Source organism: Andrographis paniculata, unplaced genomic scaffold, assembly GCF_009805555.1.
Source record: "Andrographis paniculata isolate CXL003 unplaced genomic scaffold, ASM980555v1 Contig58END, whole genome shotgun sequence".
NCBI classification, from domain to species: domain Eukaryota; kingdom Viridiplantae; phylum Streptophyta; class Magnoliopsida; order Lamiales; family Acanthaceae; genus Andrographis; species Andrographis paniculata.
The window spans coordinates 2233285-2305373 of record NW_026137593.1 but is presented as its reverse complement, the minus strand read 5'-3'; the positions used below and the strand labels follow the sequence as shown (position 1 = coordinate 2305373).

Here is a 72089-nt window from a genome sequence, read left to right as displayed (position 1 = left end):
GGAGAAAGATTTATCTAAAAAAAAGAGGTTGGAAGGTCAGATACTTGTGGAGAAGATTCAAAAAGAACAAGAATCTATCCAAAAATAAGCCTGGAAGGTGAGCTTTTTATGAGGATAATCTAAAAGAGAAGGTCTTATCTAGATGGTGGGTCCACATCCAAAGGATTTAGATTCAATAAAAATGACCTTTTAATTATTTGAAAAAGATCCATTCACCTTACACACGTATTTCCTTTCCAAGATAATTTTCTTTCAAATTTTCTTTGCATTTTCATATTGACTTACAACTTTATTTTTATCTTTTCTGCAATTTTAATAGAGATTCTAGTCTTTTTTCTTCAATTTTCAACATTTATTTTACCTTCTTAATTTGATTTTTTGTCTTCTCGTTGCGTTACTCACATGATCGACACGGGAAAGCCTGGATCCTTTCTTAAGGAGGCCGGGAAACCTTTCGAACAAATCAATTTTGACAAGCTTTTTCTTATTTGGCCGTCGGAGGTGGTTTTTTACGAAAACGGAATTGGCACGCCTAGTGGGACTCCAATGTCTTAGGATCTTACATGCAACTGCAAAAAAGAAAACTGACGCGACTGACAACTGTAGAGATGTCCAAAAATAAAGACACAATCGGCGATTTGTCATCTCGCCCAACGTCCAAAATTGTTTCGCATTATGAGGCACCGGCAGCTACTAGAAGGCCGGATCAGATTGTAGGTCTTATTACCAGCGTACTTAAGTAGCAAATTCATTGGGAAATTCAGTTGTCCCTTCAAGGATCCACCCTGGAACTATCTCAGTATATTACTGACATTCTGAAATCAATAATTTGGAACAAATTTGTGCTACTTCGGTATAAGGAAACCCGAAAAGGAAAGGCCCTGATGGCCAGTGCCAGCTAGCTAAAGATTTGGCCTACCGAGGGCCTCACAACCAGTTCTACAGTAGATCCAACCTCCCAGAAACTCAAATACAGTCATATCACCCTCTTGGGTAACAGTACTGGGTTTGGAGGACCTTCCGTCAACATCCCAAAAGCAGAGAGAGTCCAAAAATTCATTAGGGCAGGCCTCCTTCGGGTAGCCTTCATCCGATGGGTTCGGAATGGCTTTTAGGTCTGTCCCCTCAGCCTCACAATGGAAAACAAATCCTCTTTTTGTTGGAACAACATTCACCACTCCCGTCCCAGTTTGAACATTCAGAGAAATCCTACGGCCAGATGAGGGACCTCCAGTGCCTGGGGGCATGGACGTCGGCAACTCCAATACCTTGCTTTGTCCTAACACCTCTCGGAACGAAATGGGAACCAGGGGGACCAGTCCCAACACCATTCCAATACACTGGGGGCAGGGAGCTGCCAAAAATGGCCAACTTTGTGCTGCTTTCGGTACAGCAAGGCTATGAATCTCCTACTGAAATAGTCATGCCGAACCCTGGGAACGTACCACCACAATAGGCACCGGTCTTCAGAGAAGCTACCGAAGGTGTCCGAGCTCATCTCCCGCATCAGGAGCCTACTCATCAGGCTTTCCCATAGCCGGTGTCACGCAATCCGCCATCCATTCAGGCAACTCCCGAACAGCCTAGGGAGCAGGAAAAGATGGCGCCCCTGCCACATCCATCATAAATCCACAACTAATCAAAGATGCAATTCGTAGAATGTATGGTGATCCCGTCCATCATCGGCAAGGCCTCACTATCAAAAGTTTTTCCTGGATTACATTGCATTGAATCATCCGTTTCCCTGCAATGATCGGATTCTAGATTTTCACTATTTTCAAAGGAAGACTCTCGATCCACGATCGAATATTTTAGCCATACAGCCTAGTGGGGAAGAGAGTTTGGAAATAACTACTGGTATAAGTTCCAGTTATTCTCTTTGTCTTTGATTGGCCGAGCCTTCACATGGTACACCTTGTTGCCCCCCTAATTCCTTACATATGTGAGCAGACATGGAAAGGGCCTTCCACGAATGTTTGTACAGCCCATTCTCAGAGGTGATTGTATCAGGCCTAACGAATTTACGTCATCATAATAAGGAGACGGTAGAGTAGTTCCTAGAACACTTTAAAAGGTCAGAAAGTGGGTGCCAAGTTCGTATATTTGAGAACCAAGTAGTGGATGCGGTGATAGACAACATGATGCATCAATTTTGTGAGAAGTTGGCTCTCCAGGACTACCACGACTTCTGGAAGTTGACATCTAAGACTCTGAAGGCCGAACAGCTCCTGAAAGACACTCAAGAAGCCAGGAACCAAAATTTTTAGAACAGAGACCACTCTGATTATGCCTATGGAGAAACTGCCAGAGCCGAGGATGAACCGAATGAGACCTTCTTGGCTGAGATCTCCATGGGAAAGGCCATTAAAGAAGGCTGGCCAAAAATCCTGACATAAAGGTTTATATGAAGCTATTCCCCACACCTATAAATGTCATTGAAGTACATCCAACAAATTCTAAAAGGCCGACATCAAGTTCTGGAACAGACGAAAAAAAAAATAGGCCATAAAAAATCAGTGTTCGAAAGACTCAAAAGGTCGATTAAACCCCTGAAAAGATCAGTGTGGGATAGACTTTCCCCCACTAACATAGTTGTTGAAGTGAGCTTCTAGAAGGGCCGAGAGGTCAGGTGAGTGACCTCGGTAGATCAGGTGGTAATTACACCATATCAAATGTGCCTTTTTTAGAAGGTTTCAAATGATGGATGTTTGGCCTTGAATCAGAAAGTACAGAGGTCATGACCTCCTACCAGAACTAAAAAAAGAAGAATTTAGCGACAATGTCTGGCTGCCTCTCTTTTCCAGAAAGGTCAGACAGAGGGGCAACATGAAGGCGATTGCAAGGCAGTGGCAATTGGAAGGCCAAAATTACATCGGGAAGCTCAAACAAGGAAGCAATAACCAGATGATCAGAATGCAGTGGTCACTGGAAGGCCAAAATTTGATTCGAAAGATCTGTGCCATTAACTTCAAGCCCGAAAGGAATGGAGGCCAAAGCATGTACTACCGAAGGGTGAATGTCTTACCAACCAGCAGCCTCCTGGAGTGTCCGAAACAGCCCAAGTTCGGGAGGATCAGCCGATGATAAGAGCACTTGATTTCAATGAAGTATCAGAAGTAAGTTTGAACATAGTAGTGACTGATTGGGACCTTGAACGAGCCCTACATTACAAGGGCGACTTCAAAGTCAATATGATCGAATTTTTTCTTTGAGAGTTTGAGGCCGATATTACGGCCCAACAACCAGTCAATTCAAATGACGACATGATCCTCCAGGATCTGAAAGCAAGAGCAGACAGGTCTGGGTACCCATACACATAAGCCGGAGCTCATATCACTCGTCTTCCCGATGGGCACGCAAGGGCACCTCCCAAGCTGCCTTTTTTAGAGCAAGATTTGCTCCTTGATTGTACGAGCTACCCCACTGTTTAAAGTACAAGACTTGCTGGACGAGGTCAATTTGGGGATGAAGCTACCCCTCGGATGACACAGATCAACACCTTGCTGAGTGCGGAAACGAGGGAGAAATAGTCACCTAGATTCGGGAGCTCAAAATTTTTTTTGCATGGGACCACCATGAGATGTCGAGGATTCAAGTAACCTAGTGGATCATCGCTTGTCTATGAAGGCGTCATATCAGCTCTATAAACAACCCGCAAGGTGTTGTAATCAAGAATTATAGTTAACAAGAATGCCGAACCAGCCTTCCAAAAACATGTACGGCCCCAGACATTCTAGAAAGACAATATGGTTTGGAAGGTCACCCTCTCGAAAAGGCCCAAAGACGCAAGGCTAAGTAAGTGGATACCAATGGGGGAAGGACCGATCAAGGTAAGGCGGATGATCGAAACAACAAGTATTTAAAAAAATTATTAGGACAACAAAGTTATTTTTGTCCAAATAATTTTGTGGGGAGGATTTGTAATCCATCCAAAAGAAAAGACCTAGATCACCAGCTGACCTAACGAAAATATTGCAATCAAAGGCCCAAAATAAGCAAATCTTTTCACCTTTTCGGGCCAACCCAACCTTACAATAGCCCATAAGAGTAGGTCCAAGTATGGACTCGATCAGAAAGGTGGCGTGGGGAGCTTTTTTGTAGGAGGAAGTTGAGATTTTTGGTGGAGAAGAGTTAGCAAGGTGGAAAATCCATCCAAATGAGGGTGGAATGTGAGATTTTTATGGAGAGAAATGAAGAAAGAAAAAGATTTATCTTAAAAAAGAGGTTAGAAGGTCAGATAGTTGTGAAAAAGGTTCAAGAGAAGAAGAATCTATCCAAAAATAAGGCTGGAATGTGAGCTTTTTGTGGGGATAATCCAAAAGAGAAGGCCTTATCCAGATGGTGGATCCATATCCAAAGGATTAAAATTCAATGAAAACGACCTTCTAATTACTTGAACGAGATCGATTCACCTTACATACGCATTTCCTTTCCAAAATAATTTTTATTTCAATTTTTCATAGCATTTTTGTATTGATTTTACCGCTTTATTTTATCTTTTCTGCAATTTTAATAGTGATTCCAATCTTCTTTCTTCAATTTTTAGCCGTTTTTTAGCTTCTCAATTTTATTTTTATCTTCTTGTGGCATTACTCACAAGATCATCGCGAGATAACCGAGATCCTTTCTTAAAGAGGTCGGAGAACCCTTCGATCAAATCAATTCCGACGAGCTTTTTCTTATTAGGCTTTTGGAGGCGATTTTTGACAAAAATAATTAGAAAAGTAGTATTAAAATAATTTTAAATTTATTTTTACCATGTATAATATGAGTGTTGTGCTAGTATAGATATATATAATCAATCTAGCATTTAAAATTATTTATTTGAAAAAATTTATTAAATTAATATTATCCAATAATTTATAAATTATATTTTGGTTTGAGGTATATTATGTAAGACATACGAAATTGTGTTAATAATATTAAAATAAAATTTTATATTAAATGTAGATTTTTTTTTTAAATAATAAACTATATACTTCCTCTGTCTCATTGAAAAGTTGTCATTTTTTATTTTCGTCCGTCCCAAAACAAGGTTACCATTTCCTAATTTAGTAATTGTACTACCTACCTAACATAATAAATACCCTTTCAATTTACACTATATTACATAAATGTCATTACTTTTATATTACACAATACTAATAGGGGCATTTTCATCTTTTTCACTACAATTCATTATAATACTAATATTTAAAAATCTACATGCAAAAAGTAAACGGCAACCTTGTACCGGGACGGAGGGAGTATTGAGGATCGTGTCAAAAAAAAAGTTTGTTAGAACAAAAAACTCTGGGGTTGTGTTCTTTTGTGAGTTTTATCACATGTTTTTACTATTCAAATTCTTTTTTCTTTTAAAAAATATCACATCAAATAATTATTTTTATTTTTTATATTATACTATAATTTTCTTTTGCATTCAAAACACCATATCAACCTCTGTTTATATCACATCAAACAACTATCCAAATTCAACTTTTTACTATTCAAAAATCCTAACTAAAAAACTAAAATTCACAAACAAACACACCCTAGGATTTTGACACTTGAAATGACTATTTTATCCTTGTTAAATTTTGATATTTCCTCTTACACCGACCCATTATCTCCCATTTCTATCTTCAATCGACGGATTCTGGTTTGCTTCTTCCTCCTCCTCTCGCTGGACTGGTCTGCTTCTTCATTTTTACCAAACGAATCAAAATTGGGATGGGGGATTGTCGCTGCTCCTCTTGCCCAACTATAATTTAAACTTTGTCAATTGAATGCATTAAGGTATTCGTTTACCCAGCTCTCAAATTGGGGTGATATACATTTCGAGTGTTTCACAAAAATTTATTGAATGTTTTAGATAAGTTAGGGGTCGTGGTTCAATGTACTCGTTCGCTTAATGTTTCTGTTTACTTGATCTACAGTAGATGAGGGAAATATTCTTGCTTTCTTGATTTGTAACTTCATGTTGTTTCGAAGGCTCATTTCTATACTTGTTCTTTTTCCCTCTTGGCTTTTCCTGGCTAGAGAGATTGTTCAGTAGGTTTCTACGCTTTACTCCCTATTTTGTGTACAGAATCATATTGAATATTTTTTAACTGCGGAACACAAATGAGACGGCTCACAATGCTTACCACTGCCGCATAATGCTAGACCGCCTTACATAACACCATAATCAACGGATATCGCACTCTGCCCGTTTTGGACTATCAATGGGCCCGGCCGAAAACAAAACAAAAGTTTCTAGATATATACGTTGTAATAATTTATTATCATCATTATTTATTTTTATTTTTTTTGCAGAATACATATAAATAATTATATAGAAAATAATTTTTTCGAGCATTTTATATTCAAATTTATCAGTACCCATTTTTGTTATCATTTATTTTAAATTTTCAATACACAATGTAGGAGAAATATTTAAATATTTTAAAACAAATAGTTAAAAAATAATTTTCAATAACTTTGATTTTTTGAGCGTAGCTATTATTTCATAATTTTACTATAATTATAAAATATATTATTTATTTTCACAGGAATACATTTAATTTACTATTTAAATTAAAGTTTAAATTAGATCAAAAAATATCTTTTAATTTTGAAAATTTTCAACAGCCGAAAAAATTTTAATTAAAAAAAATGAAAATTATAACAATAATAAAATAATAAAAGTACATCATAAAATTTCTTAAAAAATCTAACTATCAATGGTAAAGGTAAGATATAAAAAATAATTAGAATGAGAATTCAAAAACAGACCAATGTTGAACACGTCATACCTACATATCATATATGTATACAAATATATTATGGATGCATTTATGTAGGCAAATTGTCATAGCTACGTGTACAAGTTTTGAAGAATCCTATGCCTATAAATACTACTGAAAGAATAATTAACAGACACACCAATTTCTCTTCAAATCTCCCTTCATTTATTACTCTTTTCACTTTACATCACGTCATACATTAATATATATTTAAGTACTAACTCACTACACAAAATACTTATATATATATATATATATTCGTACTAAACATATATACATATGTAATCATTAACACAGACACATTATACATAAATACTTATATATATATATTCTCACTAAACATATATACATATGTAATCATTAACACACACAGACACATTATACATATATATACACACTTACATATATACAGAATATATATAATATATTATACATAAAATATAAAATAGTGGTTAGCGGTAGAAGTAATTAATATTTCTATTGGCTAATCGTATACTAATATTACAACACGTTATCAGCACGATTGTGTATTTTAATTTCAGCAAGGTAATATTTCATATTTTATCTGTTTATTATGACTAACCTTGCCAAACAGGAATTTTCTCCCTCTCCTCGTTTCTGGCCAAAATTATATGGCATGGGCTCGCGATGTTAAAATGCATAGGGCATCAATGGGCTTGGAAAATACCATTGCCCGGGATAAAAACTCCCCGAGCCAAGATCGTGCAAAGGCCATGATCTTTTTGTGTCATCACATCGATGAGGCACTGAAAATGCAATATATCACGCTGAAATCCCCGCTTGAATTTTGGGAGAGATTAAAAGAAAGATACGATCATTTGAGGCTGACATTGTTGCCAAGGGCACGAAGCGAATGGCAAAGCCTACGGCTTCAGGACTTTAAAACAGCCCAAGAATATAATTATGCCATGTTTAAAATAACATCACAGCTGCGCCACTGTGGCGAAAATGTATCTGAATCTAATATGATGGAGAAAACTTTCTCCACTTTTCATGCCTCTAACATGGTTTTGCAGCAGCAGTATCGCGAAAGAGGCTTCCAGAAATATTCTGAGCTGATCACCTGTCTTTTGCTGGCCGAACAAAATAATGAATTGCTGTTGAAAAATCACGAATCTCGGCCAACAGGTGCAAATCCATTTCCAGATGCAAATGCGATACAGCCGGAAAATCCGGTGCGTGGCCGTGGGCAGGTAAGAAATCAAAGAATTGATCGCGATCGAAATCAGAATCGCGGACGGGGCCGGGCAAACGCATACAATCACAATAATTATCAAAACAGGCCCCGATATGTGCCAAATCAGCGTTATAATGACAGAAGGCCGTACAGACCTCAACAAAGGTTCAACACCGGGAGAAACAGAAACAATGACGAGGAATGCACCCATGTGTGGAATCAAAGGCCATTGAGCCCATGTTTGTCGCACAGCCAATCACTTGGCTGAACTGTATCGGGCCTCAAAGGAAAGACTGGGAAGAATTGCCCCCAAAATAAATCACGCTGCCCACGATGACACATTTGACGATGTGATGAATGAAAATATCACGCACCTGGATGCCGATGATCTGCTTGATATAGTTGATGATGTTAAATGATAAAATGATGTTGTATCTCTTTTGTTATTTTGATGTTTTTTGCCCCCCTTTTTGTATTACCCTCTATAATATAATTCTATTTTGATTATGTTACTAATACATGTCTTTTTTATTATTTTTACCTTCTTGCAAAGATATGGATGCAAAATATTTTGGAGCCGATGACAACATCTGCCTTATCGACAATGCTACGACTCACAGCATTCTGAAAAATAAAAGTTATTTCTCTCATCTTAATATGGGAAAGACCACAATTGTTACTATCAGTGGTGCATCGAAAATGATTGAAGGCTCAGGAAAAGCTATTGCATATCTCCCGAAAGGGACAAAAATGGCAATTGAAAATACCTTGTTCTCGAGCAAAGCTCGAAGGAATTTACTGAGCTTCAGTGATATTCGGAAAAATGGGTATCACATTGAAACATTGAATGAGGCAGAAAATGAATATCTTTTGATAACTCAGGTTGTGAATGGCAAAAGAATTGTGAAAAAAAAATTGTCATCATTTTCTTCCGGCTTATATTACTCAAAAATCAGTGCCATTGAAACATATCACCTAGTAGACCAAATGGCTACTAGCGTATTTAAAACTTGGCACGATCGACTTGGGCATCCTGGCAATGTAATGCTGAAGCGAATTGTTGAAAATTCAAATGGCCACTCATTGAAAAAAAAATATATTTTGAGTCTGAATGAATTTGCTTGTGCTGCCTGTTCCCAAGGAAAGTTAATAATCAGGCCATCTCCAACAAATGTTGGATTTGAATCCCCAGCTTTTCTGGAAAGAATTCAGGGTGATATTTGTGGACCAATAGATCCACTATGTGGACCCTTCAAGTACTTTATGGTACTAATTGACGCGTCAACGCGATGGTCACACGTATGTCTGTTATCTACTCGCAATCTAGCTTTTGCTAGACTACTTGCACAAATAATTAAATTGCGAGCACAATTTCCAGATCACCCGATAAAGAAAATACGTCCATATAATGCTGGAGAGTATTCATCACATACATTTGATGATTACTGCATGTCAATTGGAATTACTGTGGAACATCTTGTTCCCCATGTATATACGCAAAATGGCCTGGCTGAATCTCTTATCAAAATATTGCAATTAATTGCCAGATCATTATTGATGAGCTATAAACTTCCTGTATCATGTTGGGGACATGCTATATTGCATGCAACAGCCCTCGTGAAAATAAGGCCGACCAATTATCACTGTTATTCCCCCACTCAATTGGTTTCTGGAAAAATACCAAATAAATCTCACATGCGAATATTTGGGTGCGTTGTTTATGTTCCAATTGTGCCACCTCAACGCACGAAAATGGGATCTCAAAGAAGGTTGGGTATATATGTCGGGTATGAATCACCCTCGATCGCAAAATATCTTGAACCAACAACGGGTGATTTATTTACTACAAGGTTTGCAGACTGTCATTTTGATGAATCTCATTTCCCAACATTAGGGGTAGACAGTAATCAACTAAAAAAATAAATTTCGTGGAAAACACCACTTGAATTTGATCCTCGTACGAAACATAGTGAACTTGAAGTTCAAAGAATTGTGCATTTGCAGAAAATTGCAAATCAATTGCCTGATGCTTTTCATAATGTTACCAGAGTTACGAAATCATATATTGCAGCAGCAAATGCACCGGCTAAAATAAATATCCCAGAAGGGAAAGTGCCGAGTGCTAATGAGCATATTGCCCGCGTAAAACGTGGTAGACCGTTGGGTTCCAAGGACAAGAATCCACGAAAGAAGAAAATTGTAAATACTAGTGAAGAGATCAACAATGATCAGATACCTAAAAAGGTCAGTACAACCCCTGAAGAGGTTGATACTAAAAATTCTGATGAAAGTGATGATGAAGTTATTGAAACTTCTATTAACTATACCACGAGTGGAAAATATTGGAACATAAAGAAAACAAATATTGATAATGCATTTGCATATTCTGTAGCACTTGATATAATGAAAGATGACGAGGATTATGAACCAAAATCAGTTGATGAATGTCGGCAAAGAGATGATTGGGCAAAATGGAAAGATGCAATTAAGTCTGAATTGGACTCATTGAAAAAATGGCAAGTATTCGGCCCTATAGTCCAAACACCTGAAAATGTGAAAGATGTTGGCTACAGATGGGTGTTTGTGAGAAAAAGAAATGAAAATAATGATATCATAAGATATAAAGCAAGGCTTGTAGCCCAGGGTTTTTCCCAGAAACTGGGCATTGATTTGAAGAAACATATTCGCCGGTCATAGATGGAATAACATTCAGGTATCTGGTGAGTCTGGCAGTACACAATAATCTTGATATGCGATTAATGGATGTGGTTACTGCCTATCTTTATGGCTCCTTAGACAATGATGTCTACATGAAAATCCCATAAGGGATTAACATACCTGAATCATTCTAATCAAAGCCAAAGGAATCATATTCCATCAAATTGCAAAAGTCTTTGTATGGGCTCAAGCAATCGGGTCGAATGTGGTACAATCGCCTCAGCGAAAGCTTAACAAAAGAAGGTTATATAAATGACCCTATCTGTCCATATGTTTTCATAAAGAAAAATGGGTCAGGGTTCATAATCATCGCTGTATATGTCGATGATCTCAATTTAATTGGAACTCCTGATGAAATCCAAAAAGCTGTTGAATATCTGAAAAAGAAGTTTGAGATAAAAGATTTTGGAAAGACTAAACTTTGCCTTGGTCTGCAAATTGAGCACTTGGAAAGTGGAATCTTCATCCACCAATCAAATTATACCAAAAGGGTACTGAAACAATTTCTGATGGATAAGTCACATCCGCTAAGTACCCCAATGATCGTCAGAGCACTCGATCCAATAAAGGATCCATTTAGACCAAAAGAGGAAAATGAAGAAACACTTGGCCCAGAAGTGCCATATATGAGTGCTACAGGGGCATTGATGTATCTTGCTAACAACACCCGACCTGATATATCATTTGCTGTAAACTTATTGGCAAGATTCAGCTCATCGCCTACTCGATGACATTGGAATGGGATTAAGCACATTTTTTGCTATCTCCAAGGAACAATTGATTTAGGGTTATTTTACTCGAAATATTGTCGACATGAATTGATTGGATTTTCCGATGCAGGATATTTATCGGATCCTCATAAAGCCAAGTCGCAAACCGGCTATATATTTATTTGTGGCGAAACTGTGATCTCTTGGAGATCGATGAAACAAACATTAACTGCCACTTCTTCAAATCTTGCTGAAATATTGGCAATACATGAAGCTGGTCGAGAATGTGTTTGGTTGAGGTCAATGACTCAACATATTCTGAAAAATTGCGGGTTAATACCTGATGATAAAATTCCTCCAACTATATTGTATGAAGATAATACAGCTTGTATAGCCCAATTAAAAGGGGCAACATTAAAGGAGATAGAACGAAACATATTTCACCAAACTTCTTTTTCACTCATGATCTACAACAAATGGTGAAATCAATGTGCAACAAATTCGATCAGACAATAATTTGGCAGATATATTAACCAAGGCGTTACCGACGGCAACATTTGAAAAACTGGTGAAGAAAATTGGGATGCGTCGGTTAAAGGATTTCAAATAATGCTTAGATCAGGGGGAGCGAATCGATACAAGAATGTTTTACTCTTTTCCCTTCACTATGATTTTTTGTCCCAAAGAGTTTTTTCCTAATAAGGTTTTAATGAGGCACATTCTTTGTATAAAAGCATCCAATGGGGAGTGTTGAACACGTCATACCTACATATCATATATGTATACAAATATATTATGGATGCATTTATGTAGGCAAATCGTCGTAGCTACGTGTACAAGTTTTGGAGAATCCTATGCCTATAAATACTAGTGAAAGAATGAATGAACAGACACACCAATTTCTCTCCAAATCTCCCTTCATTTACTACTCTCTTCACTTTACATCATGTCATACATATAATATATATTTAAGTACTAACCCACTACACAAAATACTTATATATATATATATTTGTACTAAACATATATACATATGTAATCATTAACACACACAGACACATTATACATATATATACACACTTACATATATACCGTATATATATAATATATTATATACAAAATATAAAATAGTGGTTAGCGGTAAAAGTAATTAATATTTCTATTGGCTAATCCTATACTAATATTACAACATCCAAAAAGAAAATTAAGGAGAAAAAAAAAAAGAAAAGAAAAAATTACAAAAGAAAAAAGTGATACTATTGCATAATAACTTTCTTTTCCCCCCTTGGCTTTTCCTAGCCAGGGAGATTGTTCAGGAGGTTTTGGGTTTTACCTCTTATTTCTTAAAAAACGAATGGTGTGTTTGTTTGGGGGACTGGATTTTAAATACACTATTTATTTCATTTTTTCTCTTCAAAAATATCATATCAAATACCTATTTTTTATTTTTTATATTATACTAAATATCAATTTTATATTCAAAATATCACATCAACACCTATTTATATCACATTATATAACTATTCAAATTCAAAATTTTTACTATTCAAATCCCAACTCAAAATTCAAACCCTCAAACAAACACACCCGAAGTTAATTGTTACAATATATATAATATATCGAAAATATTGGACCTTTTTTTCATTTTGGGTCTCTTATAAAATAAGTCTACTTATTAAACACATAATATATACAATATTTCAAAATAGGTCCTTTCTATTTTTAGGCTCCAAGAGAAGGCCCCTTTCACCTTGACCCCAGATCAGGCCTAAATATAAAAAGTAATAAATATGATACTCTCTCTTAATCGAATAATTAGACGCTTACCCTCTTATTTCTTGAAAAATGAAATAAATTATTACAATACATATAATTGTTGTCGCTAAAATTTCTTGTTGATGGCCCAAAAAATCTAGGTCAGTCAAAATAAATAATCATCGAGTTCTTCGGCCTGGCCAAGAAAGTTTCCAGGCTAGTGTCGCAATAAAATAAATCAATCAAAAATATGTTTAAAATAAATTGATGAACGAAAGAAGAAACGCAAGTAAATGCAATTAATTGAAAAGAAACTGAAATAAATTAAATAAGTACGAATCCAACTAGGAAAGTAGGACAGAGTAAAAGGAAGGACAATAATTAGTTATGTTAAGAGAAAAATAAATGAATTGGCTGTTGTGTTGGATCAGACGTTGTGTCTCGCTCCTCAATTTACTCCTTTTTAATAACTTCTTAATTGCTCTCCAAGTTTCTCCCACATTTTTTGGAACAACCTAACCCATTTCTTCTATAACTCCTCATCCGGACGTGCATGGCTGACTGATTCTTGCTAAAATTATTGGGCCTATTCTTGGGCTTCTGGCTGAACTGGGTGGCTCCTCCCTTGGGCCATTCTACTTGGGCTGCTGGTTGAGCTCTTATGGGCCGGCCCAATCTCAGACGGTTAGATTTTTTGGTGGGCCTCCGTGCTGAGATAAAAAAATTTTGTGTCGGATATCAAATGTCCCCCACAAAAATATTTTGGAAAAAAATATCTTTTGCAATCCAAAATATATTTTGTTGATGTGTGGATGTTTTCTAAGCAAACACACCTACGCGCGCCCCGGTGCACTTCAAAAGGAATTCTTTAATATTTCTCATATCCTTTCACCCCGGTAGTGAGAGAAACCATTCCTCCTTCAATTGTTCCTCTAAACCATCGAACCCTAAATCGATCGTCTCCAATGAATTTTGTCCCAATTGATTACCTTCTACCGAAATCGGCACCGTCGTTTCTCCTTTGTGTGATGCCTGGTTCCACCCTTCAAAGTTACGCACCGCTGGAAGTTTCTCTAAAGTTCCACCTAGTTTGTCAGTGGTTGGTTCGACGAGAAGGGGATCGCCGTCTGTGGTTCGGCCCGAACGTCCGTCGGCTATATATGATCCTTAGAGCACAATCGAAATAGAAGAAGGAAGTATCAAATCGCCTCAACACAATGCCTCACAAAAGCAAGCGGCATCCTAGCACCCGTCATAACACAGTGCCAGTGCCCTCCTATTTTTTGCTTACCTTGAATTTCAAGCTGCTTAGATCAAATGTTGCGCTCATAATCACTTTCTGCTGGGTTGCGTTCTTTAAAGGAATTGCTTCCACCCACTTTGTGAAGTAATCTGTTGCCATCTTCTTCGTCGGGGCTTTTGAAAGTTGGCGACCACTGGATCCTTCGCTCTTGCTCATAATATGATGATCCTACTTCCGCCATTCCGACCGAAATTTCCAATCGAGGTAACTTGTGTCTTTCCCACCCTTGGTTGAAGTTTTCGCTTTTTCCTTCTCGTTTAGCGCGTTTATTGAATTTGTATGATATGATATCTTGGGCGTCTTGCGTAGATAGGCTCGACACCCTTTTTGGTGATATGTGGGAGCTGTGGGGGATTAGAAATATGCTATTGTTAAGTAAGAGTATTCTTTCTCACAGTCGTGACTTGGTGAAAGCCATTCTTGGCTTCTGGAGCTCGCACATAAATTTCTTTGTTTTTCCGTTTGGTATCGTCACCCCCCACCATCTTAGATGTCGCGGTTATCCTAGGTTTGCCTGTAGATGGGATCGAGCCCCCTTTTTTGACATTTTATATTGTGGATCCATTACTCATGCCTTCGGTGCACGATAGAAACACTAAGATAGTTGATTTTCTACAATCTACTCATCGCTCCGGCACCCCCGACCAGGAGAAAAACATTGCCCTTCTGTTTTTTTTATTCAATAGGTTCTTCGCCTGTTTCACTTCGAAATGCTTCCTTGAGGAGGCTGAGCCTACCATTAACGCCATTGCTTCCGGCACTCTACTTGATCTTGCTTCGTATTTCTTGAGCTTTCTATATTGTGGCATTAATAATCTTCTTACCAAGTTGGCCACCTCGGATGCCCGCAATGTCTAGGGTATTGATCCTATGTGGTTCTTGGAATTTTGGGTTCGTCTTTATTTTCCCCGCCTTGTAAGCGTTGTCTCCGACTTTTCCTGTATCCCGCAAAGACCCTATCTCAGGTTTGCATTATCCGATCTTTGCCTCCCTAAAGGGAATTTACCAGGCCTTGTTTCCGCACTCTTACACGAGACTTCTTGCGCCTCGGCTAACTTATGCCCCTTGTTGCCATGTGTGTGCGGACCGTCTTGGTTTACAGTTAAGAAATCCTCTGCCAATGCCATTAATTCTTTAGGATGTTGGGGGAAATGTGTGTCGGCTAGGGCAATTTTTAGTGGCTTGAGTTTGGGGTCTCGATTCAACTCGTTGGTTGGAGAGGTCTATCAGCCTCAGTTTTGTGCTCGTTAGCTGGAATTGGTTCAGGACGTTCCCCATGGTTGGTTACTTGCTCCCTCTACCCTACGATCTGTTGGAGGGCATAGGGAAGACTGAAGTTGCAGCCTAGCATTCGTATGCGTATAAGTCTAGTCGGCCTATCTTTTCAGCTTATTCTTTTGACCTTCGGACGATGGCGGCCTATGAGGAGTGCTGACATACAATGCAACAAGTGATCGACTTCGATACCACACGAGGTTTTATCGCCGATCTGGTTGGAGATAGCTCTGAGATCTGGGCCATCTTTGATTCGGAACCTGCACAGCCGGAATTGACTTTCGAGCCAAATATTCCGGATAGGCTTTCCAACTCTCGTTAGGATATTCCTTTGTGCGTTACGGCTAACATGTTTCCTTTGTGTTTTAGTAGCTCTTGCCTTGAAGCCAAAGAAAGTGCGGAAGTCTACTACCACTGCCACTACATTTGTTATGCAAAATTCTGCTCGACTCTCCATTCCCTTTGCCATCTCGAAGTCACAATTTGAGAAGTTGGGCAAGAAACACCTGGCTTCTCCGACGGTATCAAGTCAGGTAATCTAAATTTCATTATCTAGTGTTTATTTCTCATCATGTCCTAACACCGCACGTGATGATAGGTTCCTTCGAAGAAAATCACGCCAACTTCGCTTCGTGAGGTTATTGTTCCCTCAGCCATTCCTCAAGCCATTACTCCAGTATCCGCCATATCTCCAACTCCCGCAGTGAGCTGCACTCCTTCCGACATTGGCGTGGACCAAGCTCCCTATGCGAAGTCGTCGCCATCATCCTGTCCCTGTAGCTATTCCTTTGGAGGTAGAAGAGTATTTTTCCCGGGGCTCGCCTACCCTTTCGCCTCGATCTCTGCCGTGGAAGTCATCTGTGGCGTTAGGTAAAACATTAATTAATAGGTGCTTGTCCTCTCCACCCAATAGTCCGAGGGCTTTTGAATCTATACAGCTAACGATACTGGATGTGGCGGCAGATGAAGGTTCAGGCTCGACTGAGTGGCGTTAGTTAGAGGCCTTGGCGGACCAACTAGGAGAGGTTGTTGACCATCTTCAATCCAGAAAAGCCCTCCATAAAGTTACTGGTGAGCAATTAGAGGAGATGGATTTGTTGGAGAAGCGACGGAAAACTTGCACCGAATCTTATGAGGAAGAGAAGCGCAAGACGGGGGAGGAGAAGACCTATATCGATGGTCTCCAGGGGAGCATGTTGCATTGGAGGCTGAATTAGAACAATTTGAGCACGGCTAGAGAAGATCCTTGAGAGATTGCAAGGATGTCCGAGAACCTAATTGCTCGAGCCGTTAGCCATCTCGAGTTGTATAATCAAACACGGTCCATTGACGGTCCCTTGCTCGGGTTGTTTGGCTGTCGAGCAATGTTGCAACAGAATTTTAGCCGGGCAGAATGGAGCATGGCTAACCTCCGGCAATTCTGGACTGATATCATGACGGATTGGATGGTTCTTTGCCTTGTAGTTCTAGAGCCTACTCATGATTGGGATCCTTCGGCGGATTTGTCTTTCAGATTGGTTGTTTCATTCTCTAGCGGTTCTCCAATAACCACGGCTGTTGGGGCATCCTCAGCCGGTGATAGCTCTTTGCTTGATGTCCCTGTGGCTTAAGATGACGAGTAGCTCTGACAGACAGCTCTTTGTTTTGTATTTGATATGTTGCTGCTTGTATGTTAAGGGCGTGCATGTCTGTTTTTGGAACTTGTCTTTTGTTTCATATGGGTGGCTACTCTATACAGATTCCACACTTTCTCTTTTGCGCCTATGAATGCATTAGTATCCGTGACATCCATTCAATGCATCTCATCCATATTCCATAGCTTGTTGATGCCCAGTGAATATTTTGATGAGCTGATTGATTTGGTTTATGATAGATTTGACGGTGCTCCCAAATCCAACAGCAAAGGTAGAAAGGTTTCAAGTTCTTTCCATTGATTGAAACCCATGACTCATCGCCGTCAGGTTCCATTAGCTTATATGCTCCGTTCAAAAATTTCGCCGGGAGTATATAAGGCCCTTCCCAATTGGGTGACCATTTCCCGAGTTGTGGATCTTTGGGTCCTTTTGGAGTATAACCGTCCAAACCAAATCTCTTTCCTGGAAAGATCGTGGTCGAACCCGTCTTTGGAATGTCCGTTCGGTTTTCTCTATTTGAAGCCAGAGGTATTCAAACGCCTGAAGGTGTTCCTCCGTCAGAATGTCCAACTTGTGTAACATTGTCCGGTGCTGCTCTTCCATTGGTATTTATTTTTGTTTCAAGATTGTAAAAGAAGGGTTGTGATTTTAAGGGGTAGGACCGTGTCTTGTCCGTAGGTTAGTCTATAGGGTGTACTTCTGGTTGTGGTGGACTTTGCATTCTGATAAGCCCACAAGGCTTCCTTCAAAGTATCATTTCATACCTTCAGATTATCCTCCAGTGCCATGATGGTGATTAGCGTCTTATCAGTGGCCTCGGATTGCCCGTTGGCTTGCAGATAATACAGAGAAGAGTGTACCAATCGGATGTCGTATTGCACCACAAAGGCCTTAAGCTTCGCGCTAGTGAACACCGTCCCTTGGTCGGTCGTGATGGATCTCGGTATGCTAGACCGGTGAATAATATTATTCTTAATAAAATGAATAACATAATTCAGCCGTACCTAGACCAACGGGACAGCTTCTACCCATTTTGTCAAGCAATCGGTTGCCACGAGAATTAATGTGAATCCTTTTGATGATGGCGGGTGAATTTTACTAATGACGTCCATCGTCTATCCTCTAAAGGGCCACGGTTCAAGAATCGAATAAAGCTCATGTGAAACCCAGGGCCAGAAATATCCATATCGTAGGATAGTCCACCTCATGATCGGGCCAACCCTGTGTGCACCTCTAATTCCTTCGTGCACTTCTGCCATTACTTTCATAGCTCCGTCTCGTCCCAAACATTGTGCTAAGGTCCCATCAGCTCGTCGGTCATAGAGTTCACCGTCGATGCACGCATATTTCAAGAGTTGTTCCCGTATGTGCCTCGAACCGGCTTTCCCAAGGTCCTCCAATGCCTCAAGGAGTTTTGTGCACCAGTCTGCTACTCTGTTGCTAGTTAGGCATTCGAATTTAGTATTTGGTTCCTTCGTTCGATACCTAGATGCCCATTGGGCGAGGTCATTTGCCTCCGAATTATCCTATCAGGGAATGTTGTCCAGTGTCACCTCTGTAAGCCGCTAGAGCAGATTGTGCACTTTCTGAAGAAGTTCCTGGAGTCGTGGGTCTTCGCATTTAAATTCCTTTAGTGCTTTCCGGATGACCAGTTGGGAGTCGCCTCGGATCAAAATGTTTCTATCCTGTCTTGCAGCAAGAAAATGCAACTCTAGCAAGAGAGCTTCATACTCAGCTTGGTTGTTGGTTATTCCATGCAAGAGCTGATGTGCGAAACACCACACTTCTCCTTGGGGACTAGTTATTAAAACTCCAGCCCCTGCTACTCCTCCGGTGCTCGAACCATTGAATGTAACTTTCCATGGTTCCAATCCGATGTATACCGTGGGGGTGGCCTCAATCATTCCGGGGTGTTCGGCCAAAAAATCGGCAACGGCCTGCTCTTTCACTGCTTTTACGGGCTAATATCTTAATGCGAACGACACTCATTTCATAGCCCACTTGACTAGGTGGCCTTGGAGGACCGGCCTGCTCAATAAACATCTCAACAAGTCGACTTTGCATAATACGATAGTTTTGACAAGCATCAAATAATACTCCAACTTCATGCATGCATAATATAAAGATCAACATAGTTTCTCGATACATGCATAATGAATTTTAGTATTATTCAAAGTCTTACTGAGATAATAAATTGTTCATTCTTGTCCCGACTCATCATCTTGTGCAAAGAGGCAGCCGATAGTATCCTCCGTCGCCGAAACGTAAAGTTTCAGCTCCTTCCCCCGGATTGGCGGCATCAGCACCGGTGGTGATGTAAGGGCCTGCTTGACCTGTTCCAAAGTGGCCTGTTATGATGTTTCCCATTCAAAAACCTCCCGACTTCGCCCATAGCAACACAGAGAACGCCTTCATCTTTCCGGCGGCGTTGGCAATGAATCGCCGTAAGTAATTGATCTTTCCCATCAAGCTCTATGATTCCTTGAGGTTGTGTGTGGGGGCCCCAATTCTTGGACTGCCTTTGTCTTATTTTAATTGATTTTGATCCCCTCTGATGGACGAAAAACCCTAGAAAATTTTCCGTTTGAATGCCAAATGCACACTTTACCGGGTTCATTTTAAGGTTGTACCGCCTCATCTTGGCGAAGGCCCTCCGGAGGTCAATGAGATGGTGGTTGAATGCTCTGGATTTGACAACATCGTCGATGTAAACTTCTATACATTCGCTGATTAGATCATGGAACATCACGTTCAAGGCCCTTTGATAAGTTGCTCCGATGTTCTTCAATCCGCAGGGCATTACGATCCACTCGAATATGTCGATTGCCCCTGGACATCGAAATGTTGTCTTGTAAGCATCCTCATCGGCTAAGTACATATGATTGTATCCTGAGTACCCGTCCATAAAATACAAGATGTCATATCCATCTTTGGACTCGACAAGCATATCCGTGATCGGCATGACGTATTCATCTTTGGGCGTCACCAAGTTAAGGTTGCGAAAGTCGATACACACTCGGATCTTCCTATTTTTCTTCATGATGGGTACGATGTTGGATATCCACTCTAGGTATCGGAAAGTACGAATAAAATTAGCCTTAAGAAACTTTTCCACTAACACTCCGGCGGCCAAATGTGCGCTCCCTACAAAATTTTTGGTCCCCATGGTAGTGGCGATCATATCCCCCCAATTTTTTTGATTTTGCATAGTGTAGACAAAGTCATCGCGTTGACGGACGCTCCGCCGTTGACCAAAACTTTGCTGATCGTGCAACCATCGAGATAGATAGTTAGGAACAACGGTTTAAGGTTCCGTGTTTGTTCTTCGGCTAACTTCCGAAATATGGTTAGCTCTGATTCCATCTTTGGCACCTCCTATTCCAGATCGGCCCATGACAAAAGGCCAGTTTCCTCAACTAAGAAATCCCCTTGGAAATAAGAAGGTTGGACCTCTGAATTTATGCTACGGCCGAAAAATCGTAACAAAAAGCCTTCTTTTCGTGCAATATGCATATTTTCTATGCCTTACTAACGACTTTTATCCATAATGTATACTCGCGTAACGAATATTTTTTGCCACACAATGTTTCGTAACTATTATTGTCGGTCAATGCTCCCTATGGCAGAGTTTTTGTTAGGACGTTTGTTACAAATTTTCCCTCGTAATAAAAAGTCGAGCTTTCCGTGCGCGTGACAGGGTTTTTCGTCACGATATTTTTTACGAAAGTTTCTTGCGTTACAAAAAACTTAGATGACCGCTGGTCAGAGTACAGTTTTTGTTACGATTTGTTGTTATGCCATTGAACCCGTAATAAAAATATTTTTCTTATTGTCACGAAACTGGCCGTAACAACAAACATTTATAAACCACTTTTGTTACATCATTTTATCCTTTTGTTACGTCATTGTACTGTAATAAAAGTATCATTTCTTATGGTCATGCAACCGGTCGTAACAACAAGCATCCAAAACCAAATTTTGTTACGTCATTTCATCCTTTCGTTACAGAAAAATAACGTCACTTAAAAAAAATTTTGTGATGCTATGGATGTTATGCGTAAAAAGTTGACCTGCTGTGATCTCCCTTATACCGAAAGAATTTTTATATACAATCATACTATAAATATCACAATCAGCTATAATTGCAAACAATAGACAATGTAAAATTTGAATCCCAACATAGAATAGTAATATAATGGTATTTATGAATTGATGTCCATCACCTAATAAAAAATAAAGTAACCCATCAAACAAGAGCAACATCTCTGCTACGACATTATGTTCCGCAAAATGCAAGCATTTCAAACATTCAACCTAGTAATAAGCAAATAGGGATATCCATCAATCCATAAACACAATTTTCACCACACAAAAGATAACTTCAAATGTCTATGAATCTAATCCATAGCTAGTTCACATAGCAATTACAACCTACTATCCAAACACACCTACGGCATGCAATCCATACGGCAAGCGGGGTAAAACATTAAGGAATCGTTTGATATGCTTCAGGGGTGGCGCATGAGCTGCAATTGCAACCAAAAAGAGGTTTAGTATAAGTCATATTTCCTTTAAGTTTTGGAAGTCAATACATGATAGGTTTGAAAGTAGATCCATACATCCTTGTAGTTCCACTCAATAGGATCTTCACCGACAACATTGTGAATGGTAGTCGCTCCAATAATGGTCAAAAAAATAAGGAGTGTGTCCGGAACTGAGGCGGATGTAACAAAGACCTTGATAAGGGAAAGTGTGTCACCTACAATAATCACAAGTGCAATTTTTTAGTATGTAATTCACCGTATATATCAACATATGTTCAAACTATATGTATAATATGCCATCACACATTTTTAGTGTAAACTTCTCACCTCATACAACATGGGTATGTACATTCAGCCATGTACTAAAATAATGTTATTCGACCCATGAATTAGGCACCAGAGCACACTACATCCTAATTTCCTATGTGATTGCAACTCGAACTATAAACCAGCCATATACTAATAAAACCAAAGTGAAGGAGCAGATCATGTACAACATTAAAATAATAATTTCAATAAGTAATAAATCCATATGGTTACCCCCAATGTGCACCTAAATAGTATAATAGCAGCATAGCCCTAAACAATGTCATGTGAACGATAAAAAATAAGATCAGCACAAAATCGGCATAGTACCAACATAGCCATGTGCCCCTATATTAACAGCCTACACATACATAATATTCTAACTGTCAAATATGTCAAACTAAAATCTGACCAGACTCAATAAAACCATGATCATATGCACTATGAGACTTGAACGGTCACAACATCGACGATGCGGTATGAACATCATATTAAAGGATTTAAAAGAAAAACGTTAAGGCACAATGCCACTAAGGATCCAAATACCGAGTTGAGATATGGTTTGCATTGTCTATCCAACTCCTATCCATCTAACAAGATAATATACATGTGATTTCATCAGCATAACATGCAACAAAGGACCTAATGTTTAAGTCTTGACACGGGCGTTCACCCCAAATTTAAAAGAATAAAGTTATAGTATCGATTTGAAAAAACAGCAATTATGCCTCTGCAAGTCCATGCTGTGTAATATTAAGTAGAACATAACCTTCATCACAACATTAAGGTACATGGTTCAAAATCAGCAACCTTCTCCACTTCAAAACCTTTTATCGATGCAATTTAACTAGCATTGTATGATTACTACTCTCCACTAGAATTTATTATCTGTCATCTCTAGGCACTAGAGCAACAATAATTATCCTTACCCTAGTTGTGTCAAGGCAAAGTTCTAACTATTCTAAATTTATGCTTACTCTTTTATACGAAAATGAAAAAATCCTCAAGTTTGATGTCGGAAAAATATATCAGATTTTTGGGAATGCACTCAACACTTTACTGCACCATCCACCCGATAAACATAGACCACATAAAAGTTTTTGAACAGTGAAAATGCATTAAAAAGAAATCAGACCTTCCGTTAAACTCAAATTTGGTTATCCTAAATTCACACAGCACGCCTTCGTCTCAACACTTTACTTCCAATCAAAAAACATAAGAATAAGTAAGTAAGAACCTTTCCATTAACATCATTAAATTCCACTAAGTCTGGCCACTTCAATGACTCGGACTCAAAAAATGGGAAACCATGGTTTACCACGACGTATGTATCTAAAAATTACTCAACAAATTCAATGAGTATTAGAAAACGCATGACTACAAATGAAACCATGATGAAATAGCATATAGAATTCCATACTCAATTCTTGTGGTTCTACATTTTAGGGAGCTGAAATTGTCAAAAGCATAAATAAAAATAGTGATGAGTGACTCATTATTTTTGTTGTAAAACAAGCTCCTTATGACCTTATCTAGACAAACATTCAGAAAACAAATCCTTTCGTTGGTCTCTGCAAAAGAAGACACAAAATGCAAGTCATCATCCAACATCCTAAAATTGAAATGATAAGTTTCAGCATTATTACAGCACCTCTACTAAATGCTGCAGACACCCGATTGTGCAAGAGTAGAAACAATATCATGGGCAGCAACTATCTCTATAACTTTTGCCCTTTTCTTCAAAAATGGCAATGACAATGGACCATATCTTTTGGGATCATAACTATCATATTCCTCCTAGATCAAACATGTAAAAAACACAAATGAATTAGAGTATACATATGAAGAGAAAATATACTGATGAGAAGAATTAAAAATAAACAAGTTCTAATCGACAACATTGGAAAAACTTAGTATAGTTAAAAAATAATAATAATAATAATAATAATAATTGAATCAACAGAGATAATAACATGAGCACACAACCTCCATGAAAGTATAATCAAATGAAGGATTATGACACATCAAATTAAATTTGTAGTGACCTGGATAAAGTTGCTAGACCATTTTTGTACTTTACTGTAATTATTGCATGATAACAAAATGAGTGAAAGTCTTATAAGGGTACACCAAAATAAATAAATAAATAAATAAAATTCACAAAATCATCATATGATATGGTGTATTTGTTAATTTTGATTGTGTGTGTTTTATTTTTTTAAAATCTTATTGCAGCATGCAATCTATACTAAAATAATTCTCTTCTCTTTTTAAGCATCACATCCAACACCTATATTCCATTCAAAACATAATATCTAAAAACCTATTTTCCTATTCAAAAAACTTCAAATCCAAAACATCAACAACACAAGCACACACCCTATCCCAAGTATTCAAAAAAAAAGCCTCATAGATGACTGAAATGCAATACAATTATACAGACAGAAAGGCCGTTATATCTTCATGAATATTAAAACAGAACCATGCACCTGTGTGATTTCGCATATATTTATCTTAGTGTAGGACGCCCAAATTCCTTAAAGCAAACAACACAAAACATCACACTAAACTTAATCAATAAATTCACTTGGTACAATTGTATACATTACAATTAACAGTGTAGAAAGTTAAAAAATGCTTCACTTTGCTAGTTAGATGCACATTCAGTACCTGTGTTTTTCTAACCAAGCATCAAACTTCCAAACATCTGACTCAATGTGTAAAAATATACAAAAGTAGAATTTAAATCTTACAAAAGGAACTTCACAATCAAACCTAGAGGACATTCTATAATGTGAAACACTACAAATCTTTCACACTTATCACCCACTGGTTAACAGCTTCTCATACATCAGATCATGTTCTTTGCTTATCGTCCCTATCCGTGTGGCTGAATCCCCCAACAACCAATGAACAAATACAATGAAAACACAAAAAAAAAAAAAAATGTATCACTGGCGAGGGCATGGCAAGGAAGAAGAGCAGGACGAGAAGAAATAAGGGAAGGGAGAAGCTAGAGAAGCCACCTACCTGATGGGTCGACGCCGGAGAGGTGTTCCTGTGATCGCACCTAAAGCCCTCACTTCAACGGGACGTTGGGGCGGGGATAAAGCGAGCAACGACGATCAGCAGAGGAAGCTGCAAACAAAATAAAAATAAATGAAAAAACAAAGATGAGAAAAATATTATCACATACTCCATTTTCAACCTACAGTAGCGACGACGGCCGGGAAAATTAGAAGAAGAGAAGAAGAAGAGGACGAAGAAAGAAGAAGAAAGAAAAGAAGAGAAGGACAAGCAGACGAAGAAAGAAAGAAAAAAGAAAAATTGGGGAAGAAAGGGGGAGGGCAGCAGATTAGATTATATTATGTGGTGGGTAGTGTTTATGTATTTTTATATTTATTATATATATTTTATTTTTAGTAAATTTTATAAATATGATTAATTAATATAAAATTTTATTTATATTTATTTTACATTCAAATTGTTAAAAATGTGTGTTCAATATTTGAAGTTTGATTTTGTTTTTAATTTTTTAATTGTTTGATAAAAATTATATATTTTTTATTTTGTTTTTAATTTTTTAATTGTTTGATAAAAATTATAAAAATATATATCCATTTGTTAAATAATATATTTGTAATTATTGTATATATGATGAATTTTCATCATATTTGTAATTGTTACGAAGAAATTATCATAACAACTAAAAAAAGACGTTGACCAATAAAAACTACTTTTGTCACAATAAAAGTCATTCAAATTTTATTACGAAGATATTGTTACGAATCTTCGTCCCGTAATGAAAGCCCTTTTTTTGTAGTGGTGCGCCTATTCAGTCTTGGTCATTCACGGTGATGTCCAAACTCGCAATCGACGTCTTGTCATCCTCCAACGCCCCGAAAATTGGTTCATCTTCTGGACAGACGCCGCCAGCTCCTCCGAATGAGGTTGCTGTTCTGATGGGGCGCTATCCCTTGGGACAGTTTGTTTCGATCTCCATTCTTGTAGCCTCCTCCTCCGGGGGTAATTTCTTCACCTGAAGTGTTTCCTCAGTCACTACAATTTCCTCCTGCCCCCAGAGGGCTGCTCGCACTGTTGTTCCTATTTTGCGAGGCGTGCGGCTAAGATTTGATGTTTCTGTCTCCGCCGTTGGGCCCTAGTCAATAGTGGGAACCTTTTTCGATTATTCGTCCACCTCTTATCACTTGGAGGCCTTTCCAGCCGTCGCATAGCGTGAGGAGTTATCACCACTTGATCGACTGAAGTCACTCGCTAGACCTTGTCATTCTTCTCAAAACTAACTTCGGCCACAGTTTTGTGTAGCGAAAGACGATCCCATACTCAACTCCTCTGTGGGAGTTTTATGGACCTCCCCAACCATTCAAATACATTCCTCCTTAGTGCGGTCTGCCCATTGTTTGGCCTGCTACCCGAGGCTGATTGGTTCCTCTTACCAGGTCAGACACCAACGACATTAATTTGAGCCGGAAATGGCTCCGTATCGATCTTTATCTCCGACTTATCGGCCAGCTGTAGGAGGCCCTCCTTAATAGCCTTTTGTACCGTGTTTCTGAAAGCGATACAGCTCCCAACCTAGGTCCATATAAGCCATGCCATTTACAATAGGCTTTTTCACTCAATTTCTCATCGAACGGAATTTTATGGCCTTCTTCAAACCGGAGCTGATTATCCTTCAACAAGAAATTAAATATTTTCTCAGTTTTATATATATCGAAAGCATATTGTACCTTGGGAGTGGTCTCCTTTCTCCTAGGTACTTTGAGCACTGGGCAAGTATACGTTTTTCCCTGCGATATTTCAGCCAGGAACGTCTCCTCCAGCTCCTTCGGACAGTCTGCTTCATCCTCCTAGACTTGGATAAGATGTGTTCCGCTTCTGAATTTATGTTGTCTAGCTGCCTAGGAATCCCGGAGGAGCTGTTCTGTCTTGATTGTCTTTCCAGCAAGTTGTCGGAGGTCGTTGTATTACTGTAGGGCTAGCTTCTCCCGGAGCTGGTGTGTCATATTATCGATAGCCATATTAACCGCTTGATTTTCAGGTATCCGGACCTGACAACGCTCCTATGCCCTGTGGAACCTCTTCAAAAACTGTTCCACCAGTTCGTCATGCTTCTGCCGAAGATTATTCAGGTCCGATACCGTCACCTCCGGCAACGGACTATAAAAATGTTTGTTGAACGCCTTTTCAAGATCCGCCCACGTGTTACATGACTTTGGCGGTAGGGACACATACCAAGTAATGCCGGACTTGTGAGAGAAAACAAAAATAATTAGACGTTGAATCATTCGTTCGTCTCAAACTCTCCTCCATATTGTGCCATGAATCGGGCGATATGCTCTATAGTAGAGCATGAATCTTCTCCTGAAAACAATGCGGCCGGAAACCATGCGTTCCGGGACAGTGGATGATCAATGGAAACTTGATCGGGGAATGGCTGTTGGTAATAAGATCTAGCGGGCAGCCGAATAGGGTCACCATACAGCCTCCGAGTTGCTTCTTTGATGGCTTGTGGATTAATAATTGGTTGTGGCGGGGGAGCAATATCAGTATATCCTCCGGGCTGTTCCGGACCTGGCTGGGGGCAAGGAAAGTATTATTGATGGCCCTGTGGAGGGTGAGCCGAAGGTGGACATCCTCGATTCCCCTCGACTAGTACTCGCGGAGGTGCTGCCGGTTGCGAGACCAAGTTACCGAACTTGATCGGAAGACCCTGTGGAGGTCCGTATCCCTGTTGTACGCCTGGGAAAGTTTTTTGGTATGATGTCTGCCCTCCAAGTGGAGGCGGCATGGCCGGAGCTGGTGCACCTAAGCCTCAAGCAATTGCTACAGCCAACGGAGCTAAGCCCCATGGACCTGGAGAAGCGGAAGTTGTCCTGATGGTAGGTTCGTAGGTGGGGCAGATGCCCCCCAAGTCATCCCCGGAGCCGGAGGTGATGAGGCCGTGCCCCTCAAGGGTCAGCAGTTCTTCCTCCGACAAAAATATTTTCTTGACCGTTCGCCCCTGCGGGTGATGCGGGAGCACTTACGCCACCGAATAAAAGATTATTTTGGTATTGGGTGGCTGGTGGAGTATACCCGCTGCTCTCTGGATGTCCCTGATGTGACGGCAGCCTTATGGTGGCCTGCCCCGAGGACCGCCAAGGTCCTTCAGCCACTGTCGCATTCGAAAGGTTGTTGTTTTTGTTTCTTTTTCTCAATATGATTACGTTACCATACTAGAGCGTTGTCTGAGGATGTCCAGACGTACCCCCCTGTGCCACCTTCGCCAAAGGAAAGTTTTCATCATCTCCGGGCCTGGCCACCGGTGCCTTGCCCTTGCATATCTCTTCGTCTCTTGCCCACGCAATTTTGTTCCGGATGGTTGGCTTGAGAATATCAACGAGATATTGAGAGATGGTCAAGGCCGATTCATGAAAGGCTGCTCGAATTTCCTCGCGGATCTAAGTTTGTAAAGTGTTGGCCGAGATGGTGACCAATCTGTCCACGTCTCCTGGAGCTGCGGACAATTCATCATGGGTGACTTCTCTGGAGATGCATGAGGCTGAAGTTTTGCCGGCAAATTATTTTTCCTTTGACATCTTGATTTTCTCCGGCGATGGTAACTTGCGACTCCTTAATTGCATAAAAGGTGTGAGACTCATTGAAGTCCCACTAGGCGTGTCAATCTGTTGTCGCTAAAATTCGTCGGTTATGGCCGGAAAAATCTAGGCCAGTCGAAATCAACAATAATCGGGTTCCCGGCCTACTCAAAAAAGTATATGGGCTAGTCTCACAATAAAATAAATTGATCAAAAACATGTTTAAAATAAATTGATGAACGGAAGAAGAAACTCAAAAAAACGCAATTGAAAAGGAACGAAAATAAATTAAATAGCTACGAATCCACCTAGGAAATAAGGACATAATAAAAAGAAGGACAATAATCAATTATGCAGGGAGAAAAATGAACGAATGGGTTGTTGTGTTGGATCGGATGTTGTGTCTCGCTCCTCAATTTACTCCTTTTTAAATTACCTCTTAATTGCTCTCCAACTTTCTCCCACAATTTTAGGAACAACCTAACCCACTTCTTCCATAACTCCTCATCCGGTCGTGCACGGCTAATTGATTCCTGCTCAAATTATTGGGCCTAGTCTTGGGCTTCCGACTGAACTGGGCTGCTCCTCCCTTGGGCCATTCTGTTTGAGCTGTCGATTGAGTTTTTCTGGGCTGGCCCAATCTCAGACGATTGGATTTTTCGGTGAGCCTCCGACCTGAGATAAAAATTATTTTGTAGAATAACAATAATATATCTAAAATATTGGATATTTTTTTTATTTTTGTGCCTCTAAATCTACTTATTAAACATATAATATATACAATATTTCAAAATGGACTTTATTTATTTTTGGGCAGGCCCGGCCCTGGCCAGGGGCCATTCCCTTGAGGGAGCCATCCTGGATAAGATATATACTCTTATATAAATATAGTTTAAATTACACAAAATCTACCCGTGATTTCATGAAATTGCACCAAATCTCCTATATTTCTAAAATTGCGTCAAACTCTCTCGTGGTTTCATAAACTTTGCGTCTAACCCCCTCAGTGGTCCTTATTTAACAATATTTGATCTAAATGCGCTTAAACTGTGAATAAATTTTAAAATCTCAATTTATAAATCCCTAAAATATTAGTGTTGTGAGGATTTGTTAAATTGAGATGTGAGGATTTGTTAAATATTAGCCCAAGGCCCAAAAACCGTTAAATTTGATTTCATGGAGGATGTGCAATTGAGATGTGAGAAAGAGACATATTAGTGTTGTGAGGAAATTTTATTACCGATTTAGAGTTAAGAATTTTAATTTTGTTTAAAATAAAAATATAATTTAATTATTTATTTTCATAAATGTATTATTCAATAAAAAAAAAGTTTGTAATTTTTTTTAAAATAAAAATATAATTTAATTATTCGAGTGCTCGCTAAATATGTTGGTATTTGCAAGAGAAATAAAATTTTTTATAAAAATTCTCGCTAATTCATAGTTTTTTTTTTTTCTAGTGGTTGAAACTCTAATCTTCAACATCAATATTCTGACACTTTAAATAATATCTTTTTATACTTTGTACATAAGAAAAAAAAAAAATTAATGAAGATTTATATTTTCAATTTCACTTTTAATACTTGTTTGTAGATCAAATAATATTTTTGTAGAATATTTGAAATACTTCTTCAATATTTAACTTAGATTGTGTTCAATTGAAACATAATTTTTTCTTTTCTATAAATATAAATCACTTAAGCAATCTAGTAGTATTTCACAGCAATATGAAATTTTTTTTTTACTATTGAACTATAAATTCTATGAAAATTATTCAATCATGTAAACATACATTGTTAATATTATTTACATGAAAAAATTATAAGAATATATTAAAAAATAAATTACCAACAAAATATAACATTAATTCAACATGGGCTCGTTGTCATTTGTACTTTTGACATGAGAATATATATATATCTATATACTTTTTCAGATGAATTATTGTACTTTTAAGCTTTATTTTATATATCTTTTTATAAAGTATTTAATAAAATATTTTGTATTACGATTTAATTGTTGTGAGTATTTAAAAATATATGTATTTAAAATAAATGCAAAATTTACTACAATATTAATTAGTTTAAAATTAATTTTCAAATGCATAAATGTGTATGTAATTATTTTCTTCTATTGTTGCATTATAGAACTACTAGTGGGGAATTGTGATGTGCTATGTATAGGTAGTTATAAATTTTATTGAATTGTGAAAATTAATTTTTATTGTTAAATATATAACATTTTAATATGATAATCATTTGAATAAATTAAAATATTTCACACTATCAGTTTTTAATATTTTATATATTGGAGATTGATAGATTTATCGATTAAGTATAGATATTGCAAATTGATGTCTATATATAATATTAGTGGTGTCTATTTATATTTTTATAAACAATTTTTAATATTATAATTTAGTTGAAAATTATGTCGGTAAAAAATAACAAAGTCTCAAATTTTATTAACTTGTCACTGTCACTTTAATATAAATAAATTATAAAATAATTTCTCTCTTCGGGATAATTATGCACATCTTTTATTTATTAACTTATGTATAACTTATTTATAGTAAAAAAATTTATTCATTCACAAATTAATTATCTTTATTTGAACAAATAATGATAAAATTTGTAACTATTTTTCTACTTACTCCACTATAATATCTTTAATTTATTTTTTTAGCTACACTACTTGTTCATTAAAATACTTTTATTTCTTAGTTTTCATGTCCGGACAATATAACACAAAAAGTCTAGATGAATTGAATAAAAAATAATGCATAATCTACTTGTTTATCCTATATTGAATAATATATATTTATATAAGCTCATTAATGTTATTATCGAAAATTTGATTCATCATTTTCTCAATATATTTATTTTTCTAATATTATATATATATATAAAAATATAACACATAAATAAGATCACATTTTTATACATTATAAATATAAATTGATAAGAAATAAAAAATTATAATTAATTACTAAAAATTTTAAAATTATAGAACTCGCAATTGATCCAAAAAAATAAACAATTTAAAATATAGAATAAATTATATAATACTCACAATTTAATATTAAAATAAATAAAGAAATATATATATAATATTAGAATGCAACCATCAATTTTAAAATTATAGAAAAAAGTCAAGCTAGGCACAAATTTGATATTAGTTACAGTCACTTCTTTCTTTTATCTTTTTTATTGTCTTTTTCAATTTTTACTATAACAAAATTTATTACTTCTAATAAAAATACAGTTATCAAAATTTCATTCATTTACCTTCAACCAAAAAAATAAAAATAAATTAAAAACTATACAAAAAATTTTAAAATTTCAAAATTTTAAAGATTAAATTTAATATAAATTATCTATAAATATATTTAAATTTTATTAACCAATTATCTACCTTTTTCATATTCAATTAAACAAAATAGTTAGTGAAAATACTGATCTTTTCAATAAGTAATTAAATTAAATTTTTGGACACGATATGTCAATAAAAATAATAATTATTAAGTTATACTCCTAATATATTTATTTTATACATTCATATTATACTCCAATTCTTTTTTATGTTATTATTAATTAATATATGTTTATTTATTTTGAATAATTTCAATTATTAAAATTTATATAGATTAATATTTTAAAAGTTAAAATATAGTATTATATCAAAATTTATTAAATAATAAAAATATATAGAAATATTTATAAATAAATAAATTATATATACTATTTATATATACTAATAATAAAAGTATATTGAAATAAATAAATTATTGTAGATTTATAAAATAGTAAAGTTAATGTGTTATATGTGATTTACTATAATGAGTGATACATGAAATAATTTGAATATTGAGATATAATATGGATGAAAAATATAAAAAAAATAATAATAATAAAGTAAAATAATGATTATAAGGGATGCTCTTATATTACTAGAGATGGTCCACCACAAAAAAAGTTTAAAATAAAAAATTCTCAAAATATATCTGGTGACACAAAATCGTCTCCAAATATATATGTATAGTAGATAGTAGAAGTGGAATGGATGGCGTATATTTTACTATTCCAAAATAAATAAATTATTATAGTAATGTTTAAAGTCAATTTCGGTCATAATTTTATTGGTAAGTAATTTATAATAATAATTATTATTAAAGTATTGGCTCCACGTCAAAATTTTAATATTACTATATTATAGTAGTACTTTTTCAATTTTAACTAATTTGTTCATTTTAGCTGGGCAACTAGTTTTAGCTATTATGTAATTAGTAATTAATTAAAAAATATAATAGTAAAAATAATTATAATTTAATTAAAATAATTATATATTAATATTAAGATAACTAAATATTTTAATAAAAATATAAAATATAAAATATAAATTTTAAAATGTGATTAAAGTATATAATTATATTTAAAAAAAAAACAATTTATATGAGAAGTCCGAAAGAGCGAACAAATTAAGTAAGAGAGTTGGAATATTAGATTATACTCCATAACTTCATCTAGTTCAAAACAAATGACATTTTTCATTCTAATATATTCCACTTCATTTATATTTTTCTATATTTGATAAAATTACTAATGAAAAATTTAATTATTAAATATATTGATTTAATTAACTTAATAATATATAAAATTATACATAATTGATATATTTCAAAAATATAAATCAATTTAATTAACTTGATAATATATATTTCTTTCGTCTAAATTTATACTTTTTTTTTGTTTATCATTTGAAAATTTTCTTTATTTTTTTCTATTACTTGAAAATTTTCTTTTTTTTTTTCTATACTATTTTTGTCCATTTGACTTAAAATTATCTATTTTTATAAAATTAAATATAAATGTACAAAATACATAAATCAGGCCGCCGTCCGCTTTATTTTTCTATTATTATTTTTAGTGGAGTCCGCATAAAAAATTCCGAAAGAAAAATCAAAGGAACGACGTGGACGCACGACTCTAGCGTAAATTCTGTATATACAACTATAAAATATAAATATTTTTATTTTGGGACGTCTAATTATAAAATAAATATTTAATTAAATATTTTATTTTTTTTATAAATACATTTACTTTACATTATATCGTTACTTTTATATTAAAAAGTAAAGATAAAAATATTATTACACTATTTTAACTACTCATTATAATTAAAATATCATTTTTTTAAAATATTGCGCTAAAAATAAATATATATTGTAAGTGGATGGAGGGAGTATTTTTTGACGAAATTCTCCGGTCAAGTCGCCCCTTTCTCTTTTTTTTTTTTTTTTTTTGGTTGTGATGCCGCTATAAAATACTAATAAAATAAAGAAGTATGGAAAGGAAAAGGGCAAAAACACCGGTGGATTATTATTATTATTTATTATATATAACTGTTAGTTGTATATATTTTTTATTAATTTGATAAGTATGAAAATTAGAATTAAGTTAAAAAATTCAAGGTAAAAAGAAAAATGGGCCTAGCAATCGAGTTGATTAAACTTGCTGAGGGGCACTGTTGGAAACTCAGGAAGAATAGATATATTTCTAAGGAAATTGCGGGTCGGTAGGTCCTCAGGTCGGGAGGTCCGCAGGTTGGGAAGTCCTCAGGTCGGAAGGTACTCAGGTCGGAAAGTCCTCAGGTCGGAAAGTCCATAGGTCGGAAGATCCTCAGGTCGGAAGGTCCGCAGGTCGGAAAGTCCTCAGGTCGGGAGGTCCGCAGGTCGGAAAGTCTTCAGGTCAGAAAGTCCGCAAGTTGGAAGATCCTTAGGTTTGGAGGTCAGCAGGTCGGATGGTCTTTAAGTCGGGAGATCTACGGCTGGATCAATAAGTCGGATGGTCTTTAAATCGGGAGGTCTGCGGCTGGACTAATAGGTCGGATGGTCTTTAAGTCGGGAGGTCTGCGACTGGACCAGACAAGTCGGATGGTCTTTAAGTCGAGAGGTCTGCGACTGGACCAACTAAGTCGGGTGGTTTGCAAGTCGGGAGGTTTGCAGTCGGATCAATAAGGCGGAAAGCCTACGGTCGGTCCAAGGAGTTAGACATTATTGAGAGTAAGTGAGAATGATATTGTGGTCGGTTTAAGACACGTGTCAGCAGGAGAAGGGTTGGCAGACGGTTGAAAAAAGACGTTGTAACCGTTTGGGCGACGGTTTCCAGTACTGTTTCTCAAGGGATATTTAAGGATTTGGATTTTTCTGGAAAAAACATCTTCAATCAACTTCAACAAAGTAAAGTCAGATTTGGGGATCACCACTTTAAAATTTCCAGCATTTTAATTTTCAGTTAATTTTCTTATGTACCGTGTTCAGAGATTCCTAATCTCAGGCACTAATAAGTTTAAAGATATTTTCCATATCTTTGGATTTTACTTTTTGTTTGTTGAAAAAATACATCGTTTATTACTCTCTCATTCCATTTTAATAGGGTTGTTTTGGTTTTCATAGTACATTAAAAAAAAAATTAATATTTTATTAGTGAGTAAAAGTGTATAAAAGTTTTGATATTTTTATTTTTTTTATTTTATGTATAAAATAATTGACACTCCCAGTTAAATAGGATTGTTTTGGTTTTCGTAGTATATTAAAAAAAATTAATATTTTATTAATGAGTAAAAGTGTGTAAGATTTTTTTGATATTTTTATTCTTTTAATTTTATGTATAAAATAATTGTATGTATAATAATATATTTGAAATTTAAGTAAAAGTTAAAGAGTATTTTGATACTAATGTATGATTATTTATTTTAAAATAGAAAAGAGATATTTTGAAGTGAGACAAACAAAAATGGTAAAAAAAAATACTTTGAATTGAGAGTAACTGGGTATTATAGAAATGATGTGTTCGTATGTAAAATTTTGGTTTTGTATTTTGATTATGACATATTATGAAGATTAATAATTTTATGTCCGTTATAAACCACGCAGCACTTACGTCGACAGAACGTGGATACTTTACGATCATTCATTTACCGACTCACGCGTCTATAAATATGTATGCTTTAGGCGATGAAAATGAAAAAATATTCACAATCATTTCTCTTGCCTCTCTCTCTCTCTGCATTAATTGTCTTATTTGCTTTTCTCTCTACATTAATTGTTTGCTTTCAAATATATTTAATATAATACAATTACTACTCATACACATATATTTATATACATATAAACACACACATCCGTACACACACAAACATATAAGATATATACTTACCTCCACTATAATAAACTATTAAATAACAATGTCAAATTTAATTAAAAAGATAAATATACGCTAAAATGACAATTTAAAACTATTTGTATTTTATTTTTAAAATGGTTAGTTTATTCTTTCTATGTATAGAATTTTTATTATTAATTATTGAAAATTAATAAATATTTTATCAAAATATTTACTTTTTCTGTTTTCCTTGATTAAACTTTTTTAATTTTAGTAATTTATGTTTCTCACAAATTATTTTTTTTCTGAATTTTTTTCTTTACGCCCTTAAGTTAAGTATGTATCTATTTTATTTTTCTATGTAGATTTATAAATATTAATATTATATTTATATGTAATACAAATTAAGATAATAAAATAAAAATATTTTTATTAGTATTGTGTAATACAAATATAATAACATTGATATAAAATATTTTTAATATTAAATACAATTATACAAAATAATAAATGAATACATTAATGAGGGACGGAAGTAATATTCTACTACTATAATATTTACTAATATTTTTATAAATTTCATTTTAAATGTATCACATCAAATCTCTCTCATTTTATCAAAATATAGTTATTACTCAATCTAATCATTCAAATTAAAAGAGCAAAAATTATTTTTCGTCTTGTTCAATACCATAATTATCAATGTTGGTCATATTGAAATTTTTTTATCAATTTGATTCTATTCAAATGAAAATTTATCAATTTTAGTCTCATATAGTTGATTGAGAGTGAACATGACCGTGTTGCCTTAAACACGGTCGTGTTGGATGAGTCAGACGGGTGACTGGGCGCCCCAAACACCAAACACGACCATATTGGGCTCAACATGGCTGTGTTGATTATCTTGCGCTTAATATAGCCGTATTCATACCCTTGTTTACGGCCATATTCTGAACACGACCGTGTTCATGCCCGTGTTCTGAACACAACCATATTGTTTATGCTCATGTTCATGATCCCATTCTTGACACAGCCATATTATAGGTCATATTCACGACTCTATTTTCAATATATTCATATTTTATGTAATATTTGTTATTATTTTTACTTCTTTGTTAAATTTGTTTAATATATATATATATATATAATTCAATGAAAATGTCTTTTACATAATATAAAAATAATCAGTTTTTACTATTTAAAAAAGTAATTGCAATAAAATAAAAATTATTAAATATATATATTTAATAAAAAAATCTTACATATAATCACATTTAAAAAATCAACGCTTAAAATCTCTCAAAACTAAAATCGCATAAGTGTATACACCCATTATAATATTAGATTTTAAAGTAAAATTAACAATGTTCAATACGTATATTACAAGTTATTGTATAAAGTATTAATTAAACGAAAAATTAAATTCAAATTCTAATTCAAATAAAAACCAAATAAACTCTAAATTTATTGAGAATAAAATTATAAAAATAACAAAAATAAAATTTGAATCTACTCCTAAAAAAATAAATAAGTATAAAAAAATTGTTTATAAAAATTCGGATAGACATCACTAATACTATATAAAGATCAAAAGAATATGTAATTATATTATAATTTTTTAAAAAATAAAGTAAAATAATATTAACAAATTAATGAATTTTGACATTGACTTTGTCTAAACATTTTAAATTTTTACCTACACAATTTTCAATTAAATTATAATTTTAAAAATGGTTTATAAAAATATGAGTATGTCTCACCAATATAAATAAATAAATAAAATGTAATTAAAATATTTCTTCAGTCTCCCTTCAAAATACTATTTTTACCATTTGTGTCTGCTTGACTTCAAAATATTCATTTTCTATTTTAAAAATAATTATACATTAATATCATAATTCCCTTAGCTTTTATTTAAATTACAAATATACTATTACAAATACAATTACTCTATACATAAAATCAATGAGAAAAAATATCAAATCTTTTACATATTTTCACTTATTAATAAAATATTATTATTTCTTAATCTATCATAAAATCTCAAAGAAATATATTCGAGTGAGACGGAGGGAGTACAATTTTAAAGAATAAAGTAAAATGACAACTACATATTAATGAAATTTTATTTTGACTATGTTCATACATGCAATTTCCAACTAAATTACAATTTATAATTTTTTTTTTATAAAATATAAATAAACTTCACTAATATTATATATAGACATTATTTTTATGATATTTATATTTAATAGATAAAATCTATCAATATTTAATATTTAAAATACTATAAATTGATCGTATAAAATATTTTAATTTACTTAAATAATTTTTATATTAAAAATTTATTTATATAATAATAAAATTTAAAATGTCACCAAATTTAAAATGACACCGTGCATTGCACGGTTCCTATATATATATATATTAGATGAAAGAATATAATCATGTAAAACATAAACAATAAGCACATATAAATTTTTAAAAAGCATTTTATTTCTATACAATTTTTAATATATTTTATCTTTACATAAAAATTAATATTTAATATAAAATATTGTTTTTTATATTATTATATAAAAAAAAATTTCAAATCAAAACACTAAACAAAAAAACCCCATATTACATCTTGAGAGCTTGTCGTCTGTATTTGCTAAATGAGAAATATATTATATATATATACTTTTTAAAATGAATGACTATATCTTTTTCTATATTTGGTATATTTTTTATTAAGTAATTAATATTTTTAAGGTGCGTCTTTCCTGGTCCTTTCGTAATAGGGAAAGGTCCTCTCAATGCTCTAACGCCCAGAGTGTTCGAAATGCATGTTCATTTGCTTAGTTATATTTTATTTAATCAACTTGATTGTTTAGTGCCTAGTTTGCAGGGTATTAGATTTGACCGGAGGTTTACCTAGTGCGCACTTTCGAGTAGCGGCTGCGGGTTCCCATGTCATAAAAAAAGAAAAAAGTGTGTTTGTTAACTAAGATTGTTGGAAATATTATATATATATATAAGATATAAGAAACTGCATATAAAATATAAAAATAATGAATATGTATGATTGTTGAGTAAAAAAAAAACCAATGTATAGGGTTTATAAATTTGATTGATATATAGTCCAATGGGCCTATAGTAGACTCTTAATGGAGGTCGGTCAAAAGGAGGTCGGACGAAGGAAGGTGAGACGGCCGATAAGGAGGTCGGACAAGATAAGGTTGGGCGAAGGAAGGTGAGACGGCCGATAACAAGGTCAGACAAGATAAGATCCGGCGAAGAAAGATGAGACGGCCAATACGGAGGTCGGTCAAAAGGAGGTCGGACGAAGAGAGATGAGACGGCCAATACGGAGGTCGGTCAAAAGGAGATCGGGCGAAGAAAGATGAGATGGCAGACACGGAGGTCGGACAAGAGGAAAAGCCTGTTAATTGGTCAGGTGAAAAAGGTCTGTTAATTAGTCGCTTAATCGCCTGATCGATTGGCCGGTCATTTGGTCAAACAGTAGTTCAGTCGCTTGAAAGGGCAGTCAGTTGGTCGCTTGATTGGGCGACCGATGAATCGTCTGGACGAATGGTTGTTCAGTCGATTGAAGGGACTGGATGGTGGTCGCTTGATTGGGCAACCAATGAATCGTCTAGACGAACGGTTGTTCAGCCGTTTGCAGAGACTGGATGGTGGTCGCTTGATTGGGCGACCGATGAATCGTCTGGACGAATGGTTGTTCAGCTGTTTGAAGGGACCGAATGGTGGTTGCTCGAGTGGGCAACTGATTAGTCGTTTGGTCTAGCGACCAGTTAGTATCTGGATTGGTCGGTTGGTCAATCGTTGGGTTATTCGGCAGGTTCAGTCGGTGGATGGTCCATACGGTTTTTCAGTCGGATGGTGATTTATGATCCGTCTGAAAAGACGGTTGAGAGAAGTTACAACCAGCGAGCGGATATGAAGGCACGACCTGGTTGTGGTGCTTGACATAGGTTTTAAATAGGTCTGTTCATGACCTAAAGAAACCATCTTCAATTGGTCGGCCTGCTGTCTGTCTAAAGTATGTTGGGCGGTTGAGTAGTCGTTCGGGACCAGCCGTCCATTTAAGGAGGTAAGGTGCCCAGAGGCGGTCGGTCGAGCCAGTTAGGTTCTGTAACTGGTGGGAGCGGTTGGTGAAACGGTTAAAACACGTGTTAATGGAGGAGAAATTAGTGGGCGGTTGACGGCGGTTGCTGTAATCGAACAGACGACGGTTCCAAAACGTTTTTAGGGACTATTTAAAGATCTGGATCTATTCTGGAAATGCATCTTCAATCGACATCAAATTCACTAGAATTTTTTTTTGGGATCACCATTTTACTTTTACAGTATGTAGTATTTATTTTTCTATTTTATTTATGTATCGTACGGTGCTTACGGATTCTTAATCTCAGACATTTATTTTATCAAATTCGAAGATAATTCCTATTTTTTGGTTTTACTTTTTATTGTTGAAAATTTGCATCAACAATGATGTATTAATATTTTTAGAAAAACTATGTGAAAAAAATTATAGAAAGAACAAATTATATTCTCTATAAATATTTTATATCACGATTTAAGAGTTGTAAGTGTTTAATTTACTTTTTGTTTAACAATTATTTGCAAGATTGAGTATTGCCTGGTCTATTAGACATGATATTTTTCTATAAATATTTTGTCTTATTATTTAAGGTCTCCAAGTATATATATATATATATATTTCTATAATTATTTACTTTGTATCTTTAATATATTACTCCCTCCGTCCCAAATACCGTTTCTACTACACTGTAAACACGGTATTTTAGGAGGGGTGTAATTAGTAAATAACTAAGAATATGTTAGTGAAAATAATTATCTTATAATATAAATAATTATAAATTAAGATTAAGATAACTAATTAGTTTAATTAAAATTAAAAAAAATAAAATTTAAAAATTTAAAATGAGATTAAAGTGTGTAATCATTTTTCAGAAAAGGAAAGTGACATGGTATGTGAGACGGACATAAACGACAACGTGGACACGGTATCTGGGACGGAGGGAGTACTTTTTTCTAAATTCTTATAATTTGTCGTCCATTGTCATTTTTTTGTGTCAATAGGTGCTTCATAATGCTATTTATATATTTATTTACTCTCTTCGTTTCACCTTTTGTGTACAGCTTATTCTAAATACAAAAATTTAGTTAAAATATAATTACTAAATAATTAAAAAGTGTATTAGTACAAACTAATTACTTTCTTCGTTTAATTAAAAATTATACATTTATTTTTGCGCGTGAGGTTTGAAAAATTATAGTATTTTAATTACAGTGGGTATGTAAAAATAATGTAAAAATAATTTTTCACTTGTTTTTTTGTATAAAAGTAATGATATAATGGTAAAGTATGAATATTTGTAAAAAGAAAGTTGAGTATTTTTTAAATAATTATTTTGTAATTAAACAACTCAAAATAGAATTATATATACTTTGTAAGTAGCCGGAGTTAATGTTATATAATATAAATAATTATATATTAAAATTAAAATAATTAAGTAATTTAATTAAGATTAAAAAATGATTGATTATGAAATTTAAAAATATGAATAAAGTGTATACAAAAATATATAAATAATATGAGACAAATGAAAAAAAAAATAATAGACAAATAATATGGAACGAAAAAAAGTAGTTTTTAAAATAAAAAGTGAAATTACATGGTAGAAAAACTGGCTTATATGTAAAAACAACAACAATAATAATAATAATAATAATAATAATAATAATAAATTAATAGAAGAAATTTATTTGGAATTTTAGATTGTGTTTGTTTTTTAAAATTATTTGAATGAATAGTTTTTTTTTACTTGAGTTATAAGGAACTACGTAAGTAATATAAATATATTTTGAAAAAATATGTGTATACTTCTTTATTAAGACAACACACTTTTATATGAATAAAGAGTGAAAAAGACGCGTTAATAATAAGAATATAGAGTAAAAAAAAAAATTAGTATATAAAGAATAAAAAAAAAAATTGAATTTAAAATTAAAAAATTTAATAGAAATTATCCTTAAATAGTTAAAACTTATTAAATCAAGTTTGGCCAAACTCTCTAAAGAGACCGGCCGTTAATTAAACTACATAATATTATAAGTTATATATAACTCATCCAAAATTCTTTTATTTTATTTTTATCTTTCTTAAAAAATATGTTTATATATATATATATATATATATTTAAGACTCCATTTATTTTATAAAAATAATTTATGTTAACTACAAATAAATAAATAAACAGAGAAATATAGTTTTTATTCATTTTTATTATAAAAAATTTATTATTTGTAAAATGATATTCATATTATATATTTTTTTCGATATAATTTTTAAAATACTTAAATACATATTATAATTTTTTATTTATATATTAAATTTTAATTACTATTAAAACTACTAATATTATTAATTATGTAGAAAATAATATCACAACTTATTTTCAACTAATTAATCATCATTATGTGTTAAATATAGTGTTACTAATCAAATTCGTCAAATTAAACATTATTATTTTAAATAAAGTATTATTAATGAAAAATATCAATGGAATGAGTTGAGACTGAAAAAGTAATAATAATTATTTATTATTAATTTTAAATAAATAATATTATATTAAGTAAAAAAGTTACAATGTAATTAATTTAAGAATATAGAGAAAAATAATTAAAATTTTTATAAATTATTATTACTCCTCCGTTCGAACTTAGAATATCATTTTTTCTACTTAATAGTATTCATTTTTTATTTATTAAAAGCAATTGTGAATTAATATCAAAATAAATTTAACTTCGAATCAAATTACAAATACAATTATATAAAATAAAAATAAAAAATAAAAAATAATGAAAATTTTCTACACATTTTAACTAATTAATAAATATAATTTTGGTTGAAGAGATGAAATTGTACAAGAATATGAAAACTAAACCTACTCAAGTCATTTCGACTTGAGCTAGTCAAAGAAATGAAGAGTGCCCTTTATTATTATTATTATTATTATTATTATTTTCTGAAAATAAAATTATATTGTAAAAATTAGGAAATATACAGTCCTAATCAAACAATCCTTTAATAAATTTGACTTGAATAGCATTAGCAGCAGCAGCAAGAACAATGGGATGGGAAGCCCAAAGCAAGGTCAACCGCCCTCTTCTCTTCTCTTCTCAAGGTCTCTTTTCTCTCTTCCAACTCCGTCCGTCCGTCCGCCCGCCCGTCCATCCATCCTCAGGTTCCAACTCAATTAAAAAATGAAATAGATCACTAATTCTCAACAACAGATTGGTTGGTTGGGTTCCACAGAGTAAATCCATGGGGGATGGAGATTCAATCACCAACCAACCATCAACAGATAAACGAAACGAACCAAAGCACCATGCACGAAACCTACCTACCTGCCTGCTCCCTCCAACTCCAACTCATTCAATCCTCACTTACCATATCCCAAAACCACCAAACGCCAACCCAAGTCATAATCGAAGGAGTGGGAATGGAGTAGAATCACTATCTTGGTGGTGGATCTTGATAACATGCCCTAATTATTTACAACAGCTTTATAATATAGTCTGTAAAAATGAAATATGTACAAACAACCTTCCACAACATACCTGTTTGTTGAGTTTCATTCATGTCTGTCTGTCTGTCTGTCTGTCATACACATTCTCATTTCCAATTACACAAACAAACATATGCACAAAACCGATACAAACTAACATACAAAAACAAAATAAAAACCAAGCGCACCTACATATATACTTACCCTCGGCTTTTTAGGTTGCTTGCATTCTCTACCAGTGCTACCCCTACCCCTACCCCTACCCCTAGTTCATCAATCTGATACTGCACCCTTTATCAAACAAAAAATTAGAGTCAGAGTTGAGGAGGAGGACATCCTCTGCGTGTTTTGTTGCATCAAATTGAACAATCAGGTCTCATCAAATATTACATCTATAGACTCTGCATTCCAATTCCATGGCAATATCATGACACACACACACAAACACACAACGAGAGGATGAAGAGTATGATGGATGTGGCAGGAATATTATTCACTTCGCCCGGTTCAATACTAAGGCGAAGCGACTCAACTCTCCTGCCCCTCGCTCTACCTCTGCGGCGCGCATACACGCAGCAACTATGCGCATATACATCAGATAAGCTAACGAGGCATTCAAATAAACAAATAATAAATAAATCTCAAATTTCATCTCCATCGCCAAGCAACTTGCTGCTGTTGGTCATCTCGGCGGTTTCAGTTGTATTTATAGGGAAGACATTCAGAACGGCATTTGTGTTGTTGGTAACAATTAGGGTTTCTGGTAGGGCATAAATGGGCTGATATATGGGAAAATGAAAGCTAAATACAGTAAGGGTAGTGAGAGCCCAGCCCAGCCCAGCCCAATCCACAAATAAATAAATATACATACATACCTAGACGGAGGATAATGGAAATAGGCTTCAACGGTCTATATAAAAGCGTGTTTACTAACTTCAGATATATTTTTAAATAAATTAAACACGCTTTAACCTTTACAAATATTATAATTTATATATACCTTTTCTTTTATCTAATATATACAAATATTATAATTTAAATTATTTATAATCTATAAAAAATTATATTTGATGACAATAAAAAATATAAAAATTAATTTATTTTAATTGACTTGTTATATATTGTTGATGTAATTTTTCAACAAAAATAAAGTAAAATTCAAAGATATAGAAAATATCCTTAAACTTGATTAATTAGTGCCTGAGATTAGGAATCTCTAAACACTGTATGGTACAGAAAATAAACTGGAAAATAAAAGACTGAAATTTAAAGTGGTGATCCCCAAATCTGACTTTGCTTTGTTGAAGTTGATTGAAGATGCCCTGCCAAATGATGATCCAAACCCTTAAATATTCTCTGGGAAACTGTACTGAAAACCGTCGCCCGAACGGTTACAACGTCTCCTTCCCAACCGTCTTCCAACCCTTCTCCTGCTGACACGTGTCCTCAGTAGACCAAAATTATCCCTATATTTCACTCTTTGAGTCGACCACAGACCTTCCGCCCTTTTGGCCCGACTGCCAATCTACAACCGACTTGCAAACCATCTGACTTGTTTGGATTAGCTACAGACATCCCGACTAACAAACCATCCGACTTGTTGGTCCCGCCGCAGAGTTCCGACCTGAGAACTTTCCGACCTGAGGGCCTCCCGACCTGCGGACTTCCCGTCCTGAGGACCTCCCGACCTGCGGACTTCCCGTCCTGATGACTTTCCGTCTTGAGGACCTCCCGACCTGAAGGCCTCCCGACCTGCGGACTTCCCGTCCTGAGGGCCTCCCGACCTGCGGACTTTCCGTCCTGATGACTTTCCGTCCTGAGGATTTCCCCCCGACCTGAAGACCTTCCGACCTGAGGTCTTTCCGTCTTGAGGACTTTCCATCTTGAGGACTTCCCCCCGGCCTGAAGACCTTCCGACCTGAGGTCTTTCCGTTTTGAGGACTTTCCGTCTTGAGGACCTCCCGACCTGAAGACCTTCTGACCTGAGGTCCTTCCGTCCTGAATTTTTCTTAGAAATAAATCTATTTTCCTTGATTTCCTCACGGTGTCCTTCAGCCAGTGCAATCAACTCTATTGCCAGGCCCATTCTTCTTTTTACCTTGGGCTTTTTAACCTAATTCTAATTTTCATACGTAACAACTTGCCCGCCGCCAAGGGACTTTCAAACGCCATTTATCAATCGATGTTTGGAAGTTCATAAATCACCACCCTCTTGAAAAATTCCCTTAGCAACTGCACCAGTTACTGCAACACTCTTGAGTAACTTCCTTATCCGCAATACGAGCCTTTGTGAATCACAATCTCAACCACTCCGACCATGGCGAATCGATACATTCCTTCCCTTCCCTTCGACGGAACCCTCCCAGAGGGCCCGTTTTCAGCCTCGAAAGTACTAACTCCGACGATCCGCCCATACTGCACTACTCCTGAAGACTCAAATCGGATGAGGGAAGTTTTGGAATCCCGAAATTCCTTGGCTATCAACAATCCTAACTACCAAGCAATTCGCATCCGAGACAGCATCAAAACCCATCTCACAGACCCAAAAGATCCTTACCGCTCTTGGTATCGACGGGTAGCAGAACACTTCCAGACCCAATGGCGATCTCAAAAAATCGACCAAGCAATACTATTGTCCACCATGCCGATCAATCTACACGAGAAGGTGCTCCTAGCCATGTCTGCCTTCTGGAATGCGGAAAATGGGACTTTTCTCTTACCGTCGGGCCCCTTTGGTCCGACTCTCATGGATGTGGCAATGATCGCGCATCTCCCAGTCGTGGGTGAAGACCCTGTGATGGGAGCCCTAGATGGGCAGGAGCCACCAGAAGACCATCCAGGGTGGTCTTTACAAGGCGTGAAGGAATGGGGCTGGACAAAGTTCGCGACCGACCAGCAAGGGGCTCCGGGGACCCCCGTGACCGACCGGGAGCATACTGCCTTTATTCTTTTTTGGCTTTGTAGGTACGTCATTGTTTCCCCTTCTAAATGCGTTCTTCCTTCTCATCTCGACCTGGCCATTCATATCGCGTCAGGTAGGTTCTTTTCCCTTGGCACCCTGTTTTTAGCCAATCTGTTTGAAGGACTCACCAGGGTTAGCCTTCGTTTAACAGATAATGATAATAGAAAATTAGACACTGCCGCATCGGGTCCTTTTTGGTTTTTAGAACTTTGGTCCCGTCTTTACTTCCCCAACGCGTTCAACTTAGGATCTCCGCCCACTATGCCAATATCCGAAAAACATTTGGGATTAGCCCTCAACCGACTCTGCTCAGGACGCAGTAAACTCCAATCCTCCGATCCAATAATAACCACAATTTTGACAGATACCCGCAGTAACTCGCGATTCTCTATGTATAAAAAATATGCGGGTTATGCTCCCGACCACTTTTGGCCCTTTCCAGTACCAAATCCTCTTCCAACTCCTGAGCCTTGTCCTCATCCCACCTATTCTTTTGCCTGGGACGTTGCCCTCAAACCCAGGTCTCTTTTTAGCAGCAAAAAACTTGATAAAAAAGGGCAAAAAACTTTTTGCACCTTTAATTATGAACCTCAATTCATGGCGCGCCAGTTCGGCTGTTGCCAAGGTATCCCTGGACCCGTCGCTTGTCCTCATATAATTTTTCAAAGTCCTGACCGACGAGTCCTACCTAATTCAATCCCTCCTTATATCTCCCAGCTCACCACGTATATAGTTTCCAATTCTTATATTCCTTTCCGCTCCAACCCTGAGACTGTAGATACATTCAATGAATGGTGGTCGGTTGTATGGCCCCTGATTTCTCCTGATGAGGATCGGTTGCTGAACGTACTCCTTCCCACCCAAGGATTGGTTCTAGGGGCGGCTAGACATACTAGCACTCAGCAACAAACAGCCGCCCCGGGAATCGGATCTAGCGTTCCAATGCGGAAAAGGAAAGCTTCCCAGCTACAAACACCCCCGACCTCTGGGGCCGACCAGCAAGCATCCGGCGGACCTTGGAACTACAAGGACGTCAGCAAGGACCCGACCCCGAATAGGTAATTTTTCTGAAAACCGTGAACCAACTCACTATATCTTAACTTTGATTTCACTTATTTCATTCACCAGAACCGACCTTGGTAACACCGACCACACAAACGACGCCAGCCCCAGCCGACCAATCAATCATACCTTTGGTCCAGACTCAGGCACTTCCTCGCCAAACCCCTACTCCACTTCTCACTTTGCCAATGAGCAGCCGGGCGGAGGACCCGACAAGGAGGCAAACTCTTCCTCCTGCACCGAGGAGCGGTCGGGCCATGCGCCCGACCAAGAGGCAATCTTTACCAGCACTGCCTATAGAACCAGTAAATCCTCTCGTCAGCAATACTCAAGATTCTGATGATCAACCCTGGTATAGTTAACAACAACATTTCCCTAATTTTTCACAGACACCTTCACTAATCGCATCAGCAGCAGGGGTCTCTTCAGACAGCGAGGGGACTACTTCCCAGATGGGTCAACCGCCATGCATGGCATCAGACTCATCTATTTCGAAGGAAGAACCGGCTGCTCTTGCCGAAGCTGACCCTCAAGACGACATCCCTGCTGCTGCTGATCCCGAAATAGTCCAATCGGATGCAGCTGCACTGGAAACCGAAAGTGCCTCGGCCGCGGCTATCCCAGTTGCTCCCGAGATACCGGCTGCAGTGGCTCTACCTCCAGCAATCGAGTGGCAGGCAGAAGAACCACCTGTGGCAGCCCAACCTCCAGAATTAGAAGAACTTTCTTCGTCCGATTCGGAGACTTCTGTGAATTTGGTAAGATTAAACCAATTCATGCCACAATGTTTCTTTCTAAAAAACACTAACTGTTTTATATACTACTTTCCATAGGGACCCAGGTCGGCACCTCAGCGACCATTCGCAGCAGCCGACGAGTCGGCTGCTATTATACCAGCTGTCCGCCCTACTCGACCGACCTCATTGTTGCCCCCTTCACTGACAGCAGTTCGCCCAGAGGTGACACATATCTTATCTGAATAATTTTGCACCTCCCTTGGAATACTTATTGAAACTGTAAGACCTGCAGGGGCCTTCGGACTTAGCTATCCTATCGACTGTTCCGGTTCCAGCGGAGGCCCAAACTATATTCACCGAGGCCATTAACCATCCCCTTTCAGAATTAAGATCCGACTTATTGGACAATCTCATTCAGACGGTGGGTGGCCTTCTTTTTTACACTCCAACGGACTCGCCAGCCGTCCCCATTCTGCATCGGCTGATGGAGAGACTTACGGAGCTCAAGACTGAAGTGTTAGTTATCGGACTCCTGTCAGCCGAAACCCCCCAGCCTGTCTTCGATCAAACAACACTGGAGAATTCTTTGGCTAAGACCCGAGAATCCCTTCAGCAAACTACTGGAAGGTTGGGCGGTCTCCTTAGCACGAAGGCTCAAGTTGATGAATCCATTCAGAAAAAGGAGGCAGAATTGCGGGAGCTAAGGAAGGAACAGTCTATCCTGGATAATCAAATTACCAATGAGCAGCGTCTGCTTGAGAAGTATACGAAGAACGAGGCCGAATTGGATCAAGAGCTAAAAACCCAAGCTCGATTCCAATTCATCAGAAGATATCAGACGGCTGCTAATACCAGAAGGCTATCCAGGGATGAAGTCAAATGGACAAATATAAAAACTGCCCTAGGGGCACTTTTGTAATACTTCCCCCTCTGTAACAACATTTGACTTAGTAATATATTTTTCCTTCTTCTCTCAAAACCAGGATCACCTTCCAATTTCCAACTTTTGAGGAACCGAAACAAACTCCTCCCTTAAAAGAACAATGTTTCTCACATATTAAGAAACACACCAAATTCCAAGGCATATTTTGAAAACCAAAACACTTGAAGTGTTAACAAACATGGCGAATGACCGACCTCATGTTCCATCAAGCAACTGGGAAGGTGTTCTTCAACCCTTCTTTGTAGGTAATCACCCTATTGGAGGCCATGCAGAAGACTTGTTACATATACTCAAGCAACTAGACTTCAAATTCCGATTCTCCCAACGAGGTAGAAGAACCATTCATCGCGTCATCCGCCTAATGGAAAAAATCATTGAGGGGTATGAAACTCTTCGTGACATCCTTAGCCGCATTCCTGACCTCCATCATCACATGGAATTGATTGAAAATCACGCAGCAACCATACTTCCAGACCTTGGTTGGGATAATATTTTTTCCAATCAACGAAAAGTCTTTTCAAGATTGCGTACCATTGTTGACCGTGAATATCAAGCCATAACAGACATGCAAGCACGTACCAATCAAGATTTAGACGAAATGCAAAGCCAATGGGAGAGGTACCGACCAGATTTGGAAGATCTTATTGAAGAAGAACCAGAACTAATATCCACTCACTGGGATGAAAATTCTGATTCAGAGGCAGAAAATTTCTCACAAATAAATGATGACTAACAGAAATGAACCTTTAAATAGGTTCGAACCCCACAAATGGGTTCTGAATAATAGTTTGCTTCAGGCAGTTTTGTTATCTGAAAAGGCAGGATAATACCTCTTCAGATATTTAGCATTAATACAATCATGTACTCTCTTACCTTCATGGTTTACAATAATGAAAGCGCCATTCCCAATATCTTTTTGAATAATGTATGGTCCGTCCCAATTCGGTGACCACTTTCCCAATTGGTCAGTTTTCTTATATGTAGGAAGAATGGTCTTCCAGACTAGGTCTCCTTTTTGGAATGTCCTGTGAAGAACTTTCTTTCCGTAATTCCTTGCTCTGATTTCACTCTGTTTCACACTTCGACCTATTGCATGGAGTCGGTTAACATCCAAATCCTCCAACTGTTGCAATATAAGTTGTTGGTATTCTTTTGTAAGATCACCATCAGTAAATTCTGTTCGGCCAGACGATACTCGGATTTCGGCTGGTAAAACAGCATCTTGGCCAAAAGTGAGTTGGTACGGTGAGAACCCTGTGGCCGTATTTCTGGTATTCCTATGTGCCCATAAAGCCCGAGACAATAACAAATGCCACTTTCTTGGGTTCCCTTCAACCATCTTCTTTATAATCCCAATAATGATCTTATTTGCTGCTTCCGCTTGTCCATTGGCTTGGGGATAATAAGGTGACGAATGGTGTAATCGGACACCAAATTCTGCCAAGAAACTAGAGAACTTTTCCCCTGTGAAAACCAAGCCCTGGTCGGTTGTTATAGACTGAGGAATACCATATCTGTAAATAATTTGGTTCAAAACAAAGTCTATCACTTCTTTCTGATCCACGTTTTTCAAAGCAACTGCTTCTACCCATTTGGTAAAGTAATCAGTCGCGAACAATATGAAACAATGGTGTTTCGATGAAGCAGGATGTATCTTACCAATAATATCCATAGCCCATGATTTAAAAGGCCATGGTTTTGCCAAAAATTGCAATTCGGTTACTGGCAAATGGTTTAAATTTCCATGTCTCTGACATTCCTGGCAGCCTTTGGCAAATTGTATGCAATCTTCAAAAATCTTTGGCCAGAAAAAACCCAAACGATGAATGGCCCATCGCATATTCAGACCTGCCCGATGAGCTCCACATATCCCACCATGTACTTCTGTCATTACCTCTAGAGCTTCTTTAGACCCCAAACATTTCAAAAGTAAACCTTCAAATGATCTCTTATACAAAAGTCCATTTATCAATTGAAAACGTAAAGCCTTCAATCGTGTCGCAATTGAAACACTCGCACCTGGATTTTGTAAATACATGATAAGCTCTGTTCTCCAATCGGTCACTGTTTCACTGGTATCTTTGTGTCCGACTGTAACTACGCCGTCGGGCTCCTGTCCGACAGTAACTACGCAGTCGGGCTCCTGTCCGACAGTAACTACGCAGTCGGGCTCCTGTCCGACAGTCTCTTGCCCGACCATTCGATCACATATTTGGTCTGTCTTTCCTTCTATGCCCGACTTGACCTCCGACCACATATCCTCCAGAGTTCCTTTACAGGCCCTTTGAGCCAACTCATCAGCACGTTGGTTTTCTTTCCTCGGAACGAACTCAATTATTACTTCTGAGATTTTTGTCAGTAACCGACCCACAATGTCCCTGTATCTGCGAAGATGAGGGTAATTGCAAACATATTAATTGTTTACCTGGTTGATTACTAGTTGAGAATCCCCTCTTATGATTACAGACTGGACCTTCCTGGCTATTAAAGCCTCCAAACCCAAAATTAAAGCTTCATATTCTGCCGAATTATGGGTCATGGCTTCCAATCGTAGTTGTAAGTTGATCTTTTGACCGTCAGGTCCTTGCAAAAAGACCCCTGCCCCTGATTTGTTTCCAGAGGTAGAACCATCAAAGAACATCAACCATGTTCTGGTACTTATATAAGGTACACATCCGACCTGTAGATTATTCAGATATGATGAACAACTAAGTGGTCGGACACTATCACAAAGAGAATATCCGACTTGTGAAAATTCTGCTAAGAAGTCGGCTACTGCTTGTCCCTTGATTGCCCTCAAAGGGGAATGTTGAAGATCAAAAGGAGCCAATTTGATGGCCCACTTCATGAGTCTGCCCTTCATAGTAGGTCTCTGCAAAATCAATTTGATGAGATCCACCTTTGATATGACCTCAATTCTTCTGGGCAGCAAATAATGCTCGAGTTTAGTGCAAGCGAAGACCAATGAATAACACATTTTTTCTGGCATAGTGTAATTCAGTTCTGGTCCTGTAAGGGTTTTACTGAGATAGTAGATTGCCCTTTCCTTCCCGTCATCACCATCATGTGCCAATAAACAGCTAACCACTTCATATGTATTTGCCAAATAAAGTTTGAGCGGCCGACCTTGTTTAGGAGGCATCAAGACTGGAGGGTGAACCAATGCCTGCTTAATAGCATCTAAAGCCGTCTGTTGATCGGGACCCCATTCAAAAGCATTTTTTCCAGCTTTCAACAATTTAGTAATGGGTCTAACCTTGCCAGCAGCATTAGAAATGAAACGCCTCAAATAGTTCACCTTACCCAAAAGACTTTGGATTTCTTTAACCGTCTTGGGTGGCCGACTGTCAAGAATGGCTTTAGCCTTATTGGCATCGATTTCAATTCCTCTCTCATGAACTAAAAATCCTAAAAAGCTCCCGGCTGATATTCCAAAAGCACATTTGGTTGGATTCATCTTCAACTTGTACTTCTTCATTCTTTCGAATGCCTTTTCAAGATTTCTCAAATGTTCGTCAAAACTGGAAGATTTAACAATAACATCATCAATATAAACTTCCATAGATTTGCCAATTAAATCATGAAAGATTGAATTCATGGCTCTTTGGTAAGTTGCCCCTGCATTCTTTAACCCGAATGGCATGACTGTCCATTCATAAATACCTAAAGCCCCTGGGCACTTGAATGCTGTCTTAGGAATGTCTTCTTCTGCCAGAAATATTTGGTTATAACCTGCATAACCATCCATCAGACTAAGGACTTTATGCCCTGCTGCTGCATCTATCAACATGTCGGCCATAGGCATCACATATTCATCCTTAGGGGTAGCTAGATTCAAATCCCTGAAATCGATGCATATCCTTATCTTACCATTTTTCTTGACCACTGGCACAATGTTAGCCAGCCACTCCGCATAACGGCAAGGCTGAATGAAACCCACTTTGAGAAGTTTTTGGATTTCTTCCTTGATTTGAGGCATCAGATCCGGGCTCATTCGCCTTGGAGGTTGTTTGTAAGGTTTGCAACCTTCCTTGATAGGCAATCGATGCTCTATTAGACTTCTTGTCAAACCAGGCATTTCTGAATAATCCCATGCTAAACAATCAATGTTGTTTCTAATAACTTCGAGCATCATTGTCTGTTGCTCTTTAGACAAATAACCACTTAGCCTGATCACTTTTGGAACCAATTCGGTTCCTAAATTAAACTCCAATAATGGGTCTTGTGATGAAGCTGTTGGTTCTGTTTTTTCTAATAAATCAGGCCAACGAAATTGTTCATCTTCTTGGAGGTGAACATCAAGAATCTCTTTACTATTTTCTGCTCTATGTAATAGCTGCTTTAAATAGAACTTATTAATAAGAGAACTACATACTTCTAAACTTGTATCACCCATAACAAACAAATTATATGAGAATAGGTGTGGCTTTATCATGAGCCATACAATACAGTTGTTCTTTTAATAGAACATCGAGTTCTGGCCAGTGACTTTATAACCCTTGTTTGGGTATTCCCTGGCCATATACAACTGAGACATCGGAGCCAAATGACTGGAATAAAACACTGACTCTTCAACTTGTTCTGATACATCGAATGGGTTGTCATTTGCTTCCATTTTGAAGACCTGATTTCCTTCCCAGAACATTAACTGTTGGTGCAGTGTTGATGGCACACATTGAGAAGCATGAATCCAGTCTCTTCCCAGCAAGAGAGAGTATGTAGTATCTGCGTCCACAATAAAGAAAACAGTGGAGATCTTTTTTGGTCCGACTTCAATTGTGGCAACCATCATACCTTCAGGCTTGGTCGGCTGCCCTGTAAAGCTTGTCATTTCGAATTCCACAGGAGACAGATCATGAATTCCTTTCCCTAGCTTCTTGAGAGTCTTCAATGGCATAACATTAAAGACTGCTCCATTATCCACAAAAACCTTTGTGATTGGTTTCCCGCAAATGTGAGCATTAACATACAAAGGTTTCAAATGGGAGATCGCACCCTCTGGAATAGGAGGAAAAACTATCGAAGGTGTCTCCGACTGAGACTCGGAATCCGAAGTTTTTGCCCACTCTGTTTCCTTTAATTCATCATCTGCCAAGAATGCCCATAAAGGTTCGTCCGTAGGATCATCTACCAGACTCGCCCACATCGGTTCATCTCTCATCTGATTAATCCCTGTCATTCGACAAGGGATTCGTGGCCCCAGACGAGATTTAACAGATCTCGAATTTTCCTCTGTAGTTACAACTTCTTCCTTTGCCTTATTCCGAGATTGAACCGTCAAAGATTCTATACGGAATTCTTCAGGAGATGGATTGATGTTGATCCGTTCACAATGTTGGCATCTAAAACCTCTAATTATTTCATCTGATATTCCTCTACCTTTCCCCTGTCCCGACGAACTTCCTTTGGTATAATCTGAAGCGTCTAATCCGTCGTTCGGTTGCTTTCTTGAACAGACCCGACTGGACCGACTTTTTGGAGATTGCATGGCTGCTCCTTGCTCGTTGGTTGTTTGTTCTGTAAAGACTCTAATGGACTGATCTCCTGCCAAGTGGTCGGCTGCTTTTTGCTCGTCGGTTAGTTGTTTTGCTGAAGGAACTCGTTTCCCATACTTCGCAGCATACCTGCGTTTGGCATTGCGAATCTGTGTATGATTCATACCTGGGAAACGAGGGTCTATATCAACTGGTAAAGGCTTTTTATTTCGAGCCCAATTGTTCCCGACTGACCCTGTTTTTCTGGTCGGGTGGTCACGCACCAAAACCTTTTCTTTCACCTCCACATTAAAAGAACCATCTGGATGGTCCCATTTTTCAGCGACTGGCTTTTCACATACTTTGAGTCGTTCTTCCGGTCGGCTACTGTTTGGCTGATTTCCTTTCTTTGTTCCGGGGCTTGCCTGAGTTCGTTCCCCTGTTTGTCCACTATTGGCCGAACTTTTCCTTGTTCCCGAACTTGGTTGGATGTCAACCATTGCCGTTGTTACTTTCGGAAACGGTTGCTGGTCTACACCTAGAGTGATGTATTTGAGCCGACCTGTCTTGATGGCCTTTTGAATTTCCTTCCTGAAATGAGTACACTGACTTGTATTGTGTGTGAAAGAATTATGCCACTTACAATATGGTCTCCCTTTGATTTCTTCTTTAGTGGCCAATCTTTGCCCCTTTGGAATACGGATCTGGCCATCAGTCAACAGGATATCAAAGATTTCGTCAGCTTTCGAACTATCAAACATCGGTTGATCCTTTCCTTCAGACCCTGGTACTGGCTTCAATTTGGGGCATACATAAGGTTTTCCAGAGAGGATTTCAGCTGCCATCTCTTCTGACTGATTAAAATCAAAGTCACATGTTTCTGTTCCCATACTCGCCATATGTTGGCCTCTATTACGCCTGTTATTCTGATCTTCCTCTCTGAACAAAGACTCTAAACGCCCAGCCTTAGATGCAAGACTTGCCAAATCCTCAACATCCAGTGCAGTGAGTGCCTTTCTTAAGCGAGTATGCATATTCCGGACCACTAAATTGGTCATCTCTTTCTCACTGATTACCGTAGGACATCGCCCTTTTATCAGTCGCACTCTTTCTATAAACTGTGAAGCAGATTCTTCTGGATACTGTCTCAATTCTAGTAAATCAGTTAAAGAAACAATTGGTAAAGGATTGAAGAATCTGGCATGAAATGCCATCTCCAGTCCTTCCCACGTCTGAATTTGTCTAGGAGGCAGACTTGCGAACCACGAAAACGCTGTTCTAGTAAGAGATAAACCAAACAGCTGCAACTTATAAAAAGGGTTATTGCCAACTTCTCCTAATTGTGCTGTGAACCGACCAACATGTTCTATGGTGGAAGATCCGTCCTCCCCTGAGAATGCATGAAAATCGGGCGGTCGATAATTCCTTGGGAGGGGGTGTTCATTAATGATCCTTTCTGGGAAAGGTCTCTGATATGCAGGGCGGTTAGCCATCTGAGGAGTTAGCCCAAACTGATCCCTTAATATATGTGCAATCTCATCAGGATCTACATGAACGTGTTGATGATCAGGAACATGGAAAGGATCCTGCACAGGAATATGAATAGGATCATGTATATATCCTCCAGGCCTGTCCTCCCTTGTATTGTTCGGCTGCGGACTGGAAACCCTTGGTCCCAGCGGAACAGTGTTGGGAAAAGTCAGAGGAGATTTTCCCCTATCCGTTCGGTTGGGATTTGTGGCACTTGGAAAGGCACTATCCACGAATGATGGCCCTGCGAAATTTGCCTGTAGTCTGGATGGTGATACTCCTGGTGGAGTTTGAGTGGGTTGAAGACTAACCCTTGACAGTGCTTGATCTAACATATTCTGCATCAGATTCTGTTGCTCACGCAACATGTTCTGCATAACCAAAGTTTGCTGGTTGTTCATTTGTTGAACATAAGACCTCCAATCAGTTGGTGGTTGTGGGTTTTCCCCGGCATTTGGCACAATAGGTGGTGGAACGGATTCTCCCGCCGGTGCCGAAGATGATTGAGGTTGTGAACCTGCCATATGGACCCTTCCGATGATTCGGCCGGATCTAAGTCGTATGAAATTATCGCCGGAATTGGAATGAGCAATTTTGTCTTGCTCCCACTGTGGTCGCCAATTTGTTGATGTAATTTTTCAACAAAAATAAAGTAAAATTCAAAGATATAGAAAATATCCTTAAACTTGATTAATTAGTGCCTGAGATTAGGAATCTCTAAACACTGTATGGTACAGAAAATAAACTGGAAAATAAAAGACTGAAATTTAAAGTGGTGATCCCCAAATTTGACTTTGCTTTGTTGAAGTTGATTGAAGATGCCCTGCCAAATGATGATCCAAACCCTTAAATATTCTCTGGGAAACTGTACTGAAAACCGTCGCCCGAACGGTTACAACGTCTCCTTCCCAACCGTCTTCCAACCCTTCTCCTGCTGACACGTGTCCTCAGCAGACCAAAATTATCCCTATATTTCACTCTTTGAGCCGACCACAGACCTTCCGCCCTTTTGGCCCGACTGCCAATCTACAACCGACTTGCAAACCATCTGACTTGTTTGGATTAGCTACAGACATCCCGACTAACAAACCATCCGACTTGTTGGTCCCGCCGCAGAGTTCCGACCTGAGAACTTTCCGACCTGAGGGCCTCCCGACCTGCGGACTTCCCGTCCTGAGGACCTCCCGACCTGCGGACTTCCCGTCCTGATGACTTTCCGTCTTGAGGACCTCCCGACCTGAAGGCCTCCCGACCTGCGGACTTCCCGTCCTGAGGGCCTCCCGACCTGCGGACTTCCCGTCCTGATGACTTTCCGTCTTGAGGATTTCCCCCCGACCTGAAGACCTTCCGACCTGAGGTCTTTCCGTCTTGAGGACTTTCCATCTTGAGGACTTCCCCCCGGCCTGAAGACCTTCCGACCTGAGGTCTTTCCGTTTTGAGGACTTTCCGTCTTGAGGACCTCCCGACCTGAAGACCTTCTGACCTGAGGTCCTTCCGTCCTGAATTTTCCTTAGAAATAAATCTATTTTCCTTGATTTCCTCACGGTGTCCTTCAGCCAGTGCAATCAACTCTATTGCCAGGCCCATTCTTCTTTTTACCTTGGGCTTTTTAACCTAATTCTAATTTTCATACGTAACATATATAATAAATAATTGTATTTATTTATTTATAAATATTAAGTTTGAAAAATTAAAAACTTTTTAAAAAAATATTATACAACTTTCTAAATACCTTTCTAGGCCAGCCATAATTTAAATTAAGTTAGGCCCAAACCATAAGAATATATTTTAACATGTTAATAGGTCAGACTTAAACTTTAATTTTATAAAACAAGTCTCCTATTTAGTCAAAACGTGCCATGGCCTATTTCCAGTGGGACAGTAAATATTCTTGCTTCTATTATGTAATTTTATTTTTTATTATTATTTTTTTCTTCTTTTTTCCGTTGTTATGAAATGAAAATTTATTTTGAATATTACTTTTTTTAGAAAATTTTTTATCTATTTTTCTTAAAATTTTGTTAGTGAATATAAATTTTGATGAGTGAAGTATTATTAATTAGAGTGTGTTTGGTTGATAAATTTTGCATATGATTTTATTATTCATTTTTTTCAAAAAAATATCAAATTAAATATTTATTTGCTATATTATATTCTTCTTGTTCCATATAAAATATTTATTTTTTATTTATCTCCGTCTTTAATTACATTTTAAATTTTATAATTTATAAATTTTTTATCTTAAGTAAATTATTTAGTTATTTTAATTTTAATTTATAATTATTTTTATTAGAAAATAATTATTTTTACTAATATATTTTTTAATATTTTACTAGTTATATTTTATCTAAATTTTTGTATCTACAATAATGTTTGGACAAAATATTTAGGGAGGAGAAGATACTAAAAATTAATTTTATATTCAGAACATCGTATCTATTTATATTAAATCATACAACTATATAAATTCAAATTTTTTAGTGTTGAAAATTCAAATTCAAAATTCAAACTCCAGTAAAAATATATATATATATATCATATATTTATAAATAAAGATGAGTATGGATGGCTACCCCTTATTCCTATTTTACCCTCGTATACTGTTTTTACCCAACCAACCCTACAAGTCCGATCTCAAAAATCAAAATGGTTCTGCCATTCTCATTCCCCACTCAACCGCCGTCGCCATTGCCCTCCTCTCAGCCATCGCTCATCTTCTCAGTCTAGACTGTCGGAGGTCGCAGTCTAACAACTCTCGTTGTCGCCAACCTCCCACTGGCGAGCCCTCGCCATCCAAGCTTATTCGACCGACGCATGAATCACTAGACTACAGTCGTCCGTGGTACGTCCGTCCTCCTCCACTCACCGGCTATTCTTCTTTCTCGTGTTCGATTTAGGCTCTCTTCTCGATTTCTAGCACCACCTGCGCTAATTTTTGAAAAAATCCTTGTCTCTTGTCGGAGCCGATCAGGGGGATTGTACCATCATGCTATAGTTGCAATGGTCGGGTTTAGAACGTCACCGAGCACGCTATCGGATGGCACTGGTTGCATTTATTGTGGCAGGTCGGCAGTATAGAGCCCAGCCTTGATTTATCCGCAGTCGCCAAACCCTACACACAAGCACCACATGTTCGACAAAATTATTGAAAGAAAAGAAAAGATAGAAAACTAAAAGTCTTTGTTTGATGTATGCAGGCGGTAAATACCCTGAAGATGTTCGCAGGCTAATTTGCGTTGAAGCAATGCAATGTTGGATCCTGAAATTCGGAGGTTCCAAGAACATTCGTCGATTTTTCGGTGTGGGTTCCGGAAGTACTCCAAAGAGTCTGTCCGTCGTCGGATTGGAGGCGGCTCCTACGATGGAGCCTGGACAGCTTCAATCGTCCACAAGGCTTCGAGCCTAAATGACCGATTTCAATGGATTAAACTAACATCTACCGGAAAGCGGATAAAAGTATGTAATTCAAATTAAAATGCATTCAACGAAAATAAACACATGAAAGAAAAGTAAGAAAATAGACGAATTGTTCTGTTGTGCGTGTGTGTTGTGTTTCTTTTTCCTACTTGTAATCCTAAACTAGAATAACTACTTCTCCCACTAAAGGGGCGGTTACAATTATTTCTCCACCACTCTGAACCACTTGGTAACCTCCCACTACTACCTCCAACTTCCAAATCACCTCCTTCCACTGCCTCCTAACTACCTCGTAACCCCCTTCCATCAGCTCCCTGGTAACCTCCTTCCATAAGCTACTAACCACCTGGTAACATTCTTCCATCAGCTCCCAGCCGCTTCCATTGCCTCTGAACCGGGTTCCACTTGCTCTGAACTTCTTCCATTGCCTCTGGACCAGATATATTGTTTACTCCGACTTGTTTCCATCGTACTCCAAGCCGGTCTACGGGGATTTATCCCCAACAGCTTCGAGTTAAATGGAATCTTCGGTTTTCCTCTTGCTGGTTTGTTCCATGGAGCTTTTTGAATAAGCATGAGAGTGCATAGGTCATCCACTAATGTTAAGTACGAAATTATTAACCTAGGGCCAACGGAGGTAGTTATCCCATGATCTGTGGAAGCTGTTGTTTTCTATCTTGTGGAGGCAACCTTCCTCTGCTTTCGGCCCTGTGGAAGCACCACAATCCAATGAAAACTGTTGCCTTCGGTTCTGTGGAAGCAGCAGTCTTTGGCTCCGAGGCTTGAAGCTACATTGTTGTTGAGCGGCTCCGTGGCCAATGAGCTCTGGCACCACTTTTGTCTTTGAGCCTTCTTCTCGTTAGGTGCTTTTGGACCTATGTCCAACATGCACAAAGGAGAGAATGGAGAAAAGAGCTACAAAAACGATGGCAATTGAGGAGGGAATTAATGAGGTAACACGACTCATAGCCATTGCTGCATTTTATATATCAAATTTATATCCTTCAAAATACCACTTTCAATGAAGTATGTATGAAAGAAAAAAAAAAAAAATCCGAAAGATAAACGACTAAATAAAAAGGAAAAAAATAGTCTTATTTGCATTTCACTAAATATTAACCCATTATGAATTTCAATAATATGACATAATATTAAAAATAAGTACACATATATGAAAATTGTCAATAATATTTTTTAAAAATATATTGTATAATAAAAAATAAATTTATTAAATTAAACTAAATATATCAAATAATATAGTTATAATTATAAAATATCTGATAAATACATAATTAAATATTCTACTCCCTCCGTTCTATATACAATGTCATATTTTTTATTTCTATCGGTCTCACATATCATTTTACTTTCCTCTTATGGAAAAAAATTATATACTTTAATCATATTTTAAATTTTATAATTTACATTTTCTAAAATTTTAATTATACTAATTAGTTATCGGGTAATCTATTTTTTAAGTCCCATAACTATACATCATTTTAATCTCGTAACTAGAGATTGTTTTAAAATAATCCCATAAGTGAAAAAATTTCACACATTTAGTTCACTGGCCAGAGATTATTACATGGGATGCCAGACGACAAATTTCCAAATTTCGCACATTTGTTATATTTCAAAATATTTTATAGAAATTTTTATTTATAATTAATATAAAACATATTCTCATAAGAATATTTTTAATATTTAATACTCTCTCCGTCCCAGAACTATTGTGTTTGGCACGAGATTTAAGAAATATTGATATTATATTGGTAGTGGGTAAAAAGTACGGGTAAAAAATATTTTTGCCTTGTGAGTGTATTAGTGTAAAAAGTAGTGGCAATTGTGTAATAATAATGAAAAAGTAATGGTAGTTTTATAGTGATATGATTATTTATGAAAATGAGACTATTGTTTTGGGACGCACAAAAATGGTAAACAAGACTATTGTATTGGGATGGAGGGAGTATTTAATTTTTAATTAAATTTTTATTATTTTTGTAATGGATGAACGGTCGTAACAAATATACATAGGATGATATTTTCTAATAATTATAGTTGATACAGAAAAAATACCGCAACAAAAATAAAAATTGTTGACCAAACAAAAGAAATCATTTTTTACAAAAATATCTAATACAAAAAATAACTTTTGCCACAAAATATCTAATGCGGATGAGAATCCGCTACAAATGAGCATTATTTTGTTAGTGTCAAAACAACACAAGAGGATAAGAATTTTTCTAAATTCCTTCAAGGTTTTAAGAAGTTGCGCATTAATATAGTGATTTGTAGTTAATTCCCTCTCTATTCCATTAGCCTTTTCATACCTTTTTCCTACCCTAACCATGACCCTGTTACAACCTTGAATGAAGACCCTTTGATTGTAAGTGTCGGAATTTTCATCTCTAGTTTTTAGCAAGCCTATGAGATTATTCTTGTTTCAATGTGCATTGAGAGTTAATAGCCGAAACACTTGAGAGTGAGTGTGTACACATTCATATATATATCATTTTGGTGAGGGTGGGTAACTTTGGTGAGCTTCGAATTTGGTGGAGCTCTGTTTGACATACGGTGGACACGATGTTTGAGAGAATGCTATATACTTGAGTTGTTTTGCTTGATCGTATGCTTGAGGACAAACATAATTTAGATTTGGGGAGGTTTGATAGATGCATTTTAGGAGAATTTTTTGTATATATTCTAGTATTTGTTTCGACAATAAATTCTACTTAGAATACTATTTTTGGTATCAAGTGCATGATATTATAAAATAGGGAAAGGGTGTCAAAGAAAGGAAAGATTGCAATTTAATTCTTGGAGCAGAAGTGAAATTATGGCAAACTTGGGAAAGGTTGTTATGAGATATAGATAAAAATTACAAAATAAAAGATTGTTTTTTCGGGATATAAAAGGAGGAGAGGGCACCACTTTGGAGGACAACAAGAGTGAACAAGAAAATACAGTGCAGAATAGTCCCGAAGAAAAACCGCAAGGTGCATGAGGCAATGAGGAGAAAGATTCAAGAAGATTTTGATTTCTATTCCTACCGATCGATCATTCTTAGGCGATGTCTACTTTCTTTATTATTTTTGTTTTCTCTCCCATGATTAGCGAGTAGATCTTTTTCTCCTAGTTTACGAGTGAACAACAACTTGTATGAATTTGTGAGATTAGACTTGTTTTGATTTATGATATTTGTTTAGTTCCTAAGTATTTATGTGATATTTACTTTCTTTGTTTTATAATCTTTATTTTAGTAGTGTATTTCGACCGGATATTTCAATTGAATTAAAGATTAACTGCTAAACTAAATTAGGCGTTTGTAACTGCGTTTTAATTTAATTCATGTAGCAATTAGAGACAGGCACCTCTAGAAAATCACATAATCAATTTTAAACAAGTCGCATAGGTAATTAATTGTTAAATTGAATTAGGCTCTTCTAGTTCGCAAAACGGTTAGACTAGTAAATTCTTTATGGCGTCACTAAGGTTCTAGTATAATTAGGGAACCAGCTGACGGACGTACCTAGATTGTCGAGAAATTAAGGAAGAGTTGGTTATTAGACGTGTGTCGATGACTATAACTAATTTATTTAAAAGCCAATGAAATTAAATATTTATCGATGATCAAGTTCAAAATCCAAGTTGTCAATTTCATTCATAGGCTAGGAGTTTGTCTTAATTGAAGTTTAACCGTATAATTTTCCGTAGATTTTTAATTTGCTAGTTTCATTCTCATTTAGTTTAGTTTAGTTTAATTTCACTTATGTCCAAAAATCCCCCCTTTTTATTGTGGAAAGAGGTATAATTTATTTAATTTTGCAGCCCATGACAAAGGCTGTCAAAATTTATGAGGTTCTTGGCATATGTTTCAGGTTGAAAAAAAAGATATAAATGGTGATAGCGTAATTGGAGTCCAATAATAACAAAAATAATAATAATAATAATAATAATAATAATAAGAGATTTGGCGTCTATAGTCTCTGCACCAAAAGAAATTGGAAAATTAAAGATGCAAACTGTGGTGGTCTTTTCCATGGTGATGTAAAAGAGGCGAACGGCTGGAACCAAATGGGATGACGAACCAAAAACAGGTTTTGGGAAGGACCTATCAATAGAGAGAACAAGTGCATACTCTATATCAAAGTAGGTAAAAGAGAGGTTGAAGGGTATCTGAGGATTCAGAAGAGGTTGATCTTGATCGCGATGGAATGTATTAGTGAACAAGGAAAAGAAGAGTGAGGGGGAAGAGAAGATTGTACGCTTGTAGGATTTTAATACAATATACAATATATTTTATTCACGTAACAAAAAATCAACAATTTAATATAAGATATTATTGTTTATATTATTGGCACATACAATTTCCATACTTACTATAAAAATACAAAGTGAACATACACGTGTAAATAAATTGCAATTGCAAGAACAAATAGTCGCTAGAAAACACAACATTAAAAAAAAAATATATTTGTAACGGAATTCTATCCCTAAAGTTCACGTAGCTAACGTAATTCCATTCTTAATTCCGTCTCTAATGTCATTAGTAATGGAAAAAATAGATTTAGAGACAAAAAATTTTTGTTTAAAAAATGATTTTTTTGTAGTGAAACCACACAAACTTGTAATTTTGCACCTTTTCATATATCAAAACAATACAAGCAAAACAAACAGCTGGCCTTTCACAACTCACAAGTATGCAATAACTAAACTAAGCAAAAAAGCAACGAACGGTACTCTAAAAACACTATCGCTAAATTTTTTTAGAAAAAACAAACAACATCAAACCCTACATACTGTATATCCAACGAACGTGTATGTATGAATTAAGGTTCTTCTGCAGGTGCAAGAACAGGCAGTGTCTTGTCCGAATGGCCATTGTTGCTGCTGTCGGCCTCATTATGAAGACGGTCCTCGCTCGGGACGATGTAATTCTGCTGCATCTTGTACTGATGCTTAACTGCAAAGCCTATGAACACGAAGAAGTTCAACACTCCAAGAATTGCCAGCAGCCAATAGAAGTTGTCTAAGTTCCCTTTGTTGAGGTTGCTCTTGAGCCACTTCCCTTTGGTCGCTTTGTCGACTAAAGAGACCAGAAGACTGCTCACGAAGAACCCCATGGAGAGCGTGCTCAGAAACAGGCCTGTGCTCATCGACTTCATCCTCTCGGGTGCCTCTCGGATGAAGAACTCCAGCTGGCCCACGTAAGCAAACGCTTCACCCGCCCCGACTAGGAAGAATTGTGGGACCAACCAGAATGCCGATACTCGGATGTTGTCGTCGAGATGCCGCTCCCGTCGCATTTTCTCAACTAGAGCCGCCGCCACCATGCCTGCGGGATTAATTTAGCGTATTTAGGGTGAAAGGTTTGGGATTCCAAAAAGTTACTTTTTATTATTTATTTTTTATGACGTGGAATCCGAAAATGCAAACTGATTCCAAAAAATTATTTTGAAATGTAGTAATTAGGATATAATTAGTTTTTTGAGTGAGTTATATATATTTTATTATACATAGTAGTTAGGTACCGAGTACGGAGAACACAAGTCCAATCCCAATGCGTTGGAGGCATGTGATCCCATGTGGCTTGTGCGTGATCTTCCGTGCAAGCGGCACGAAAACTCGCTCATTGAGAGAGGTGAAGAGAAGGATGGAGAAGAAGAGGAAGACGGAGAAAGTGCCCGCGGGGACCTCAAAGCTACCAATTCTGCGGTACATGAAGGTCGCTTGCTCGATGCTGAATGTATTCATTTGAGAGTAGACCGTCCAAAATAGGATACACGTCGACCATATCGGGAGAAGCTTTATTACCATCTTCACCTCCTCCACTTGTGTCACCGTTGAAACAATCCAACCGTTGCTTTCATTCTCCTTCTCCTTCTCCATCTCTTTATCCTCCAATATCGCCGCCTTGTCTAGACATCTATATAGGAAAAGTAACCAATATTACTTATTTATTGGATAACAACTATCTTGATCGCTTAGGTCAAATCAGTGTGATGCTAATAAATGTATATGACTTAACATTTTTATAACAAATATATATTTTATTATAACACAACATATGTTTTGTTATGATACACTAAATAATGAGCTATATGGTGTATATTTTTATTATATACACTGATTGAATCAAATTAGCACTACCAGATCCACACCCAAAGATAATATATCCTAATTAAGTCATTTTGTAATATTTTTAAGTGCGGCTTTATACTACGAATACTAGTCCTTGATCATCTATATTATTCAAAACATCTCATATTTTTTCATAGAACTTCAATATCTATGCCACATATATATATATACACATACTTGAAAGAGAAAAAAAAAAAAAAAAAACAAGAGAATTTAAACTATTATGCATGTAAATAGCAAAAATAATACCTTTGACTTACCTAAATTTTTCGGTATGAGGAACTTTGGCATTATAATACCCATTCAACATATCATCCCGAGGGGGATGTGCAAGACTTCTCTTCTTCCAAGCCAAGTAAACGACTCTCCAAATGACGGTTAACGGACTTCCTTGGGGCATTCGGAAGCGATACAACATTGTCCCAAAAAGAAAGACTGCGACAGCAATAAGCATTGTTCCAGCGGATATTCCATAGCCCCAGCCTCTCCCAACGTTGTCTTGTATGTACACCAAGATTGTCACGGCAAAGAGGGAGCCGAGGCTAATGCAAAAGTAGAACCTATTGAAGAAGAAGACCATGGCCTTCTCCTCTTTGGGGTTGGATGTGTCGAATTGGTCGGAGCCAAAGCCGGAGACGTTGGACTTGATCCCACCGCCCCCGAGCGCTATGGTGTATAGGGCAGTATAGAGGAGCATTAGTTGTTGTCCGGTCGCCGGAATGCAATCTTGCCGCCGCGAGTTTGGGCATAGAGGTGGCCTCATGCTTGGGAGGGTTGTGGCTAATGTCAAAAGTATCACCCCCTGAAATTTTGTATCATTCATATTTCAGATATATTCTTCCAAATTTAAAGTATATTCATATGATGGTTCAAATTTTTTTTAGTCTCGTAATTGGACATCTTTTTATTTTTTATTTTATTTTTTTAAATTTGAAATTTGAAATTTGAAATTTTATTTTTATTTTTATTTTTATATTTGTAATTTTTCATGTTTAAAAAAAATTAAATTAAAAAAAATCCACGTGGCGGACACGTGTCAGCCACATGGTGGTAACCTGGCCGACACGTTTTAAAAATTAAATTAAAAAAAATCCACGTGGCGGACACGTGTCAGCCACATGGTGGTAACCTGGCCGACACGTGTCCGTCAGCATGCCACACATGTAGCTACACAGACATTGAGGACTAAATTGTGAAAATTTTTCACTTAGAGAACTATTTTAAAACAACTTTTAGTTACAGAACTAAAATGATAAAAGGGTCCAATTGCGGACTAGGATCCAATTACAGAACTAAAAAATAGTTCACCTTTTTATATGAACAATTGTGTCGATAATATAAAAGTAATATTTTATATTGAATTATTAATTTTTTCTAAATTGATAAAGTGTATATATGTTATATATATTGTATTGATGTATATATAATATTTTTTTAATAATATGTATTGACAATTATGTTGTTGAAAAACATCAAGTTAACAAACTCAATATTTACTTTGGGATATAGTTTAATATTTATATCTCGAGTTATAATATAAAATTTAAATAGTATTCTATAAGTAAATGAGCCATATTCATAAATATTTTTTCACATTAAAGCCACACATAAGATAAATACTCCATCCTATCAGTTCCTATGTTTTTATCATTTTTGTACTTCAAACACAAAATATTTATTTTTTATTTTTAGTAAACATAAATATCACCCTATATTATAAATACTTTCAAGATTAATATTTATTTATATCAATATCATTCTATTAATTTACTCATCACCACAAAATAATCTTTACATACAAAAGATACAGTCAACAGAGTAATTTAATTTTATTTTTCTTTATCCTTATTTTCCTAATTTAAATTAGTAATCCTTATTGAAAAGTAAATATATATTTAACATATTTTTATTTAAAATATTACACATAAAACTATTTTACTTCAAAAATAAAAGAATATATAAAATAAACTATATAAGTAAAAAAACCTCTAATAAATTTAAAATATGTCAATTTAAAGTTTATAGAGTAATTTTTAGTTTATTGTAAAGAGTTTTTGGATGGGTTATCACTTATAGCATTTAACCTACTTGACAAGATCAACTTTTGATTAATCATTTAGCGGTGTGTATTCAATTAAAATTTTGTAGGATTCTATTCGACTTTTGAAATCTGTCCATATTCAATCTAGATTTTTAGAAGTTTTTTAAAATTTGGAAGTATTCAATTCAGACTTTTAAAAGTATTTTAAATTCCGGAGGTATTCAATCCAGACTTTTAAATTTTTTTAAAAATCCGATTGTATTCAACAATCCATAAACTTTAAAAGTCCGTGGATTTTATTGGATTTTAAAGGAAAGTTATGCATAAATTGTATAGTACAAAATCCCGCATGATAAGTAGAGATTTTGATGAATTCTTAAAATATATTACTACCTCCCGTCCCATGAGAATTCCATTTTTGTCCGTCCCAAAAAAGATACTATTTCCTAATTTAGTAATTTACTACTTATCTAACATAATTAATACCCTTACAACTTCCAATATATTACACAAATGTCATTACTTTTTTATTATTCAATCTAATAGGTGTATTTTTACATTTTCTACTATAAACCAATATAATACTAATATTAAAAAATGTACGTGTAAAAAGTAAATGTTACTCTTTTTGCGGGATTGAGATATTATTATTATTATTATTATTATAAGTGATAAATATTATGATAATAATTATGAATATTATTATAATGTCTTAATAATATAATAATAATTTCAAAAAATTAAAATATAATCCCAAATTATTAGTAATTTTTTTGAAAATATATATTTAATTAAAATTTTAAATTATTTTTTTATTTTTTATTTTTTATTTTTGCATAAAAAAGATATCCAAATAAATTTAATTGAAAAAAATATGGAGAGGATTTGAACATGAGTAGTTGCTTGACAAAAGGATATTATTCATCTCCAAAATCATTTTATCTCATCGCCATTTGTTAAAGTAATAATACATATACATATAATAAAATTATGTTAAAATTATAATATATTAAAACAAATTAATATATTTAATAATAATATAATAAAAATTAAAAAATTAATATATTAATGCTATAATTATTATACATCACTAATTATATATAATATATAATGGTGATGAAAATAAAAATAAGGAGAATAAGGATAAAAATAATGAATAATTTAATATATATTTTTAACTATATTACATTTTTATATTTTTATTTAATTATTTGAATATATTTTTTATCTACATTTTTTTTTCATATAAATTTATATAAATTAATAAAAAATTATTTACAATCCTATGAAAACTATACAAATTCATAAACAATTCAAATAAATTTATAAAAATCTATTTTAATCAATACATAAAATCCTTCCAACTCTCAAATATCTAAATCCACGTAAATCGATGGACTTTTTAAATTTTATCTAGCTTCCATAGTATACATATGCACTCATGTTATTGTGTGACAATTTGATATAATTAATATGCATCATCCTATAATCTCATTAGAACTTTACTAAAATGGATATATATATATATATATATATTTTGCAATATTGATATCTTAAAAACAAGCAAGTCCTCAAACTACAATGATCTTATATCATACATGCATAGGTTTTCTTCCCTTTGATTCTTTTTCCTTTTTCATTTTTCTAAATACATATATATTTATTTATTATTATTAATTTTTTTACTATGATTATACATATCACTAACAAATTTTTTTTCATTAGCATAAAAAATTAAGTCGGAATCAATTCCGAAACTATAAAAAAATATATAATATATATAAAATAAATTAAAATTTTTCTTTCTCGAAAACACTGAGACTATTTAATTTTGTTTCGAATTTTTCGAAGCTATATTAAATATATATTTTATTGTATTGAATAGTTTTGAAATTTCAAAATCTATTTTAAATAGTTTCAAAAATTCCGAATATTTATTAGTCTTGAAAATTTTGAATATTTATTAATTTCGGAATTTTCGAACCTATTTCAATTATTATTCGGAATTTCCAAACCTATTCTAAATTGTCACTGAAACTCCGAACTTTTACATTCTCAACAATTTTGAACTTATTTTAATTAGTCTCGAAAAATGTTGAACTTTTATTAGTCTCGGAACTTCCGAACCTATTTTAATTAATCTCGGAATTTTTTGAACCTATTCTAAATAATCTAAAAAATTCCATACTTTTACAATTTCGAAAATTTTTGAACCTATTTTAAATAGTCTTGAAAATTCTGAACTTTTATAGTCTAGAAAAATTCCGAACCTATTTTAATTAGTCTTGGAAAATTCTGAATCTTTATTAGTTTCGAAACTTCCGAACCTATTTTAATTATTCTTGAAATATTTTGAACCTATCAAATCATTAAAATTCACCGGCTACTATAAATTAATTAATTGTGATTTTGACTTTGATTTTATTTAGATATATATATAATTTATTTATTATGTAAAAAATATAGAAATAATAATTAATTAAGTTATTAAAATATAAAATAATTAAAATAATAAATTTATATAAGTAATTAAAATAAATTTTGAATTAAGAAAAATAAATTATAAAAAAAATTGATGTATTAGTTAGTAAGATAATTTTGATAAAATACTATAATTGCTTTGATTTTAAATTATATAAATATATTTTTTTAAAAAGAATATTTCAATTGTTTCAAAAATTTTAAGAGTATTCGCATTTTCAAAGCTATTTTGAGTAGTATCGAATTTTCAAACCTACAAAAGTCCGTTCGAAAATTCCTGAGACTACTCAAAATAGTTTCAAATTTCCGAACTATCCAAAACTACGACGAAATTTCTGTTACGGGTATCTATTCGAGACAATGTTCGAGGCTAAATAAAAATAACAAAGCATAAACACAAAAATAAATTAAAAAAAAACAAATTCATAAAGTGTATTTAGCCGTGGGATTGAAAATTGAGTTTAGAGTCGAGAATAGTAAATGTTTCACTTCAATAGATACTTGGTACGAAATAAATATATATATATCAATATAATATTTTAAATTAAACATAAATTTTGAACGTAATATAAAATATAAGAGTTGAATTTAATATTTTTTAAAAAATAATAAAATAATGTAACATGATGTATCAATCACAATCACTCATGTTCAATTTTATTTATTTATTTGGTTTTATATAATAATTTCAATTAATAGTGCTTGTATATTGGTATTTATAATTTTAAATATTTTTGTTGTGAAATATAGATAATTATAAAAGTATTATATATAATGATATTTGATATGTTTTGTTGACTTTTGAGTGTTTATTTTTAACTTTTATATATTGTTATATGTATATATTGTATATTATATTTTTAGGTAATATTTATGATAAATTGTATAGAAATAAAATATTAAGTGAATACATTTATAGCCACGTAACGACACCAAAGATTATTTCCATAAAAAGGAAAAAACATTATTCGAAATAAATATATATACATATATTTATATTTCACTCATAACACTTTGGAATGAATATATCCATTCCATCTTGATAGGTCATTTTCAATAACACTAGAACTTATATGAAACATCCTTAAGGCCAGTGGCACAACCACACTTTCTCGCAAGAGGGGGCTAATTTTTTAAAATTTCAAAAATATTATAAAATCTATTTATTGTCGAATAATTTCTAATTGTCATATTTTAAAAAATTTGAAGAATTACAAACCATAATGGCAACAATTATATATATATTTGTAATATTGTTTAAAATACATTATTTCACTTTTAGAAAAATCATCAAACATGTTTGATTGGAATTTTTTTTTAAAGATTTTTTATTATTCTTTACTTCCAAAAAATAAAAAAATCAATCAAAATTTTGTTTTTAATTTTTTATATTTTACTAAAAACATTTTAAAATATTGCATATAACACTTATTTGTATCATACCAAACAATTAAATTTAAAATTTTTACTATTTAAAAGTTAAGCCTAAAATTCAAACCTCAAAATAAATACATTTTATATAATTTTTTTAGCACTTCTTTTCTATTATTAATATTATTTTTAAAATTATATATAAATATAAATATAAATTTATATATATAATAAAAAATACACTAGGGGGTGGAGCTGCTTAAGCCAACAGTTGTGTATTATTATTATTACACTGTTCAACTTATCATAATTTTTAATTTTTACTAATTATTTCTAATATTTATATATGAAAAAAAT

At 35.5% G+C, this 72089-nt stretch overlaps 2 protein-coding genes and 2 long non-coding RNA genes across 10 annotated transcripts in view; 1 reads left to right on the top strand and 3 right to left on the bottom strand.

Annotated features, from left to right (window-relative positions):
* The first annotated feature begins 7435 nt into the window (after window positions 1-7435).
* LOC127257715 (uncharacterized) lies at window positions 7436-8230 on the top strand. Its single transcript, XM_051284181.1, has one exon. The coding sequence runs from the start codon at window positions 7436-7438 to the stop codon at window positions 8228-8230; it is 795 nt and encodes a 264-aa protein (XP_051140138.1).
* Window positions 8231-21537: 13307 nt separating this feature from the next.
* LOC127257760 (uncharacterized) lies at window positions 21538-25567 on the bottom strand. Of its 7 annotated transcripts, none has more exons than XR_007840099.1 (6): window positions 25420-25567; window positions 25238-25345; window positions 24983-25097; window positions 23859-24004; window positions 21977-22116; window positions 21538-21883 (listed from the first exon to the last, which is right to left on the bottom strand). It is a non-coding gene; the product is annotated as an uncharacterized LOC127257760 (long non-coding RNA). The 7 variants fall into 7 exon arrangements; XR_007840100.1 differs by having other exon boundaries at window positions 25038-25097; XR_007840101.1 differs by lacking the exon at window positions 24983-25097 and adding an exon at window positions 23735-23778.
* Window positions 25568-42924: 17357 nt separating this feature from the next.
* LOC127257590 (uncharacterized) lies at window positions 42925-44329 on the bottom strand. The gene is made up of 2 exons (XR_007840024.1): window positions 43626-44329; window positions 42925-43552 (listed from the first exon to the last, which is right to left on the bottom strand). It is a non-coding gene; the product is annotated as an uncharacterized LOC127257590 (long non-coding RNA).
* Window positions 44330-64320: 19991 nt separating this feature from the next.
* LOC127257687 (protein NRT1/ PTR FAMILY 6.4) overlaps window positions 64321-72089 on the bottom strand; it is a 9181-nt gene continuing 1412 nt past the window's right edge. Inside the window, exons 4-6 of the mRNA XM_051284153.1 lie at window positions 66100-66641; window positions 65230-65624; window positions 64321-65033 (exon numbers count right to left, since the gene is read on the bottom strand). Coding sequence (XP_051140110.1) covers window positions 64528-65033; window positions 65230-65624; window positions 66100-66641 — 1443 coding nt within the window. The 3' untranslated portion in view covers window positions 64321-64527. The remainder of the gene's footprint in view (window positions 65034-65229; window positions 65625-66099; window positions 66642-72089) is intronic.

What these genes read in the sequence shown, in the direction of transcription:
- LOC127257715 (XM_051284181.1), top strand. Translation starts at nt 7,436, where the DNA reads ATGGGCTTGGAAAATACCATTGCCCGGGATAAAAACTCCCCGAGCCAA.